General features: G+C 41.0%; 2 protein-coding genes across 2 annotated transcripts; one reads left to right on the top strand and one right to left on the bottom strand.

The window, feature by feature from the left end:
• Positions 1-630: 630 nt before the first annotated feature.
• RMI2 (RecQ mediated genome instability 2) lies at positions 631-1895 on the top strand (the record flags this gene model as incomplete). Its single annotated transcript, XM_083872761.1, has 2 exons — positions 631-898; positions 1484-1895. 2 exons carry the CDS (start codon positions 631-633, stop codon positions 1630-1632), a joined length of 417 nt encoding a protein of 138 aa, XP_083728887.1. The 3' UTR covers positions 1633-1895.
• A 3380-nt stretch (positions 1896-5275) lies between these two features.
• Positions 5276-26787, bottom strand: LOC310915433 (uncharacterized protein). Its single transcript, XM_083872306.1, has 22 exons — positions 26713-26787; positions 26380-26517; positions 25566-25728; positions 24796-24917; positions 23272-23412; positions 22206-22319; positions 21694-21822; positions 21067-21228; positions 19318-19482; positions 18080-18245; positions 16560-16744; positions 15894-15986; positions 15404-15608; positions 14336-14523; positions 13822-13919; positions 13252-13436; positions 11983-12185; positions 11357-11546; positions 10606-10715; positions 8635-8754; positions 8102-8241; positions 5276-6262 (listed from the first exon to the last, which is right to left on the bottom strand). The coding sequence occupies exons 2-22, from the start codon at positions 26503-26505 to the stop codon at positions 6247-6249; spliced, it is 3021 nt and encodes a 1006-aa protein (XP_083728432.1). The 5' UTR covers positions 26506-26517; positions 26713-26787; the 3' UTR covers positions 5276-6246.
• Between the last annotated feature and the right edge of the window lie 24808 nt (positions 26788-51595).

Below are 51595 nucleotides of genomic sequence, written 5' to 3'. Positions count from 1 at the left end.
TTCCCGTTTTCTCACGAAACCGGCGGAGCTTCATCAGCTCACAAAGAACCAGCGCGGCCCTTCCCGCCGGGCAGGGCGGGGGCCCGGGCCGGCCCCAGCAGCGCCCTCCGCCCCACCCCCAGCAGCGCCCTCCGCCCCACCGGCCCGGCTCACACCGCCCTGAACGGGCACCTGAACGGGCCGGGCCTGCACCGAAACCAGGGAAAACGGGGGTCACTGAGGCCCTGGGCTCATCCAGGTGAGCGCCGGTGGCTCGGGGGGCCGGTGCAGCTGCTGGGCGGGTGGGGCGGTGAGGCAGCCGAGGGCAGTGCCCGTGTTCTGCCCCCACAGGGCGGGTGAGGCAGCCGGGACACTGCCCCGTGCTCTGTGCCCGTGGGGCGGGTGAGGCAGCCGGGACACTGCCCGTGCTCTGCTCCCACAGGGCGGTGAGGCAGCCGGGACACTGCCGGGCTCTGTGCCCACGGGGCGGGTGATGCAGCCGGGGGGGCACTACCCGTGCTCTGCCCTCACAGCCCCGCGGTGCAGGCCCCGCCCGGTCCCGGCCGTGCCGCAGCTCGGCGGTGCCGCCCTCAGGGGCGGGGCGGGCCCAGCGCTTCCCGCCCTCACGGCCGCGGGCTCGGGCCCCTCAGCATGGCCGGGGCGGCGCCGGGCCCGCCGGTGAAGGTGCTGGCGGCGCAGCTGCGGCGGGCGGAGCGGGGCGCGGGCGGTTCCTGGCAGCTGGGGCGGGCGGAGCTGGGCCGGGCGCCGCTGCCGCTGCGAGCCGTGTGGATGCAGGGCACCGTGCTGGAGGTGCGGCGCGGCGCCCAGGGCGGCTCGGCCCGGCTGCGGGACGGCAGCGGCGCCTTCACCGTGCTGGGCGTGGAGCAGGTGCCGCAGGGCCGGCCGTGCCTCAGCGCAGGTACCGCGGGGCGGGGGAGCGGGCTCTGTCCTGCCCCTGTCCCTACCCCTGTCCCTGCCCCTGTCCCTGCCCCTGCCCGCTCCAACGGGGCCCGGCACAGCCCCTCCGCCAGGCCAGGCCCGGCCCCGCAGGAGGCCTTGAGCAAGGAGAGACATTCTTCTCCTGTTTATCTTTCCTGTGGTGTTTTTTGGTTTGTTTGTTTGTTTGTTTTACTTTTTCTTCCCTTCACCAGAAATGCCACTCCAAATGGAGAAGTGTTGGTCTTCAGAATTGCAAAAAATGTGGTACAAAATAGGCGCATTGCTTAAAAATTCACCTTTCTGACCTATCCTCACTTACACAGCAGGACAAATTTGTGTTTGTTTGGCTCTTACTGTATGTGAAAATGTTGTTAAATATGCCATAAAAGTGGCTGCACAGATAATGGAGCCTTTTTCTGAAGTTTAGTTCTAAGCAATCTTCATTCCTGAGGTTTTTTACAAGTATTGGCATCTTCAGTTTACACTGTTTACTTGTCTTGAAGTAATTTGGTTTATGAATTTAAATGATAATACAAAGATTAATCAATGCTCACTTGTTTTGTAGGGAAGTATGTGATGGTGATGGGTGTGGTGCGGTCCTGCAGTCCTGAGCCCATTCTTCGAGCAATAAAGATGACAGATCTCTCTGAAAACCCCATCCATAAGAATATGTGGGACCTTGAAGTGGAGGATTTGCACAGAGTCATCCCCTAAGACTTTTACTTTCTGCCTAAAAGAACTGGAAATTTGGTTTCTTTTGCTTTTTGGTGCAGAACATTGGACTGTTCTGTGTAACCACTCCTAGAGTAAACCAAAGAGAGAAGCTGAGCTCAGTTAGGCATAGGGACCAGTGCTTATCTGATAATAACCACAGTGTTCATGTCTTCCAATCTCTTTTTGTACCAACATATTTGAGAATTGCCTGTTTGATGTTTTGTGTAAGATGTTCACACAATTAAAAAGGCTGTATGTTTGTTTCTCTGTGTGTCAGCTGCTGTTTGGGGGGCAGGTGTTGGGGCAGTTGTTCTGCACAGGATTCGTTACCAGAGTGAGCTCAGTACCTGGCAGGAGGGCAGAATGTGTTCCAGCACGTTTAGGCTGTGGTTGGAAATAATCGTTTTCACCTGTATTTTCTATTTCAGTAATCACCGTGTCTGTAAACTGCTTATGAGACAGGTGTCTCTTGGTAACCATTAGCAATGTCTTGTACTTAAAATACCCCTCTAGTTTCTGAAATACCGGAAGTGGTAATGACCCCTCTGTTCCAGTGAAGTGAAGTTAATGAAGAGATGTGATGCAGGATTCCTTGGAATAGGTTCTACACGTGCAAGATGTAAATACTTTTTACCTCCAGAGACAGGGATTCTCTCCCTAAGGGCATTTATCTTTTTGAAGGTTTTTTTTTTCTTCCAGTGTATGCTATTTTTAACTGTTTAAATCATTCTAAATTATGTACTATTCTTATCTTTCCTTCTCTGGAAAAAAGAAACTATGAAATCACATCAAGAAACCTATAAAAAGTAAAAACGTTACTACTCTTTGTTTTCCATCTGCTCTAAAGAGAATTTGTGTCCTGACAAATGCATTGCATATTCCGTGTGGAATGGTTTTGTGACTGGGGATTGTATTGTCCAGCAAGAGAGTTATGTTAATTAGGAATGCATATGGGAAGGGAAGAGAATGCCTGATTGTATGCTCCACAATTTAAGATGATAATTAAATGGTGGTAATTAAATTTTTTAATTGTGGGATTCGGTTTTCAAAGCATGTGGAAACTTAACTAGCATCCTTTAAAGATCTGAGATCTTTGCAGACTAAGGACTGGATTTCAGAGTACAATTCCAGTTTGGTGTTCCAAACCAGACCACATCACAGGCAGTTGGATAGTGGAAGTCCTGGGCTCTGAGATCCTGCTGATGAAATGCCAAAACATACAGAGATAAAGAATTTTGGCGGTCTGGGTTTATTTATTGTTTGTAATTCTGGAAAACATGCGCTTTTCAGAAGTAATCCATGAGACCAGCATATCAGCTGGTAACTGATTCATATTAAAACTTACTTTCCTAGGAGTTCAAAGCAAAAGACATTGTAGCCAGGGTGAGTGTTGTACTTCTAGAGAAAAGACTGCTGGAGAGTGCTTTGACTCCCAGCTCAGCTGTTCTTCACCTAATGAGAGGCTGATGCTGTTTATGGCTGTTGGTGCCTGTTTAAGGAAGGCCTTGTGTCTGATTTCCACAGTTCAGCATTGTGGGGGTGTACTGGGAAATCTCCCTTTTCATCTTATAGCTCAAATTCTGCAGTTAGAACATGGGTTTTGATTTTTGTTGCTGTTGTACAGCAGAGTATGCAATTGAGGAGTTACAGGATAAGGGGCTTCTTTAGCCCTGTGTTGAGGAGGAGGTCAAAGCTGAGCTCTTGTTTCATCTGTTTTGGAGTTAACTTGGTGTAATATGTAGAAATTCTGTGAACTTTATAGATCATGGGGCCTCTATAAAGAACACGTTGGAGGCGAGTTGTAACCTCACCTCCTGTCTGTGCTCTGCAAGGACAGCTGGTGTGGGCAGGTGTGTTCTAAGTGCTCTCACAGCAGGAGTTACAGAGGCAGAAATTCCTGTGTGGTGTGTGGTGAGGAGACCCAAGAGATAGGCAAGGGATATTATGTGTTTGCTATATGACAGCATAGTTAATATACTGCATTACTGGCATCAGAGGCATAAACATTTGGATTACTTCAGTCAAGGTGTTCAATAATATGCAGTGTTGCCAGTAGTTGTCTACTAAAAGTTTGGTCCTGATAAAGCCAGGGCTAGTGCAGTGAAAAAAGCCAGTTTTGAAATACTGAAACTGATGGATTGATCTCATAAATGCTTCGGTCAAACTCTTCCAAGGTGATTCTTTTCCAGAGGTTCACATCCATGAGCAATGGCAGAGGTCTCAGTTGGCCTGAGGGCTGTTCTGTGTGGAGCTGGCACACTGCCCTGCAGGGACACTGCTGTCCCTCCCTCCAGGTACACCTGGAATGGGCTTCCCCACATCCCCCTGGCACTCTGGTGGTGTGTTTGCTGATAGGAGCTGCCATCAACCCTCTGTTAGGTAGGAGGGTGATGTGTTGGCTCCATTTTTTAATTCCCCAGATGAGACATTACCATGCAGTAATTAAGGCATACTTAAAAACTGTTTGGCTGGATGGTTTTATTGGTTCATTAAAGGATTTACACAGTTCAGTCAAAGAACCCAGTGGCCTGTGACACTGCTGTGTTTGTGGGCAGGTATTTGCTGAACAGGTGTGACAGAGCTCTTGCCTTTGCGTTAACAGCAGAGTCTGGCAGGGGGCAAAGGCACAGCTGCCAGTGCAGAAACATGGAGATAACACTTTATTCCAGACAGCTGTGAATCAGTGCTAAACTCCAACTGTGAACATGACGTGGAACACTTCATTTAAGTGTGGGGTTGTTTGGAGTTTTTTCCCCTCACTCCTGCTGGTGTCTGTGTCAGCCCTGCTCAGTGTGAGTGGTGTCTCCTGCACGTCCTGTGTGCAGGCAGGCCCAGGGTCAGTGGGGTGTCCAGACCAGCCCTGGGCTCAGAGGGTTTCCTGTGGCTCCAGGGTTGGAGCAGGGCTGGGTCTGACTCGCTGAGCTTGAGCTGTGTCTGAGATCCCAACTAAAGAGTATCTGGACAGGAGCTGTGTGCATGGAGAACCTGGGAACAGCTGGGCTGAGCAAAATGGCTGCAGTTAAAAACGTTTATTGGTGGTTAAAGGGTTCTTTATTATGAGTGGTAAGCTATAAGCAGCTTTTAGAGGAGACCTGGTGTCGGCATCCAGCTCAGTGTTGCTGTCTACAGTGAGCATTTAGTTAAATTCTTGTATTTCTGTACTGCTGACTGAGCTCTTCTCAGTCTTTTCCTCTACTTGCTGTTGTTTTTCTTTGTTCCTGAAACTGTCACCACAGGACTTTTCACAGGTGCTTGGTGTGGTTAGCTGGGGAGTGAAGTGACATTCAGTGACTGGGAGAAAATTATGTGGTTTTTTAATCAGTAACTGGTATAAATATTCGTCCAGAAACATTTCATACAATTTTGGCTTTTTACAAGGGTGCAGGTATAAAATTATTACAGAGAAAGACTTGATTTCTAGCAGCTGATGTGTGTGGGAATCCTAAAAATTGCAGGGTTTTTTCTGACTAGTGTAGGAGTCATGTTTTTAATTTGTATCAAGCTAGAGAGTGTGTTCAGAAAGGTTCTGCAGCTGCAGGCAGCCTACAGGAGATAAGAGGCAGCTCAAACTCAGTTCCAACTCTCTAGGTCAGTACAACTTTGTTGTTACAAATAATCAATAAAAATGTACTCCAGCATAAAAACAAGGCAGTCAAATGTTTATTAACATGATGTCATAATACAGAACACCATTATTTCAATGTTTGCATATTACGCAAGGATGTTGGATGGATTTTGCAATGTTACCAAAGAATAGCTGCATTCCAGGCACTGTGTGGAGAAAGGTAATGCAATTTTTAAATCAAGTGACCTACAACAGAGAAAGGGATTTAACACGTGAGACACTCACACAACAGTAGCTGTAACACCTTAAGGTTACTTCATGGGTAGGGTAGATCTTGGTCACCTTTTCCCAACTGGCTGCTGACAGGGGGGTTCTAAAGACACCCAGGGAAAATGTGAAACTGGGGCACAGAAACCAAGAAGGCTGTTTCTCATTTAGCAGTGTGTACATTAACAAGGGAAAAATCAACCAGTATAAAAATGAGAAAATGATTAATTGCTTTCCATTATTTACCATCTTATTTCTGTCTTAGCCTTCTTGTGTGTTGGAGCACTTCCCTGGAAAGACAGATAACTTTCTCCAGAACCGCTGAACAGTGGGGTTTCATTTCTGGAGAAAAAAGAAGTCAGCAACTCTGCTGACTCCAGGCTGATGATGCTGCTTTCACAGAGTAGTCCACTTGTACTAATCTGGGCTGGAAGAGAGCTTTTCTCAGCTTTTCAGTGTATTTGTGCTATGGTTCAAGGCTTGTGGAGAGGAAAATGGGAGAATTTTTTTAGAGTAACTGGTACTTTCGTGTACAATTTCTTTTGGTTGATTATAGTCTTGTCAATATACTGAAATACTTCCTCTTGCCCTCAGGTGTTCTGGGTGGAAAGCTTTCCTTTTATACTATATATATTTCATTATATTCACAGTTAACACTAATTTATTCACACTTCTACTGTTCTTCCCTGTTCTCGCCTCTAGCTTGTCTACCTAAAATAACTGTTCTGTTCTGTTTTGGGTGCTGAAAGGGTTCTTCCATCTCCAGGGTTGGTATCTGCCATTCAGAACTGGCTCGAGCTGAAATGAAGAAGAGATAAAGTTCCAGGTAAGTGATAAGTAAGTACAAGTCCCATGTAATGCAACCTCTCATTACAGTGAAGTACAGAAGATCTCTGAAGGGAAAATAGCATCAGATATATTTATGACATCAAAAAATTGTTGGGAAAGTACTCCAGCATTTTAGATATGGATTTATCTTAGATCACTAAACTGAAATAAAGATGTCAGGTTCTCTCATGTTTGATAAATTCACATTAAGGAGAAAAAGGACACCATTCTTTCTAAAGTTTGAGGTCTGGGTAGTTCAGCTATTCAGTGGAAGATCCTTGACAAGCATGGATTTCTAAGAAATAGTGCAGAGGTAGTTTTCTGCTGACAGACACTTTCTGTTTTGCTCTCGTGACCATCGCTGGTTATCAGTTACTGTGAATAACCTAACCATTACTGACTCTGTCACTGTGTCAAACATAATTATCCCTTAGTTTGGTCTGTTCAACTTCCTTCTCTTTAGAGTGTTTACATATCTAGAGACTTAACTCATGTCTTTCCTCAACCCTTCAATTTTTTCCCCGGGACTGTTCTCAACTGGTTCAAAATTAAGTAGAACATGGTGTCCAAAATTGGATACATAAAATAAGCTAAATAGAGAAGAAGTATTTCTTGTTTTAAATATGTTGATTCATGTGTACATCCCCAATGTATTTTGCTTCTTTAATAGCATGTTCTCATTAACTGAGCTTGTGATCCACCTTCATTCCAATTCTTTCCCTCAGTAATGAGATAATGTAAACTAGCAGCACTAGCTGACTTCAATAATTTGTCTACCAAGCTATTCTAAAACTTTATTTTCAACTGAATATTCTGTTGACTCATATTTAACAAAATCTGTCTCTATATTTCATATTTATATGTTGAAGAGTTTATATAAGTACTGGAGCTAAACCCACTCAGTGCCTACAAGATGCCACCCAGAAATGTCCTGATCATGCACTGCTCAGGAGCTGAACAGCTCAGCCAGATACTGACACTCAGCATTGTTTCAGCATGTGGGACTGTGATGTGGTGCACTTATAGACACAGTGAATGTTCTTTTTCTAGGTTCTTATTTTATGGCCCACAATACCATCTACAAATACTACTCCCTCCCTTAATGGGTAAGAAATCAGGTAATAACTGTAAATTTTTTAAGGCATACTACAAATGGGTTTGTAGTACACAAATTGGCACAACTGCAGACGTGGGAAAAGACTGTAATTATAAAAATTTCAAGCAAGTCCTACTGCTCTATTCAGGATTTTCATCTTCCTTATATTCCAGGAACCCACTTAACAGTGCAATCTGAATGACAGCTGCATTAAAACACAAGTATTGATAATCTGGATATTCTAGGTTGAAAAGATAGAAAAATTTCATTATTAGAGACTGAAAAGTACAAAAATAAACCTCTTGAGTATTTTGTGTCTGTATATGTTTTGTTGTTAATATGAATCCAAATGCATTATTCAGACCAAAAAAAGATGGAACCAGAAATAGTATCCAAGAGGAGAAACTGCTGGGGACATCACAGTATTCTGCAGGTATCCTTCTGCCTCTGTCACACAGCAAATTAGGACAACAATAATAAAGGCAGCAGAGAGTGTGCAGTGGATGGGCACTGGTGTGCTGGTGAGTGAACAGCAGGAAGGGGAGGTAGCCAAGGGGCAAGAAGAGCATTTCTGGGAATAGGATTAGTTTTGCTCCTGGTCACAGTCAGATTCATTACAGTTTTATTTTCTCGTGTGTTCTTGAATTACAGACATGTAAGTACTGGAGAAATGCAGTCAGGATATTTGGGGTGGTAAAAGAAATGAAACTTACCACTGTGGAGGGATTTCCACAGGAACAAAATTCCGGTTGCACAGATGAACAAAAGCTGCTGCTAAGCTGCAGGCAGCCCCCAGGGCTGGGGAGTCACAGGTGTCCTGTGTACACATGGTGTAGAATGGCTGGGGCTCCACCTGGGCACAAAGGGATGGGTTAGGGGAGCAGAGGGACCTGCAGGTAAACCCTGAGGTTTGGGTTGTGTCCCCTCCCTTCTGCCTGGTTAGGGCCATTCATAAACTTTTATTTCCTTCCTAACAGTGAGGAGGTTATTTCTGTTTCTAAATTCTAGACCCGTATCCTAAAGAGCAGGGCAGTCATGCCACTATTCTGTGGATGTCAAAAAACTCCATTTATATTTATGGTGATAAAAACACCTTTTTTTTCTGTCTGGATTGCTGTTTTGATTACTCCTAAAGTTCTCTGCAACTAAACCTCTATATCCTTGCAATGGTTATGTGCCCTCCTTGGAAGTATGACACAATTGAGATAGTGATTGAGATAGTGATTCTGGCTGAAGTTCTACTTACAACTTTGAAGCAGTTCCTAAGAAGTGAATGTGGTTCTTCAAAGAACACTTTACAGATGTTTTGCTTAGCTGTAATTGGACATGGCTTCTCTTTCTTCGGTACAAGACTGCACTTATTCACCTGGGAAAACAGAATTACTGACGTTGGTGTATTTTGGGCTTTTTTTGCATATGTCAGGGTCGGACGAGTTCTTCAGATTTCCAGTGTGAACTGGTTTGAAGGACAATATGGGCAGCTCAGTACCCTGCTCTAATGTTTATTGTTCATTAATATTGAGAGGCACCTTGCAGATTAGACCTTGTTTCCTTTTGCTATTGATTCTGTTATTCACTGAAGGGGTTTGGTGTGTAGTTGCTGACATAGCAGCTGGTTGGCTAGTTCTCTTTTATATAGATCTGACAGGTCAAAGCTGTGCTTTTACTAGATCTTTCTGATGGAGAAAATAAAACTTCATACCCTTGCTGGATTATTCATAGATAAAGGTGGCTTTAAAAAAAAACAACAAAACCACACCACCAAGAAGTTCTTTAAGCGAGTGTAAATTGTAATTATTTTAGTTACTAAGGAAAATGAACTGGCAGTTTACTCTGTGCTAGCCCTCATCCTGCAGGTGTCAGACACTCAGTCCCTTCTGCTGAGCAGCCCTGGCCTTGTGATGGTGGAGCTCTGCTGACGTCCTTTGCAAGGTCAGTGCACGACAAAGGCTGTGATAAAGCTCCTGGGAGCAGTCAGAGTTCACAGTTCAGTGTGAGCCCTTCCAATCAATTGTGCAAGTGCAGCCATTCTGCGCCTGAAGAAGGGCACTCAGGACTGTCCTGGGTCTGTATGATACTGAGTTTCTTATGGATTACTTTTAGTTGATTCTTTTGTTCAATGTCTCTGGGGAGTTTTGCATTTTTATGAATATATTAGAAATTAATATTTGTAGCAATTAAGAAAATTGTGCCTGTGGTCAGTTACATTGTGATCCTGCCCCATTATTAACATAAACATGGGCTCCAAGCTCATTAACTGTAATTCAGCAAGAAATAAAAGATACTTGAAGCAATTCTGTCTTTTACAGTAAAGTACTGACATAAGGCTGAAAATGAGACTTTTGTTCCCAGAACTTGCACATCTTCTGTGAGACAGGATAAATGGAAGAGTCACAAAATCTTTGTGCTGATAAGATACTGGTTCCTTTTTTGTGTGTGTGTAATAGATTCTTAAAATTAGACTTTGGAAGGGATTTAGAGGATCTTGTCAACATGGCTTGAGAGCATGGTAAGGCTACTTTTCTTGGTTGGTTGCATTCACAGATGGTTTTGTACAACTGCACATTTGTGTATTTAGACTATTTTCAGCTGATGACAGTACATGAATTAAGCAGAGCCATAATGTTACTGGTATAAAATTGTTACAATATTTATTTATGATAGTTATAGGAGTCTTTTTATGCAAGTCAGTAACTGACAGCAGCAGCTAACCTTCCAAAAAGGTCTGAATACTTAGTGGTGTGGGGATGGAGAAAAAATTTACTAGTTGTTTCTAACGTTTTATTTATTTATAAGATGTAAAGGATGAAGAAAAAGTAAAATTAAGAGGCTTAACATACCCAGCTAAAACTAACTGTGGCCTGAGTGCTGAAAGTACAGATTTGGCCCAGACCTAGTAGCACCTGTCCCTGCATTCCAGGAAGAGGTGCTCTAAGGAGGAAAACATCAAAGATACTTGGCTCCAATATCAGTTTCTTCTAAAATCAGCAGCAGCCACCTCTATGTTTTACCTTATCGCCTAGGCCAAAAATATTCAATGCCTATTTACAGGGAATTCTTGAACAGTTTTTAACAAATATGTGCAACCTTTTCCCTGGTTAGACACAGCCAAACGGGGTAGTGTGCTGCTGTTTTCACTGTCGAGCTTTAGTTCATCTAAGCCAAGCCAGAGTGCCAGACAGTGCCCTCTGTGCTCAGGAGCCCCTCAGCTCCTTACCTGCCAGCTCTGTGTGAACTCTTTCACGTTGTCAGTGAAGGAACCATTAGGCACCATCCATTCGTTTCCAGCTTCATTATCATTGGTACCAAAAAGCCCAGCTGAAATACCTGGGAGGAAATTGAAATGGAGTAAAATAGGAGTTGTCAGGAGTAGGTGCAGGGAAATTACAGCAGCTGTCTCTGATTATTCTGTCCAGCAGAGCTCAGCTCTGTTATGGAAGTGGAAGCTGCCCAGCCTGCATTGCCATCCATGGCTCAGCTGGTCACGGGCTTCTGAGCACATCAAGGCTTCAGATCCCTTCTCTGCTGATCTTTGGGGGTGACTTCTAGAATAGTATGGGGTACATGGATGGTACATGAATGCATTCCAGGTATACTAAAACCTCTGTGAGGGTTTGGGCCTCTCTTTATAGTTGTCTTGCAGGTCTGACAAGCTAAGCCTGCTCTAGAGCAGATTCTGAGCCAGGGTTTGGGCCTGGGCTGTCTGCAGTACTTCTGCCCTGATTTCTGTCTGCTTTATTGCATTGAATCAGCAATAACCTATAACTTGCTCTTCTCCCTGGAATGGTGCATTCTGTGCTCTATTTGGCAATTGCTGGGAATGCCTAGAGCCATTTCTAGGGTGGCTATAAATGAAGAGGGGAAAAAGAAGTGAAAGCACAGATGCTGGTACTACCTGTAATACAGACAACTCTGAGAGATAGCAAAAATGACTAACAGCTGACAACAGCTGTATGATTGCTACTCACCGTGGTGCCACCCAGCCAGAGTGACAGTACAGAGATCATACTGAAAGTCACAAGAGACAGAAACTCCTTTCTGATCAGATATTTCTATTTTGTTGGTTCCTCGTCTTGAATTCATGGTACTGTTTTCAAGGGATTGATCCAGGACTTGGCAGTTCTCTTCCGTAAAGGAGAAGTTATACACCTTGGATATCTGTTTTAAAATGAAAATGTAGTGTCAAATCTGTCATAGTGAAAGTTCAGTCACAGGCAAGCACAGTGGATTTGCAGGTGCAATGAGGCAAACTTAGCCCAGAATTAAGGGAATAAGAACAGGATTGTGTTAAACTTCTGAAAGAGCAGAAAGCACAAAGCCTCCCTCTCACTGCCATTCTCTTAGACCATGTCAGAAGAAAGTTGAAAAGTTTGTGTCATATACAGAGAGCAAAGAGGCAGCCCTTGAGTTAGTTAAACTGGTTTTGTTTTGGAGAGGTATTTTCTTTTTAAGAATCAGAATTTAATTTTACTTTAAAGCCATTGCCTGAGAGTGCTTGTGATCTATGTTTGGAGCATTAGTATTTTAAAAACTGTTTTGTCAGTTGAAGAAAATTTTTGCCAAAAATAAAAAATGTTTGACTTGATCTTCCTACCTTTAGGCGTGGGTGTATAGTGACCACAGTCTGGTTCATCTCCACATACAGAGATCTTGAGTTCCTGGTTTCCTCATTGAGTATTATAGTGAAAGTGCTGTGAACAAAATCCTTGGCAAGAAGTACACTGCACTTGGATGCCAAATCATACATTTTTCCATCAAAAGTCACAAGATGCTTGGTCCCCACTAACATAGCATGATCTGGAGAATGATATTTCAGAAGAAACATCAGTGAGTTTTCCACGAAGCAGTAAATGCCATGCACATAGTGCAACACAGAGCTTCTTCCTGGCATACTCTTAAAATAATTTCTCAGCTTATTATTATACTGACATTACTACACTTACATTTTAATTAGTTACACTGTAGTTGCTCTGCAACAAAACTTTTCTCAGAAACAAAACAATTTAATGATTTAATTTTTGTTATAGATTTTCCTGAGTGCCATAAAACTGTGATAAACTTGAACTGGGATTCAAAGCTCATCTTGATTTGTGATTGTACTACTTGATAGTCATATTTATAAACACACACATTATGCATTCTTATGCAGAAAACACAAGAATGTTTATTCTCCAAGATTGTGTCCAAAAAACGACCCTTCCAAACCAGAGCATCAAACAGCTGCAGTCCAGGAAACCCTGCTGACACATGACTCAGATTATTGGGTCACTAGGACCTATTTCACAGCCCTCTGTTGTGTCTCTCTGTACTGGGAAGAAACCATTAAAAAGGGTTTTCTGGAAAAGCCATTCTCTCTAAGGGACAGTTGGGACTGTTGGTGCATTCCTTTAGCATTTAGCAATACTTTCACAGGCAGTACTGTCACTGAGGTTTTGGTAGGGCTGAGCTTGCTCATCCCAGAGGCAGCAGAGGTGAAGTCCCCAGTCTCCAAACCTCTGTGCCAGGACACAGAGCCAGCAGGTGTGACTGGCACTGAACCATAGTATCAATTCACAGGAGCATATGGATAAGGCAGATAAATACCACCTGCTGTTTCTAGTCTCAAGAGTAGGAAGTGTGAAGAGTTGCAAAATTTGCATGAATATTAAGTAGAGCAGTGTTACTGCATGTCAGCTTTGCCCAGTGTTGGTCCTATACATACCATCACTGTCTTACAAAAAAGATAATTTGGAAGTTGATAGGAAAATTATTAATTACCAACCATCTCTATGTAAACTCCTATTCCAAATACGATTTTTAAAACAAAGAACTAAGTGGAAATAGACCCAGGTACAAAACAGAGCAGCACTTTGAAAGGGCTTACATTCAAAGGGGCTCTCCATCATCCTCCGTTTGAGTCTGTAGTACTCTGCAAGTATGTTGAGGTTGTAGAGGTCTTGCAGAGGCCTCATTAGTTTTTCTCCAATGAGGTAAGTGGTAACATTTGCCAGCTGCAGGGATAGGTCTGCTTTAGGCAGTACTGGCAGCTTCCCTGCCACGGAACAGTTCCTGTAGAATACAAACAGAATCCCCCTTATCTGCTGAAATGCTGTTGGCTTTATTATTAGAAATGTTGAAGTGAAATATTCATAAGACCTGTAGTCTGGTTAGAACAGCAAAACACAACCCTACTTTGGCCAAGAGCTGCACTGCCCCAGGGCATCTCAGGACAGTTATCAGTTGCTTATACCCTGTTTGCTGCCCAGTAGCTCCTTTCAAACACAGTGGGCCTGGCAGCCAACAGAAATAAACGTTAGGATGTGATGTGACCAAAGCAAAGAGTGGTTGGGTGGCTGTCCAGAACCCTCAGCTGCACACTGACAGGAATAGTAACTATGCACCAACCCTTTTAGAGCACTGCCCAGAGCAGGGATCCTGTGAAGACATCAGTTACCTGGGTGAAAAACTGTACAGGCTCAGCAGGGGCTTCCGAATCTTGCTCACAGCTCTGGAAAATGTGGCCTCTGCCCACCTGAGCACCTGCTGTGTAGCCTGGTGAAGAGTCACAGATTATAAAAGCAATTTCAGTATGGCTTTTCAGTACTTGTAAATGAGTTTTAAATCAAGAAATGTGAAATACCACTTTAGTGTATCTTGCATTTGTCTCCTGCCTTACAGCGTCTCATCATGTAGAGGTTAATATGACAGATTCCTGCTGCTGTGATTTCAACTAGAAGTAGTAAAACAACCTCTCCTCTAGCTGGAAAAGTACTCTCTCAAAGCAGGACAGATACTGCAAGAACAGTAAATTGGCTGTGCACAAGCTTATTACATGGAAAGATAACAGCACTATATCCATAAACAAAAATAGTTAACTATTTTTGTGTATCCCTAGTTCAAAGCTGAGACTTATATTTGTAAGCCTTGTCTTTCAAACCATTAGAAATGGAGAACTGAGTTATACCAACCATATCCAAGCCTGCTTTCACAACCTTTAATGCCATCTGGATTGGTTCCATTAGCCACACATCTTTTACAATCTTGGGTAAGAAGGCCTGGATTTTCTTCATGTGCTCTTCTGTCTTCTCCTTCCAGACTTCATCCAGTGGCTTCAAGGTTACATCGTAGTAGGCATCCTTCAAAGTTGCTAATGGCTCTGAAGCAAACACATTAATGAGACAAACCTTAGCTGGTTTGGTACAAAATGGCTCTTAGCTTGTTTGTTTCCACCCAGCTTTCAGCATAAGTGAAGGAAGAGCACAGAAAAGTGGAAGAGGCAGTCAGGCACATGGCACAGCTGTGAACCAAAAGAGCCATTTAGCTCTGACCCTGACCCCCTTATAAATACATTGCTGCTGTCCAAAAGGAATGCGAGGGATGCTCTACAGTGCGTCCCCATCAGTGCTGTACTGTACAGGCTGCTCCTGCTGAGCAGCAGGACAGTTTGGTCACAACTGATTTCAAGCACGGTCAACTTTGAGTGGGAAGAGCCTAGAGCTAAGTGGCCCAAAGTGTGTTTTTACCCTTGTGGGAACTGAAGGTCCTTGCAGCTAATTCCAGCTGACCACATTTCTCAAAGGTTTCAGTAAGGGCCACAGTCCAGCTGAACAGTGAATTAGTGGCTACTGGAAAGGCTTGGAAAAAACCAGATCGAGTGAAATCCAATTAGTATAAGCATTAAAAACTCAAGGGTGGATATGAACAGCCCTTTGGGAGGAAAGGCTTGCCAGAGAACTGTTAGCAGAAATACTTCAGCTTAGGAATTAAAGGCTCCCTTCTCATCTGATTGAACCCAGCCTCCTGAGGCCAAGAAAAAGCCTCACCACTGATTTCATTAGAAAGGTGCTCACAGAGAGCCTTCTTAGAGCTTATTGCGTCAAGGCTCCCACTCTGTACACTAAGAGCCAAGGTCAGCACTTCATGCTAGATCAAAATAGAAACCTTTGTGCTGTTCAGCATGTTTTAGAGTTTACAGTGAAGTTTGGCTTGCCCTGCACTGACATTGTCCCTATTTTATTTTGCACCACTTTACTTACTTTGTAATTCATTCTGCATTTGCCAGACAACATCTTGAATTTTCCCCAGGTAAAATGGGATTTTGCTTCTCAGAATGTGCCTGACTCCACTTTGCTTCCACGCCTGGGTGACAGCTGTACCCCCACTATGCAGGAATCCTGCTGCCCTTTGCAAGGCCATTGAAGCCCAGCCGGCTGTTTCAGACAGAAAACCAACGTGCTGCACCTACAGTAGTTCCAAAAAAAGAAGCAATTTCAAAACACACAGTGATCTCTAGCAAAGCTTTGACTTCATTGCGAGGCAATTCTGACTCGGCAGTGTTGGTGCAGAGATACAGGATCTCCACCATTAAACATGCTTTTTGTCTCTATGTGAGTTACAGGTCAGCACAGGAGTAATCATTGAAATGTTTGAGCAAAACAAAACAGCTGCAGGCTGTTAATGATGATGTCTAATTAACACTGCATGAACACTTCATGGTGTTTTTACAGATCATGTACAGATACTTACTGATTTCCTGAATCTCCACAGGTATCCATCAAACTTCTTTATTTTCTCTATTAGTGTGGCTTTCAAAAGGCCCCCAATTTCATTAAGCTTGCTCTGTGAGAAGATTGTTAAAACATTAAATTAATTTCTTAAAATTGCTTGTGCTGGATCCAAGTCATTCAAAGTTTGTACTAGTTTAAATGCCGGCAAACACCCACAGTGGCCTCACATTTCTTAGGGGAAACTACTTCTGCATTCTTCAATGGATAGACAAGGGAACAGAAAAGTCAAACAATTAAAAGCAAAAAACCTCCCCCAAGTAGAGAGTACGTGAATCCCTACTAAGAATGAAAGCACGTTCAGGATTCTAATAACTCTTTTGTAAACAACATGCTTAGCAGTTACTGCTGCTCTCATTTTATTTACTTATCCTCCTCAGAGGATCCACCCTTTAGAACAGGGTCCTGTGTTTTTTATCTCTAGGCATGGCTGAACTTTTAAATTCTCACTGTGGTAACTTCTCACATTAACCCGTGAAAATAATTAAAACATTGCATCATTTTGCCTGGTGTTACTCACCGGAATTCACACCTGAACCTTACATGGGAGGTGCTCCATCAAAATGACAAAATCAAGTAATATTCTGCGAAAATCCCACTGCAGGTAACAGCCACTCAAGGGTCTTACCTCAGCCTTAAGAAAAGGATCCCCACATCCATGTGCCAGAAAACTCAAGCTTCCATTAGCGGCTGCTAGAGTCACTTGTCCCACGTTTTCCTGCTTTTTACCATTGATGGTGAGATAGGTGTTAATGGCAGCCATCTGATGCCCATCAGAACAAGCACTGACTTCCATTCCTTCTTCCAAATCTCCTTAAGGAATGAAAAGAGACTGCTTCATTTACAGGAACATTGACAGACATTGTTTCAAAGCCAGCTTTTAATTACTTAGGTGATCATCAGTCAGAGTCTGACTGTGTTAGGTGTGGAGGAAAAAAAAAAAAAAAAAAAAAAAAACCCAACAAAAAAAACCCCAAACAAACCAGAAGAGATAAACAGGAGACAATTAGATCAGCGTCACAGCGTCAGGGTTTGATCTCTCGCTTCTGTGTGGCTTCTCAATGAATTACAAATACAGATTTGCTATTGCAAAGGAAGCACTGGATTAATGCAAACCTGAATCTCTCGGTCACGCTGATTTACAGGCCTTTTTTTCTACTTTAGTCCTCACTGCGCCTTGTTGCAGATGTTTCAAAACTGCTCAGCCCTTAAATGAAAGTCTGTCAGTTCCACCCACCACACACACAAGTCGTTTCTACAGAAGCACTGATGAGTATAAACAAATGGTTGGTGAAATGCACGTAGAGTCTGGGTTGAGAGAGCTGAGTTGAGTAATTTCTACAAACTTTTGACTTCAGTGATTCACAAACTAATGGTCCTAATCTCAAAAACAACATAGCAGTTACAGGTGAGGATATAAATCTGAGAGAAACTCTGCTGCAGAAGTGTGGAATTGCAAATCCATAAGTGAAACAAGGGCTGGGATTGTCAGCAGCATGAGTTTGAGACAACTGGGATACCACCAAATCTATTTGGTTTGCACCCAACTCTAATGTAGCTGAAATGTGGATGAGCCCCACCTCTTGCAGCTCATTTCACCTCACTTTACTCATCTAGACTTTAGGCAAAACTTGAACCAACATTTTTTTCCTCTCTCTTGTCAATCAGACCTGACTGCTGTGAGACAATCCCCTGCAGCCAGTGATTGCACACATCCCACTTCATACAGCTGTTCCAGCATGTGGTATGGTCAGTCTCTGGAGGTGCATCTCTCATTTTCTTTATTGAATTTGAACGCAGTAATTATCTTCAACAAGGCAGAAAACTTTAGGATGGTTAAATCAAGAGGAATATTTTGTTACCATATATTGTAATCATACAAAAATGTCTCCCAAACCAACTTTTATAACAAAATTTAAGCTTCAGCTTTTCTTTATCTGAAAGACCATAGTTTGAATGAAACTGAGCTAGGTCAGTGCTAGAGACACAGCCTTCCTTCCTGTCCCTTCACAGCAATGAGACTGGGAGCCACAGAACAGCTCCAGTTGGAAAGGACCCATGATGACCATCAAGTCCAGCTCCCTGCTCTTGGCAGGATGACCTAAAACTAAGCCCTGTGGCTGAGAACATGGTCAGTGAGGTACGTACCTTGCAGATACCCCATGTAGTACTGAAAACACTCCTTTCCTTTTGAAGCAGCTACTTTTACTTTCTCTTTTTGATCAATAATCCCCTCCACCAGGATTTGGCTCTGGACAGATGAGGAAGCGGCAGTTCCTGTCAGGCCTAGCCAAATATCTTCAAAGGCTCTTAACTGCAGCCATAAAGGAAAAACATTTATTCAAAGCCACCACACAGAATTAATAACTGTTCTGAGATGCTGCTCAAATATCAGTGCTTCCCACAAAAGGGTAAGTGGTGAGGGAAATGTTTCCCAATGCTTGTGCACTATGCAGGAATTACACTAAGAGAGATATAAGCATCAGAGTGATTGGCCAGGAGCTGAATGACTGGATAGCATGAGGCTTGTGGACAAAATTTTAATGGAAGCAGTGAAAGAAACGTCTCAGTCAGTTCTCTGTGAGGCTGCTCATTTGTGCCATTTATTCCAAAGCACAGAATGAAGCAAGCTCAGGCAGAGCAGCTGATACTCATTTCATCTCTTTTCTCTCCAAAGAGAGAGCAATGGAAAAATAATTTAGTATTTGTTACTGACTAAATCATCCTAATCTGTTGTCTCAGTTAGTGCCTGACTACCCACATTCCTGCTAATGAAGAGTTTGGATGGTGACAGCCCTATTAGTTTTTTGCCTCACTATGTTGTCTCCATCTGCCTCTCCACCATATTAAATTCTCAGGAAATTAAAAGCAAATGCAAAATGGCGGGGGGGGGGGGGGGTGGAGAAAAAGGAAGACATTTATCTCAGAATGAGCATCATATGAGCTGTTCTGTGCCTTGTTTAGTTCTTTATTTTTGCCAGTTCTTTTTTCTGTCTAATTATGTCTCGTGCAAGCATTGTATTTTGTTTCCCTCTTTCTTCTGACAAGGTGAAAACTCCATATCTCACACGACAGAGCAGTCATGCTGAAGGGGAGTTGTAACAGCAAACAGCCTCTTAAAATTGATACACTCCACTATAAACATGCTTGCTTTATTTGTGACAGCTCTGCAGAGAACTAATGCTGGTGCCTTCCTTTGTCTGTCAGCCACACCGCATGGACGCTGCCTAACTGCTCCTTTAGGCACAGCACTAAAGAAACCAGGAGTGTTTTGTGTTTCCTGCTGTTTTATAGCCACTGCCTGCACCTGATCCGTTTGGGAGATAGATGGCAGCAGGCCTTTGAAAACCAAACCTCAGTGCCAGTAAAAGAAAATAGAAACTCACTTCGATTTCCAGAGAATAGTTCTTCACCTCAGCAGTGCTCTGATTCTTTATGGATATTCCAATCAACCCCTCATGTCTCCTGTGATCATCAAGGTGGAATCTGCCCTCTGACTGCAAAATTATGTCATCTTTGTTCAGCAGGTGCTTTCCAGATAAAACAATTACCTAAGTATGCACAAAAAAGAAGTTGCACCGTGGCAACATTCTCATGAAATTACATCACAAACAAAACTTGTAGTTTCAGATACCAGCACATCCTTCTGCTCCTCACAGCACTGTCTTCATTACATCTTCAGTTTCTGTGCTCTAACAAAGCATGTTCAGTGATTACACCTTAGGACCAGAGGAACAGCTGCAGAGAACTATATTTTGTTAAAATGTCCAGTGTTTTTTGCTCCTACAGTTCTCAGCTACTCTAGCCAGATGTTTTGATAAAGTTGGAGATACATGGGAGGTGAGGTGAATATTGTCCTGGTTTTGACTGGGATAGAGTTAATTTCTTCTCAATAGCTGGTAGTTTGAGATTTGGAATGGGAATGGGGTTAGTTACACACCGATGTTTTGGGTTTGCTCAGTTGTTTATCCTAAGTCAAGGACTTTTTTTGTGAGTCTCTTTTGCTCTGCCAGTGAGGAGGTGCACAAAGCCCACCTGGGCCAGGTGCCCCAACCTGGCCAAATGTATATCCCACACCACAGAATATCATGTCCACTACATAGACTGGGGGAGTTACCCAGAAGGGGCAAATCTGGGTTTGGGAAGGGAGGTCTGGCACTGGGCAGTGGGTGATGAGCAATTGTATTGTGCATCACTTTGTTTAGTTTTTTCCTTTTCGTTATTAGTAGTAGTAGTATTAACTATTATTACTGGTTTTTACTTTGTTTTCTATTATTAAACTGTTCTTATGTCAACATAAAGTTTTACTTTTGATTGTCCTCCCCATTCCACAGGGAGAGGAGAGGGAGAGAAGGGGGTTGTTTGAGTGAGTGGCTGTCATGCTTTATTTCCAGCTGGACTTAAACCATGATGCCTCTGAAGGGAATGATCCAAAAACACAGAGGCACCAGCTTTTGGAGTGACATGCATATACATCCTTGGCATAATAAACAGGTTCTATCACACCTTGTTCTGGGAAAAAGTTTTCCTGTTGCTGACAGTGTGATCTGCTCTGATAGTAAATAAGGAAACCAAGATGTGTTTCAGCTACTGGGAACTGGAGAGAGACATTTATTGCAGGTTCCAAGTTCTGTGTTTGTGAGTGTCTACCAGCAACTCTGAGGACCTAAGGAAGCACCTAAGGAAGATCATGGGTGGGCCTTCAGTTTTTGTGTGTAATAGAAAAATAAGGTTACATTACATTTCAAAAATCCATCACTACCAGCAGAGCAATCATAAAAAACAGCCAACTTTTACCCACAGGGGAAGGAAAGCACTTTTACTCCTCTCTACTTTCCTTTTTGATCATTGTTTTGGTATTCTCCAGATAGATGAAATTAAGATACCTCTGAAAGAGGAATAGGAAAGAAAGAACATGGAGGAAGTGAGAACATGTACAGCCATGAAAGGACCTATAGAATACACTGTAGTGGCAAACAGAACCTTTCTGCCTCAGTCCATCGAACAACACTGTTTATTTAAGTTACAGAACTATAGTAAGTTGTCTGAAGAGTTGCAGCTGAGGAAAACTAAGTCTCCAAACAAGTAACTACATTTAAACTAAAGTAGGTTCAATATGTTTATGTCAGACTTACATTTGGAAGGTCACAGAACTCAAAGCTTGTATAGTAATCCAGGCAAGAGTAGTAGTTTGTTTCTATTTTACCCAGAATCTTCTGTTTGGTACATGGGGTCAGGAAAATATTTTCCAGAACAGCTTCTAACTGAAACTTATCAGGATATAGGAGCTGATTTCTCTGCAGTTAACCAAGAAAACAAAGTTAAAAGATGACAGCAGGATCTTAGACACTCCTTGGAGCCACTCATCCCATCCCCAGGCTGGGATATTTTTTGTTATTCCAGTCGCTTCAGGATTTTAATGTAACATTTCCAAAACGTAACATTTCCACTTGACAATATTTTGGCTTATCAGCCTTGTTACTGGTCCCTATCCTACAAGTTCTGCAAATTTAGGGCACAGGTGAGGCCTCTAGTTTGTAAGAGCCCTTTCTTTCTTAACTATGCTCCATTTAGCTTTCTTCCTGTGTAGAGAAAAATGTAAATGGTGAAGTGAAATAGTGATATTTCACAAAAAATGGTGCTCTATAGAAGCTTTCTTAAAATCCACTGAATATTACTTCTAAATCTAAAATAATTTCTCATCTATTGAGAACAGCTTCCATAAAAATGGTAACTCAAGAAATACAACTGCCTTCTCTTACCTCGTACGTAAAATTGTGTTTGAATTTTTTGTCATCCCAGTTCAGATCTAGGTATTCATTTAAAAATGTTGGTCTTTGCTCTAGAGATCCACATGCATGCAGCTGTTCCATGCTTAATATTCTCTGAAGCTGGAAAAGTGGAAAAAATTGACATGTATAAGTAATTTTTTTAAGCTTTCAGTATATCCTTGGGCAGTAGGTTTCCTGGGCAAAAACTCCCTGTGAGAACCCCTGGATGGTCTAGAGCCATGAAACACTGCTTCAGTCTCTCCCAAGAAACCCAAGGGGCTGACAGCTCTGTCCTGAGGGAAAGCTGCAGCCCAAGTACAACTATGTCTGGCAACATGAAACAGAATTTTTCACAGGGTTTATTTTCTTCCTCTGAGACACAAAAAAGGTTGACTTCAAGGCTTTCATATGATAACAAGTACAGGAAAAAATATTCTGTGAGGATCAAAGACAGAAATTTGGCTACACTCATCCCTTACATCTGAGGGATGTAAGACTCATACCTGGCCTGCTGAGAGTGTCACACAGCCACCCCAGGCAGTGATGTCCACTTTGGATTTATCCTCCAGGCCCAGCTGGAGCTGAGCAGGCTGCCCAGCATTCCCTGAGACCTGCAGCTGAAAGCAGAGAAGGATTTGTCCAGCAGCAAGACTAGAACCAGCAGAATGATCTCCATCCAGTGGAGGAAAACAGAGCACAGTGAAAACTGCCACAGATCATGTTCAAACTCTGTGGAACTCTGTGGTCTGGAAGCTCCAGGCCTGAGACAAACACAGGGAAGCTGAACTTCTCCAACCAAGGCCATGGAAGGCTTTTGTTCCCCTCCCTGGAAGCTGCCTGGGGTCTGTCGTGCAAAGCAATTAATGGCACAACTGCAACAGTGACCCTACAAGAGAATTTATTCCTCTGAATACAATTCTGGAACCAAACTGAGTATTGTGCAAACCCCCCTGAACAACAAAGGGCTTCAGATGAACAAACACTGCACAGCTGGCACAGCTCATTGCTGAAAGTCTTCAGCCTCAGCACTGCAGTGTCCTGACCCACATAGTGCATTGTCAGACAGAAATTATACTGCAATATCTGATCTTGAAGGATGATTTGTGGAGTTCCTCCTCCTCTTTTTCCCTATAAGTGCTTTGCAAGTGCACTTCACAACTATAGTTTAAAGCCTTTGTAGCCTTGCACATTTTCACATTTGTGTTGCAATTTCCTATGCAATCCAAAAATTTACATTTTCTTCATGGGGGTATCAAAGGGTTTCTGGTTTGATTTTATTGTAGGGGGGTCTTTTGTGTTTTCTTCTTATGTGTGCAGACTAGGAGTTTATTCATTGCTTTATGGACAAAATTTGCCTCATTATCATTGCTTGGCTGGTTCCTGGGCACTTCTGTGTTCCTACCATCCAAACTGGGTCAATGCTAAAAGTGCAAGGCTGTTGGCTAGGAAACAGTTCTAGTGGTTTGGACACAAGGGGATAACAGCATTCAGTGCTCTTTACATTTTTCAGGATGATATCTGGTGCAGCATCACAGCTGTGTGTTTTGCAGCCCAGTCTCATGATCTCACCTGCAGGTTGTACTTTCTGCCCCTTCTTTCTGACAGGGAATGCACCTCCAGTTGCTTCAGAGTGTAATTAAAGGGGTGGGCAACAATGACTCTGTAGTTTGTCCGGTGTCTTCCCAACTTCAGAGAAGATGACACTGATATCTGATCCATATCAACAGATGGAAAAGGAACTTGTGAAATAAAATACCTCTCACATACTGACCTCAAACATGCACCCAGTAAGATTTCCCTGTACCTTGTCCTCAGATGAATTATGTGCACAATGAAGTCCTTTCTGAAGTAGTGAGGTAAACTAATTGTCAAAGTAGGACAATTTTTGCTGCTTGAGTTCCCTGCATAGCACAGCTCAAAGCAGAACTACTCTCTGTATTTTACTAAAATAATGAACAATGTTTAAGTTTGTTGGGGCTTAATTTTGGTCTCATCTTTAGGCACTGCAGGCTGCACTGCCACAGTCATTAGACACAGCTTGCAAAGTTAAAGCACAATAAAAAGCATTTGCTTCATCAGGAACTAAATTCTGTTACGTTGTTGAGAGCAAAGTATTTTTGTGGTAATTTAGGTAGTGGTGGCATTTAAATAGTTGTGGTAATTTAAGCAGTAGTAAAAAATACATTCTATACAACCACTAAAGTAAATTTTGGAATTTTAACACTTTTCAAAGAAATCAAAAAATTCTGTGCTCTTTGCAGGCACAAATTTATGTTTATGTTTGGTAGCATATTTTATACATTGTCTTCTATCTTTCTATTATTCAGAAAATAATGTCATACTCAGCCAAGGTGCTGCATTTTAGATGCACATGTAAAGCACAGTTAGCAGCAGTTCAGGAAAGCATCCCCACTTAACCACATCTGGAGATCAACCTACCCTATGTTCTCCTAGTTCTGTCTTTTCCACTCTTCATATTTTTTTAAACTAGTGCTGACTTACTTTATGAAAACAGAGACTGGTTTCAACTGTTCCACATTTGTCAGTCTTGCTAATAAGGAGGAGAGTGAAAGAATGAAATACAAAAGATCTTTGCATCAGTAAAGATGAAAATGCTTAGCAAGGTGTGAGTCCACTTCTGTGTGGGTAAATCCAGTACTATGCCCATGCAACAAGCTCTTCATCCTTTTCAATCTCAACTAATGCTCACACTCACTCACTTGTCTTAGATTTTATTTCTTTGTCCATAAGCTGTTTTAAGCATGACATTTGTGCTATTGTTCCCACCTACTCTCAGAGGCCTTTACCCAGTGCTTTGAAGCTTATGCATTTCATTACCTTTGGTTAGGCAGCAAGGTGTGGGGTTACTGCAAACAAAAAAATACCATGGTCTGAAAACACTTCCTACAAGAATATCAGCTGCTCATTTTTCACAGACAGAACTTTTTATACGTCCAAGAAAGGGGATCATTTGCCTTATAGTCAAGTTCCCTGGCTTGCTTAGTACCTTTTTTAATTTAAAAAAAAACAACAACCCAATCCTCTTGATGTTCCTGTCATTCTCCTGACATTTATTTGCTCTGGCCCCTGTACCTTGTCCTCCTCATTCCAAACAACAGTGAGATCATCGCGGTGACTGCGTGCTGAATGTTTCACGTATAAGTTGACCCAGGCATGCCGTGGAAAAGGGATGGACAGAGGATGGAGAAGTTCCACTACAAGGAAAACAAACAAACAAGATTTCCCACCAGGAATCATGGCTGTTCCCAGGACATTTTCCCACAGGCAACAGGACATCCCTTGGTTCCCAGGGAAACTGTGTCTCTGCTCACACACACACCCCTGCCCAGCAGCCACAAGGACTTCAGTGTCCTGATGTCTGCTCAACATTGAGGAATGGAAGTGAAAACAGGAACCCTCTCTCTATTTACCAGCAGAACAGTAGTTACCTGCAATAACCAAAAGATTGACAGCTACACCCAGAGCAACCTTAGCAACAACAGCCAGGGAAGTGTGAAACTGGGATGGCCTTACACTGGAAGAGGAACAGCTTACAACACTCAAGCAGGTAAGTGCAGTTATCTTCCCCATTTTCAGATCATAAAGCCTCAACATAAGGGTTTAACACCTCAAGGTGACCAGTGCGACTTTCTGCACCCCCACAAAGCACAAAGAGTATTCTGAAGTGGATGTTTCTAACAAACCTATAATGAATTTAAAGTAAATAAGACCATAGAAGCCTTAAACTGAAACCAGGATTAAAAGCCTTTGGATGTGCATTTTGAATATGCATTATGAAATAGATTTATGTAGTTTATTTTATAGTCTGCTTTGAACAGTTGTAAAAGACTTGAGAAACCTACCCTGAATGCCATGACCTCCAGGCAGCTTTGGGAAGAGTCCAGTGTAAGTGCCTGTTAGCTTTATCTCTTTGCCATCCCACAGGGCAATGTGCCTCAGCAGATGAGTTCTGTTGCCTTTTTGGTAAATTGTCATAAACACAAGTTGCCTTGGAAGAATTTTTAACTAAAAATAAAAGAGGGCAAACATTAAACCCCAAGTTATCTGAGAAGGTAAAACCTAAGTATAATTTTGGTACCCCAAAATCCTGTGAGGTGTGTAGGAATGTTTTTAACGGTCTAGTACAGTGATACTTTAAGCCCACTGCTCTCATACAAGCAACTATTCATTTCTACTTGTCTTCATTTCTACAGAAAGTCATCTTTGCAAATAATGGAAAGTACATAAACAACTGAGTATTCTCTTTACAACAGTCTTTGATTATTATACAGTTTGGTTTTCTTTTATCTCACAGAATAATCCTTACAACATCAAGAGTCTCACTATTACAGAATAAACCCAGCAGACAGCATAAACAACAATAGTTATTTATGACATCTTTTCTTATTTAGAGAAAGAAATGTGTGGTACCTGCATTACAAAAACTGGTTCAGTTTGTAGCACATTCTTTTTCTTATTCCCTATAAATGCTATATGAGTGCTCCATCTATAGGAGCAAACAAATATTAACTCAAACTAATCCCCAGTCAAATGTTGGCTTGTGCTACTGGAGAAATCAAGGGCAAAACACCTCACACAGCAGGAGCTGCATTTGGCTATCACTCCCAAGTGCCCTCCTGTCACAGCCTGCCTTTGCCATCAGTGCATGGTACCAACCTGGGCCATGGTCTGGGCCACTTCAATGGCATTAGTGTAGCTGCTTCCAGTCAAAGTTAGCTTTGCTGAAACATTGAAATCCCTTTTTTCCATCCTGAGGTAGAGTTTGCCTTTTGCTTCACTCATATCATAATTTACCTTTTCAAGTTCCCATTAAATTGAAAAAAAAAAAAAAAGACTGGAATTGTTAACATCTTTAAAAACAGGAACATTCTCAACAATAACAAAAATGTTAGAGATACTAGTACTAGCAATAAAGCAGCTTGACTCCTATTATATTAGAGAGGTCTACTTTGCAGTGATGTATGCAATGGATTACTTGCAGATAGTTACCTTAGAAGACAGTTCTGCTGCACAGGGGAAGTACTGTAGAAAGAAGGGATGAGTCTGGAGTGCTTTTATATTCAACTCTTCACTAAAGGGAAGAAATGTACTCTTGTTCAGCAATATTTCAGGAATTCCACTCTTGCTGGCAGCACAAGTTCATCTGAGTTAGCTCCAAGCCTGCCACAGCTTTTAGGGTTAAAATGGCAGTACCTGCCACTGAACACTTACCCAGCTCCCCGTTTTTGATGCATTTACACAAAATGACCACCTCTGAGCTCAATCAAAAACCTGTGTATGCATCCCAGGGATAGAATGTAGCCCACTGGACCAGAAATCACTTTGCCATAGCAAATGCATCAGCTTTTTAAAAATGAGAAAGGTATTTTTGGAATCTGATTTCGCAATCACTGTCATGGTTTACAAACTCAGAATTTACAACTATTAGAGATTTTAACAGGACTTTACAAGACTTTTCAGTGCAAAAAACTTTTGCTGGAAACTTAAGAAATATCTGAAATACCCCAAGGCTGAAAAAATCACACCTCTAAACACCCTTAAAAGCCTACAGTTTCTGCAGATACAGCCATACTGATACCAACTTAGAAAACCAAGTTGCCATAATTTTACAAGCTTCAACTGGGCAAAAAAAATTAATAAGATTTAAAAACTTATGTCAAGTTAAGTTATATTTTTAAGTCCTTGTCTGGTTCAGGCCTAGACTTTTATGGACTCTTTCAGTGTCTGCTACTTGGATTCTGTGTGGGCAGGCAGAGAGACAGGTCCCAAGCTGTGAGGGGAGGAATCTGTCTGCAGCCCTTCAGAAACTCCCTGAGGTTTAGAGACTGTTTGGTGTGACTACTCACTTTATCCAAGTTTTGTTATCCATTTCACCAGTGATTTGGTGATTAAAACAGTAACTGTTTTCCATGGAATCACAGTGGCCTAATGACATTTGTTATAGTGCTCAGAATGACCCTTTTACCCTTGCTGGTCTTTTTTTCTACTGATGGAAAAGGAGAAGTTTTTGTTTGGTTCATAGGTCAGCCTCAGAGCACCTTCAGTTTCATTTTCAGTCATGACTTCTTGAATTGTCATCTGTGGAGGGGGAACATAAACAAATCAGATGCCATAAATTCTACCCATCATTTCACCTCAACCGAGCACAATCTCTTGACTCACTTAGAACCATCATCTTGACTGAAGTTTATCTTCCAGACAGGCCTCTGGATGCTTCCTAGATGTAAACCAAGAGCCTCAGGATAGGTTTTCCTTTTTTGTGTGTGTGCTTCCATAGCTACTCATTTGCATGATTGACAAATATTAGTGTTACTTTTAATGTACCCTTATCTGGTTTAAGTCTAAAGCCACTGGTTCTTGTTTATGTCTCCCACACTCTTATTTTTCATATACTAGAAAGAAATTGTGCTCTTAAAAAAAAAAAAATCCAAAAAAACCACAAAACACACTCACACCAGATGGGGCTCCACAAATTCTTTTGCTCCAGAGCATTTTTTTTTCCTCCCACAGCTGCTGCGTCATCTATAGCCTTATCCTGAAAATGCTAAAGAATCTTTCTGGAAAAGATTTGGGCCATTTCCCACACTTCAATATCAGGACTGTTATTTGCCAAAGTCTGTGAGAACAGCAATTTCTGAAGTCCCCTGATTATACTCATACCTTATACATGAATAAAGCACCTCAAGAATTACCATCTTTGCTTTTCTTTCTTTTCATTCAAACATTTAGAGGATAAAAGACATGTCACTAAATATTAATGGGGAAGAAGCAATGAAAATACCTTATACCTTTCAATAAAAGGTTGGCAGTAAATATTCCCTTGAAACGATGATACTTAATATGCAGGTTTAATATTGATCTAATGTTTATGCTCAGGAAAGTTGACCTTTGCTCTTGCATCCTAGCTACACATCCTGTTATTTGAAGAGAAGGTGGTGGATCACTTGGAAGTGTTTTTCTGTGTACTACCCTTCAAAAGGGAAGGGGACATTTCAACTAATGCTTCTTTCTCCCAAGGGATAAACAGGCATAGCCTTTGTTGATCCTATCAAGTAGTTTGGAATATAAATCTACTCCTGTTTATTCAACACTGGAGCATTTTAGGTATTTGTGCTACGAGTGGTTTAACCAAGCCAAGGAGGTCTCTAGGTATGAAAGACAGCTGTTTTCTACCAAAAGTTCTTTCTGCTTTTGTGAGCCCTATCAGCTGGGGTTAATAGGAAAAGTCACAGTAAATGTGTCTTCCTGCAATGATTAACCCTGAAACTGGGGATTTCAGGTACCTGACCAGGTTCCTTGGAAACAGACAACTAGCTCTGTAGTTAAATTAAACAAGGATTCAGATAAACTGGGCTAAGTCAGCTCTCAGCTGCACTTGTATATAAACCTGCAGTGATTTCACTGAGACCACTGGAAGTGCTCTGGATTAATGCAAAAGTAACGCAAGCTTTCATCAAAGCACAGCAAAAGTTCTGTGGTACATTACCTTAAGAAAGAAGGGAAGTCCCAGGTGATGGAGAAGTGATATTGAATGCTTCACCTCTGCCATGAGTACAAACATACCAAAGAGTTCAAAGTCTATGTCAACATCCACAGCCACAGTCATATCTTTCTCATCATACTGGATTTCACAGACAGTCTTGGCTTTTTTTTCTATATAGAAGGGACAAAATAGTGCTAATTTGAGCAGCTAATTTTTGAGAAATTTCAGTACTGCCTGCATAAAATCAATCCAGCCAGCTTTTAGGTTAATACATTCATCAAGACAAAGTCATCACTCAGGATTACAAGAACTTTGGCCTGTGATTGGAGGAGGGCAGAGTTTTTCTGGATGTCCTTGAACTTTGTCCTTACAAAGTCATATGGTAACAGAGTTTGTGTACCCACATCCAGTGTGAAGTGGCAAGTTAGTTCTGTCAGGAATGTGTTTGTGCAGCTAGAGATGACTAATCCATACAGCCAACTGCATCCCTGGCCTGCAACAGCCTCTTCCAGAGAAGAGCTCTGAGCTGTTCTGACCTCCAGTGACTCCTTTGGTTCCACCTACAGCAGCTCAACAATGCCCTAAGAGCATGACCTGAAGACCTTTCCCCACTTCTGAAGACCTTTCCCCACTTTCCTACCAGCTTTTCATTTTTGAAAAGAAAAATATGAGACTGTTAAACGATAAAAACGAGAAGAGAGGTGTGAAACCCCCCAAATTCTTTATGATAAGACAAAACCCACAGAAATTATGAGTTTTGTGGTGGAAATCACATGCTGACTGTGGCTGTCCCGTGAGCAACCTTCTCATTCTGCTGCTTTTTTCTGAAAGGAGATTGTGCCACTCACATTAGTATTGATTCAGTGCCTGCTAACCTCAGTAATTTGTGCCCTTTGGTGCTCTCACCGTTGTTGAGTTTTCTTCAACAGAAATATATTTCCCTGGGGGCACTTAAGGTACCTGATCACAGTATAAGAGAGATATGCAGATAGGATTTATGCCAGGGCAAGTTTTGAGGGCAGACTGGCTTCATCAACTAATCACAGATGCAGTTTCAAAATAACAATTTTACCTACAGACAAGATAAAGCCTCTTTTTAGGTACTACCTGCAAATCCTAGTCAGTTTGTAGCTGTTGAAGGAACAGCTGAAACATCCTCAAAGAGCTATTACAGAATAAAAGCCCTGCCAGGAATGGCAGGTACCCACCTGATTTCTGTAAACTGAAAATCAAGTTGATTGCCTTAGGGTAGCCCAATGCCTGGAGTACCTCACTGCTGTGCACACTCTGGCAGAAGAGATCCACTTGGTGGCCAACAGAATAGGAGTTTATTATGTATGTGATTGATGTTTCTCCAGCTGCAATGTGCACATAACTCTCTTGAGTAGTGTTTCTCCCTTGAAAAACAATATCTATCTAAAAAATGACATGTAGATATAAGTTCTCAAAACAGTATTTAAATACTATTTAATTTTAAGACAGAACAAAATGGAAGTGAAAGAAAATTCTCTCCAGTCTGTAGTTATGTCAAAATTTACCCATTAACAAAATGTCTCTTGGCCTTTCATTAATCATCTTTGACTTTCAAGTATGAAGCTCATTCAACTGAATGAGTATCTTGACATTCCATGTCAGCCTCACTGATCTATGTCAAATTCTCATTAGGTTCTTTTTATCCCACAAACACAACTCCCTTCTTATAAAGAATACTTAATCTATACCTACTGACAATATTTACCAGATAGTAATAGTTCCCTGAAAATAGAACCCAAAGAAATACATCTTTCAGTATAAAATTCCCATTAAGGAGCATAGGAGCAATACTCCAGTCCCTGGTGCAATGGGCTCAAGCTCTCCTGTAGAATTACAATATCAACAGTAGCCACTCTACTAACACTGATCAGAATGGAAGAGTCTCATTCAGAGAGCAGTCAAGGACAAACTTTTTATTTCAGTAGTTCAAGTTTTAGGCATCTACTGTTGTTAAATATCAGAAAAACTCTGCTTCCATCCTGTACCTTACAAAATGGAAATTTTCATTCAAGCCATGAGCTTGAATTACATCCTTTTTACAGGACAATAATTATAATTAAAACCAGAAACAAACAAAAAGCCCAAACAAACAAAAAACCAAACAAGACAACAAAACCCCAAAACTACCTGTAAAGATGATGGGATTCTGACTTGTAGCAGCCATGGCAAAGAGTGATGGAAATTCCCTGTTATGTTGGTACTTGTTTCAAACTCCTGGATTTGTCCTTCAAGAGCTGTTAGGTGAGCACCATAAAGCACTTTCAAACTAAAGCTCCTGGTGACTTTGAGGTTCAAGATAGCCTGTGTGCAACAAAAGTAAATTGTGAAGACAGAATTGTAAAAGTTAAAGCTCCTGCTGCTCAGGGTTATTACTTTGGTTGAGACAGTAACATGTCAAAGATGTGGCAAAGATGCATCTTGTATCATTTTATAACATAACACAGTTACAAATGTACCTTTTATTTTAGAATTCAACCATCTAACATGTATTCTCAGGTATGGTCATGCTTTAATGCTATTCAGTTACATGATTAATAAGTCTTGTGTTTCTCAGATGAAAAAAGATATGCCAGGTAGTCAGAATTTGGAAGGAAAATTCTATTTGGAAAGGATCCAGTGAAATCCCAGCAGTGCTCCCCTCTGCCCTGTGTGTGCAGGGGACACTGCAGCTGTGTCAGACACACAAAAGCAGTGCCCTCCTCTCACTTCACACTGGGAGCCAAGCTCCAGCCCCAGGCCTGTGCAAAGTCCTGGTCTAAGCTGTTCTCCCATGAGAACAAACTGAGCCTCTGGACTCCCCTTCACCAAAATACAAACGTGTAAAGTCCCATCTACACCCACTGCCCCTTGCCACCTCACTTCCCCAGTTGCTGTTCCCCTCGTGGCACGGTTCCAGGTTGATAACCTACCTGCAATTCAATCCTGTCTTTTATTTGCAAAGTCTTCAATGACTCTATGTTATGAGTAAGTTTGTAGTTAAGAGACACAACATCCAACTTCTGGACAAAGTTCAGTTCTTCAGTAATCTGTTCAGGTCAAGTAAATATGACAAAAGTTAACTGTGGCACGTCTCTGATATGGAGACTTCTCTGAATAACTGCAATTACTGGACTAATTACACATTAGAATAAAATTATGAAAACTATGAAAACTTTGCAGTGAAGAATTTTCTAATTTTTTAGAAGTCACAACTTTATACTGTAGAAGGGAATATGCTGCACCAAGTGAAGATTCTTGATAAGGAAGGTATGATATAATTTACAAATGGGAGTCATGGATCATTGCTGATGTTAAATTTGTTGCAGGGAGAAATTAATTAAGGCCTTCAGAACTAACCCAGCCCCAATCTGGATTGTTTGCAGAAACAATATTTACCAAATCAGTTAGCTCACTTAAACCTCTATTTCACATATTATTGATATGGAGGAGACACTTACTTGCTTGTTGTTCACACAGAAATTAATAAATCCTTTATAGAAGTCACTGTTTTTTTCTGATATCACATCAAGTAATATCCTCATGGGAATGCCAATGTCAGCAGCTCCTTGGATGTTATGGGTTAGCACCGCATCCAACTCCTGCCTTTCCTGTTAATATTTCACAGCACAGAGAGCAAAGCATGTGTAGAACCCCAAGATTGCTGCAATACAGAACTCAAACCAGAAATCTGTCTGTCCTACATTTCATATGAATTAAACTCTCACTAGCTATGTTGTTTCTCCATGGCACAGAAACGTGCAGAAATTACCAGTTATGGCAGGAAAGCGAAACACCTGAGGAAACAGATACTTGTGTGTATTCTCTGCTCTCCTGCTCTGATGAGAAGAGAATCCAAACTTCTAATTGTCAACAGAAAAGCAAGAGATTCACAGCCTTCCCTGTGTTGCTGTCTCACTGAATAAACAAACAGCAGTGTCTCAATTAATCACTGCCTATTATTTTGCAGGGTAAATCACAGTGATGCAAGGAACATCCAGCAGTACAATACAAACAACAAAAATTTACACATAAAGAGCATAACAAGGAAATTATTCAGGAAGTGCCAGAGCCTATATCCTATTATCCTATACATCAGGTACTGCACATTTAAGGTGCCGTGTTTTCAAAGATTTTATTATTTCATTTCTAGTCTGGCATTTATTACTAAAGCTTGACTATTTGTTTCAAATAAATAGGTTAAAGTACATTACTCAGCACTTTGTTTACACACTCCAACAGCCTGCAGGGTACTCACATGAGTGACTTTTAGTATAAGGAGTCCTCGGAATTTACTTTCATCAACAGTGATCAGTGTCTGTGAATCTACGTTCATCTTATCCATCAAAAGGTAGCCTGAGCCATCAATTTTCATTGGTGCTCCAAGATCCTGTAAAAGAAAGAAAAAACCTTAAAAAAATCACCACTTTTGCACTTAACCACAAATACATTATACCCCTGAAACTTAATTCCTAATAGTAACTTTAATCACCTAGCTGTAAAATCAAATATATCAGGCACAGGATGAAATCTTGAGAGCTTTTTAATAAATTTTATAAATGTTGTCTTTTTATTTTTAATTATTTTTGATAAATGAGTCAGCATAAATAGAACACTGGACAATGTGGCAGCTCTTCCTGCCTAAATGAAAAGTTAATTAATATTCTATGCTTGGCATTGTCCTGCTGGCCCAAAGCAACCAAAATTCAGTGAAACCAGACAGTATACATAAGTTTATTATGGCAGTTCTGTTTTTGGAAAAGGGCAGGTGAATCTCATTTTTGTATCTTCAGATTTACCCTGACTTGCATATTGAATCCACAGATCATTATGTGATAACGTGTCTCTCAAACTTTCCATATACTGAATTTTCTGACCTAAAGATTACTTATTTCATATATTTTTAAACTATTTCAGTGTTTGTTTCTCAAACTGCTAAGAAACTGCAACTGCTGGTAAAGCCAAAGACAGCTCTGAATAATCATTATTTATGAACAGAAAAATCCTGCAGAATTCTCAAACATGTTTCATAAAACACATCAGAACTACTACAAGCAAGTCCATTATGTGCAGGTACTGATTAACAGGAAATTTGGCATATGCCATATGAAAACACAGTGAATGACTGACTCCAGAAGTATGATGCAACATTAAAAGAGAATGTTTTTCTTTGCTACCTCTTTGAAATACTTCAATTATTGTCTTTTGACTTTAGCAGGTATAAAGATCCTAGATTAAATGTATAAATTCAACATTAAAGGAGAAAATTCTTTTCCATACCTGAATTGTTTGGCATTTGTTTTCTATAAGCATTTTCCACTGAAGGTTCTTTTCAGGGTCAAAGTCCCCATTCATTTGAAGCTCACAGGCACCCAGTTTCATTCCAGCTCCAATAAGATACTTGAAGTGTTTCCGTGCAGTGATGGACAGCTCAATTTCCCTTGGGATTTCCCTCAGCTGGGGGAGGTCGTGCCTGAACTGAATTTCCAGAGCCATCTTTGGCTTGCACTCTGCTCTCACCTCGAGATGGGCAGTTTTGCCTTCTGTTTCCAGGACAGAGAGCAGCTCTGCCTGGCACTTGTCCTTCCGAATGGATCCTGTGAGCCGTGATTGAGTTGGGAAATTGAGATCCTAGCAAGATTTAAACAAAAATTACTTTGGAATATACAAACACTTTAAGGCAAGTGTGTATTATATGATACAATATCAGAGACAAAACCCTACCATCTCCATGCTGCCATTTTTCTCCCTCTCAACAAGAATGTGATTTTTCCTGAATAGGACCTGATGGAAGATTTAAAGACTGTCCTGCAGAATTCACAACTTCTGCATCTTTACAAAGTTTTACATTCACAAAAATACAAAATACCTGTTTCTTCAGATAGGTAAAGTTCACTAAACATTCTATGCTTCATTCAGACCACACCAATCTCAGTTTTCAAACAAATTAATGCACAAAAAATCATAAACCTAACAAACATTCTTGCATCTGGTTGTAGAAGCTTTGGGTTTTTTAATAATTAAAGTTCCAGCTTGTCTTGTGCAACATCCCAAATGAAAGATTTCTTCCCATTCAGTCAAAGGATTTCTAAAAACACTGGAAATTCTACTATTTTAAATACTTCAAGGGCTTTTCATTCTTTCTTCACTACAATTTTCCTGCCATTTTGGAGTTGAGGAAGTTACTCAATTTGAGGATTTGAAAGCAAAATATAAATGCCTATGAACATCTAGGGGAAAAAAAAAGCCCTGATTTTGCAATAGTCATTCTTTCTAATGTAGTCAGTGAGGCTAACTGGAAAAAATCAAGGAAATTCTATTTTGATCTAATCCCCGCAGACCAGGGAATGTATTGTTGACAGAGTTCAGGCTAATATTGCTATTCAACCTTAGAGGGCAGTGTCGGCCTGCGAAGGCTGAACTGCTCTGAGTCTCCAGAGAGCACCTGGGAACAGGATGTGTGAGACGCTGCCTTTGTCTAATGCCGTGAGACAGGCGTGCCTTTAGAGCGTCTTCCCAACACTCCAGTAGTGGCATTTTAGCTAAAACCCACGAGGCCTTCATTTGACCCCAAAACTGTCTTTAAAACCTTCCCAGAGCTACCTGCAGAAGTTGACATTCTGTTTCTGTTTCCAGTGTCCAGTCAGCTTTATTCTGAACACAGAGATCCCCTCTAGCCTTCAGCCTGCATCTACCAGCCTGCAGCAGGAAAATGCCCTCTGTGGTGGAGTCTGTGGCTGCAGAGAACAGGACAGAGTTTTCAAAAGGCAGCCCAAGCTGGCTGAGCCAGGGAAGTGAATGCCTGAGCATCCCTTGGAGTGTATATTCATGCTGGCAGGAGGTGTCTATCTGCACATCCACTGCTCTGCCATCACACTGCAGGTTCATTAACAAGCCCATGTTGCAGATGTTCTGTCGAAATGAGCCCTCCAAGATTGCAGCTCGAGGCAATCCCATCCTCTGCAACAGAAAAGATTACATGGTTTTTAAAAAAAAGTAAAGCAAGTGTCTTCCTCATTTGCTCCTAATTCATGAGAAAGCATTCCTTCTTTCTGAAACAATCTGCTTTTGGAAAGGACTATACAAGACAGCTTGCTCACAGAGAAATCAGAAATTTCTCTGTGAAAATCAAAGCCCCCCCCCCCCCCAAAAAAAAAAAAAAGAAAGTCGGGGAGAGGGAGGAAAGAAGAATAAATCCTACAATAACCTTTTCATAATTAATGCAGAAGAAAAAAAAATCTTAAACTCCACAATTCCAAGCTGAAAGGACATGCTTTTCCCTAGATTGTAGGACAAAAGTTAATTTTAATTAATAAACTATTATTAAGCAACATTTTTATGGCAACAGCCGTAACATCTACCATTGTATTACTCCAAATTATCTTCTTCAAATCCACTTCCCCTGCAAGTGCTCTGAGTCATTGCTCTGCCAGAACAACTTTAATGACCAAATTTGGCCTATCCATAAGTGTGTCAAGAGACATTTTTTCTGTGACTCAGTGATCTGAAATACACAGACTGGAAGGGCATGCAGAAAACAATCTGAGCTTACCTCCAGAGTAACACACTTGTTTCTAAAAGCAAGTACCCATCCTGTCTCATTGCTTGCCAGGCTCACTTCCCCATCAGCTTCCAAAGTGCAAGGCCCAAGGACAATGCCAAGGATGCCCTTGTACTTGTCACTTCTCATGGCTAACACCTTCAGTTGGTTCTCTCTGGCAATTCCCAGGGAATGAAGTGAAGGCAAAGAATGCTGGAAGTTGATTTCTAAACGAGGATGGGCGTTAGTGGTGGCATAGAGTTCCAGGCAGGCAAACATGAAATGGAAAGAAACATGTCCAAAGAGGATGACAGTAAAGTTGCTGGTAGATATTGACCCATTCAGTGAAACTCTTGCTGGAGTCTGAAAAATTACAGAAAACTGTTGGCAAGTTGGCTTTCGTGTCAGGTCACATACTGTTTATAAAAGCCCATATAACTAGAAGAGAACTGTTCCCTACACCATTTTGTATTCATCCTACATAATTATAAATGCTGAAACAAATGGAGAGATGGACTCAAATCTTTATTTTGGAATTCCATCATAGAAATAACAGGAAGAAAACCCAAACCAATAATCAATGGAGTGAAGATATTTGAAAGTGCACACAAAACTTCCAGGAAGCTCAAATCGATTTCTGTGTGTCTGACACTTTCAGCACTTAGATTCCCTTCATGGTAGTTAGGACACTATGTTGTTGAGAGCAAAGTTTATAAATGAAGCCAGTACCTCAAAATGATGAAATGCAATTGCACCATTGCAAAGGCCAGAAAGTTGTTTGTTAGCAGATTCTCCACTGCAAGCAACCTGTTGATGTTGTCAACAAAGCAAATTCAGAGTATGAAGAAAAGCGGGGAGGACTAAAATTCAAAGGAGAAAGTTACAGGGCTGCTTTAAGGATTACATGAATGAAGGCACCAAAACACAGATTTAAGATTAGAGTTCCATTTCAAAAAGATAAACAGATTAGTGCACTAAATACACTACAATATATGGCAGGATTTCTGCAAACCTCTAGTACATGTGGAACAATGTCCATCAGTGCTCCCACATCATGGTGAAGTGAAAGAGATATTTCCACAGCAGTGCCAGTGGTTTTCTTCTCTATTTCAATCTTGAGCTGCTCTGTCTCCACTGTGGTTGTTATGCCTGCAGTAATCTTTCTGGAGAAATTCTGTGCACAAAAGAAACCAAATCATGGAAAGAAACAAACAACAACATCCCAGCAACAACCAGGAAGGGCAGAGGTGTTTCACTGCATTTAAACATCACAGCCTGTGTCAGGGCAGCAGCACTGCTAAAATAGAAGTGCAAATTCATCGAAGCAGTCTCATTTCAAATAGAGTTTGTAGTGTTATGCCAGACCTTCTAAATGCAATGTATCAATAATTCCTTCTGGCTCCAAAACATATTGAGAGCTTTCAGTACCCTGAAGGATTTGAGCCCTCAGACACAAACAATTATTTGTTTGTGGAACTACTAAAAAGCAAGGCAAAGGAACAGTTTAGAATTGTTTCTCTGCACACCTCTGTGTCTCACCCTATCACAGTGGTTGACACCACCCAAATATTAGCATGTGAATGAATTGAGCCTTTCAGTGGATGTCTGAAACAGCAAAGTTTTTGAACTCTTCCTTTATGGAAAGATAATCTGTGATGAAAAAGAGCTATAACATTCACAGACCTGTAGCAGAAATGCAGATAGAGAGAACAGTGGCCAAGCAACACCATACCAAGAATCATGGTCCATTAAGCTTCTGTGGGTAGGAATTTCCAGAGGCAAAGCTGTGCTAAACACTGTCCTGCTCTTTAGCAGCCATCCAAAGGATGACACCAGGACCAGTTAAATCCAGTACCAGATGCAAGCCTTAGGCCTGCTGGTCCATTTCCCATTTATAGGGCAAAGATAAAATTTGACAAGACATCTGTTCATATGCAGCAAAGCACTTCACTTAAATGAGAACTGAATGTAGCATCTCATTTAGTCTAGATTCAGCTCCAAGGGCTCAGATGACAGGTCCACAGTATGACAAGGAGCCAGACAACACCTTTCTTTCACTCATTAATTTAGTACATCTCAAAAAACAGAGCAGCTTCTGAAATAAATATATACAGTGCACAGGAAAAGCATAGAGTTATTATATACAGGCAGAACTCTTCTTACCTCATAATAGCCAGCAGCTTCTAAAACAAAAGGGATCCCATGTTGCTTTATCTTTGAGATGTTGTGCTTTAAGCTCACAGATAGCTGGGATGTTGGAGGCTCTGTGGCCAGTCTGTGCCCCTCAAACACAGCAGCAATCCTTTCACTGCCACTCTGCAGGACTATGGCAATGGTGTGATTTCCTGTGCCACGCTCACACATGGCAGTAAGAGTCCCATCCAAAGGCAACCCTAGTGACAGGGAAGGAAGTAAAAACAACACAGCACTTCTGGGTTGTCATTACAGACTGCAGAGAAGATGTATTACAGATCAAAAGAAGCCTTCTGTAGTTTTTCATAAGAAAAGACACACCTTTATACAAAGTGTGATCACTTTACTGATATTTATAGAAGGACATTACCTACAAGGTGAAAATCATATTGAAAAGGGACTGTACATTAAAGTGTGTCATGCACTTTGGAAATCAAGAAATTTCCTTTTCTTAATAAAGAATATTTACCAATTGGTATTGTGTCCAACTCCAGTAGTCAGCTGTCAAAAAGATTCAGAAAAGATTTATTCTGTCCAAAGGAACCAATGCAAAATTACTGAGAACTCCAGTTCATGAAAATCCATGGCTTTGCTTGGGAAACAACACTTGGCATAAAACTATAATTAGAGGAACTGGTCAGCTTAGATGTTGTGCAAGAACACAAATGTACAAGAGAGAAATAATTTTCTCTGAAGTATTTCAAAACTCTTTGAACTATTTCTGTGTCCATTTTACTGTATTTTCTCAACAATATCAAAAAGAATGCTGCCACGCCTAGATCACATTTTGTCCTGGTGTGTGTAAACACAACTCATCTGTTTCCACTGGTCAGCAGTCATATAGATAAACTCACCCTTTTAGACCACACCATCAAATCAGATTTTCTTCCTACCTGCATTTTTTAAAAAGTCAACATTATGTGTGAAAGTCCCACTGAGTCTTCCATGCCCATGATCCATGATATTGAAAAAATCTACAGAAAGATCCTTCTCATCCACCTGGAAGCTAGCTAGCCCCCTTTTCTTCTCTTTACTCAGTTCCAGGTGTCCTTTCAGTCTTGCCTCCGCTGGGATTGCCTGACTGCCATTCTGAACAATGGCAACTGTGATATTGTGCACAGTGGTATTCCCAAACACATTCCTGTTCCTGACATGCAGTCCATACAGTCTTTTGTTGACCATCACATTGATGTTACCTGTAACAGGCAGAAATTATTACTGTAGAGAGAGATTCTTGGGACAGTTTTAGAATTTAGTTTAGTTTTATGTATAAATTAACCATTACCTTAATACCAGGAGGAAAATAGAACAATTTTCATTTGTTATACTTGATAATTTTGCCTAATCTAGAGAGCAAATCTCTTCAGTATTGAGGATTTCTCTACTAGTGAGTGTCTGTGTTTAAAACAAATTATATAATAGTATTTCTGGCAGCTGTTTCTTTTTATTCACCAAGCTGCTTGTGCCCTTAGGCCATGCACTATATTGCACTTCCTCTGAAGAAAAACTTACAGATGGATTGTGACCTACTACTTGTGTAATTGCAGGCTAAACAATCCCTCCAGAGCTCTGCAGTGACCTACTCCACCCATGGAGTCATTCAAAGGAGTCTGAATCAACCTCCACTTTTCAGAAGAGGAAAGAGGCCACCCACTATTTCCTTTAATCCATGAAAACACGAAAAATCCCAAACTATGTTAGTTCACTGAAAAGTACTTTCAACCCAATGACCCATGGTTCATTTTGCATGCTAAATACTCTGCTCTTCATTATACAAAATCACAGAATGGTTCCATCTTGTTCCAACCCCTCTGCCATGGCCAGGGACACCTTCCACTGTCCCAGGTTGTTCAAAGCACTGTCCAGCCTGGCCTTGAACACTTCCAGGGAAAGGGTAGCCACAGCTTCTCAGAGCACCCTGTTCCATGATCACCCTCATAAGGAAGAATTTCTTCCTAACATCCAATCTAAACCTTCCTTCTGTCAGTTTGAAGCCATTCTCCCTTGTCCTGTCACTCCAGGGCCTTGTCCAAAGTGCCTCTCCAGCCCTCTTGGAGCCCCTTTAGGTACTGGAAGGGGCTCTAAGGCCTCCCTGGAGCCTTCTCTTCTCCAGGCTGAAAACCCCAGCTCTCCCAGCCTGGCTCCAGAGCAGGGGGGCTCCAGCCCTCTGATTGTCTCTGTGGTCTGCTCTGGACTCACCACAACAGATACACATCGCTTTTTTGTTGAGAGCTCCAGAGCTGAATACATTGTACAACTCAGGAAAGATTACATTAAAATTAAGACTTCCTTAGATAGCCGCAGGTTAGAACAAAACACAAAGGAACAGAGTACCATCATGAATGTTGTTTTTGCACTTCAGTAATCCATCCAGAGAAAGGAGATGAGGTATGGCCTTTAATCCAGTGAAAGTGTGTTGGACTCTTCCATTTAGGGACAAAACAAAGCCAACTTTCTGCTCCCTGGCTCCCATGAAATCCATGTGAAGCCTATTTTCATTAAGCTTCAAGTCAGAAGACAACAGAAGTCTAAAAAGACAGATATAAAAATTGTTAGTAACATATTATTATGGTTGATTCAGGGCTGTCAAGACACCTCTCCTCACTCAAAGAAGGATCAATGAGAGCAGGGTGCTCAGGAGTGTGTGTGGTCAGGTTTGGAGTATCTCCAAGGATGGAGACTCCACAGACTTTCTGGGCACTCATTCCAGTGTTGTGAATCAGGCAATCAGACGCCCTGCAGTCAGCCCACGCTATTCACCAGATGTTTATAAATTCCTCAGTAAAGCTTCACAGATTGGCAGACTAATTTTTCTTTAAATTTCTTGAACACATTTGTTATGGTTCCTAATAAAAGAAAGTTGGAGAGACTTTGAGTTGGAAACTAAGTCTTCTCTGTCACAGTATGAAATACATCTTTGGTGCTGATTTAAAAGCAGCTTTTGAGAATTCACCTTAAAAAAATAAATCTAAGTGCCACCATCATTTGAGTTTGGTAAATGAACCAACAATATTTCTTTACATCTTGGCCCTGAATTGAACAGTGTTGGAGAAAACATGGCAGAGCTTTTTAGGGAAATCTGCTGGAGCAACAAAAAGCTCCATTTTCAGTGTTGTAAATACAGGACTGAGACACAATTTTCACATTGCCTTCAACAAACTATCCACTGAACTATCTGACTTCTAGACTCAAGTATACTACACAAAATACCTAAATATGAGGCAATCACTCCATATCACTCCAATCACATCCCTCCTAGAAACTGGAACCCTGTTGAAAGACTGGTGAAAAGTAAAACCTCAGGGAAAATCCACTCCATGGGAAGAACAAAGCTACATAGTTCAGGGAAGTAAGATTCATTCCATCAGTCAGCAACTGAAGTCTGTACAGACTGCATCCTGTTAGCTGTTCTCCAGAAACATTCAAGAGTTTATTTTTGTTTGTATTCTCCCTGTAAAACAAATCCTAAACAAATTATCATTCCAAAAATTTTAAGTGCTCCATTTTCTTTCCTGTGGACTGCAATAAATTGCTCTCTTATGGCTTACCCTTTAAATTCGTATTTAAACAAATTAATACACTGTTGGAGGCCCAGAACTGCAAGCAAACTGCACAACCACATGAAATACCCTTCTTGGAATACTTTATCTTATTTTCAGTGTTACTAGTAAATCTAATGTGCTTCATCTAAATTGTAGTAACTTCTGATTTCTTTAACTCTTATTTCCTCATTCTCCTTATCCTATCCAATTGGTAAACACTGGGGCCTCTGCAGAAACACTAAATTTTTCACTGCATACTTTTGTATTGGTGAACTTTGAAAAATCAGCTGAAACTTGGGAGGGCCAAGTTTCTATTTCTATCTCTGTCACCTCAGAGTTTTTCCAATACTTTAAAAACCTTACATTAAACACTGGGAAGTGCCCTTTTCCACTGGCATAGCTTGTACGATTTGTTCACTCAAAGTTCTCCATACAAAGTCCTTGGAAAGCAACTAGAACACATTAACAAAACTTACATCAACTTCTGAAACATAAGGAGCAGAAGTATTTCAATAATGACACATGGACTGGCATTTACTCAGTGGCCTTACTGCAGACATAGGAGTTACATTTAAAATAGTTACATTTAAATTTGTATCCCAGAACACTTTTCAGTTCCTCAATTAACCAACATTCTGATTTCTCTACCTTGATGGAAATATTTTGCCCATGAGCTGGAACTGTACTGATTCTGGATTTGTCAGGACTGTCTGATGGAGAAAAGCCCTCAGTTCAACAATTCTGACTTTCCTCCTGTTTTCATTGTTCACGTCCACCTCCAGCATCAGCATTTCCCTTCCATTGGAATGAAGGTGAAGGGAGCCATTGACATTGTTTCCACCATAACTCTTCAGGGCTGCCTGGGCCTGCACACAGAGAAAAAGGAGAGCAGGACATTAAGAACCTCAGACACTCAATACTGGAACATCAATTTGAGCAATGAGACTGCAGACAACAAGTTGGGACTGGACAAAAGCAGAGAGGGGACCAAAGAGAGAAAGGAGTTTTTAGTTTTCATCTTTGTTTCTCATAATCCAACTCTAATTTTATTTGGCAATAAATTAAATTAATATTGCCCAAGTTGAGTCTGTTTTGTCTGTGAAGGTAATGAGTAAGTGATCTCCCTGTCTTTATCCCAACAAAATGCAAGCTACATTGAATTTTAAGTACAATTTAACTCGACTGCAAGAGTTTTCTGAATTTCAGCCAAAACAAAAGCCAATTGTTCCAACCCCATGTAGCTATCTAGCCAGAACAAACTAACCATCAAAAGTTAACTGTTTCCCTAACAATTCACACCTCTGCACTATAGTCATTGAGTGTATGAACTGCAAAACTTCAAGTTCAAGCAACAAGACCATAATTACCAAGGGACTGACCTGTGAAGACACGTTCTTGTTGATGATGACTTTCACACTCACACCACAGTCAAAGTGTTCCAGTTTAGTCTGCCTGGAAAACAGCTCCCCACTTAGGCCCATGGCTTGTGGAAACTCAAGCTATTTGACAAAGTAAAGTATCAGAACATTGCATTCCCCCAACAGCCTTGTGATTTAATGTCTGAACTTCTAGCATGAACTGGGTGATGCATATAAGCACATGTGTGTATTACATTTTACTAGTTTTATCCCAAGATATTGAAAATATATTGAAAGCAGCAAAAAAAAGCATGAAAAAAGGTCAATGTAGGCCTTACAAGGTACTATTGACACAAATTATTGATACATAACTGAACCTGCTGAGATACCTACAGTCATTTGTCAGGGCAAGGACTTGATTGGATTAGGACATTTACCAGCATCAAACAATTGTAATTCTAAAGATAACACAGTAAAACAGTCACCAAGACATAAAAAATAAAATACCAAAAATTAAAACCACTAATACCTGCAATGAGTGTGTCACATCCACGTGCAAAAGATGTCTAAAATCTGTCTCATTGGATTTGTCCTGATACCTCCCTAGAAAACTGAGAACATCTTCCTTATTCACCTTTAAGACAGTCTCAAGTTCATGCTTCACCTGTGTATTAAGAATGGGAGTAAGCAAAGTGCACTGAGTATTAACCCTGTGTATAATGAAAGAGCAGAGAAGTCATCCCTAAACATCATGAAAAATGAGAGTTGCAAGCTATTATGCTTTGGCTCAGAATGAAAAACAAGAAAATGAGGAAAAGTAGCTACATTTGGAAAAAAAGGTGAATAGATACAGCTAGATAAGGGTGAGAATCCTGAATCCATCCTATCCCAGTACTTGTTTTATTAATAAGACTCATGCATAATAATATTCTAAAAAATAATATATGAAGTATTCTTATCATAGATTACTACACAACATCTTATGATACAAAATTAAGGAAGTATCAAGGACATAATCCATAATCACCCTCTGAACATTTTGGTTGTAGCAGCTACATGGTGAGGAACTAAAGACCTATAGTAAGTGAGATCTGAAAAGACAATAAAGTGTAAATAAACAGTAAAGTGTAAATAAAGTGTAAATAAACTACTCCTAACTGAACCTAATGGGAAATTTACTCACATTTTGATGACTTAGAGTTAAAATGCACATTTCAACATCTTTGGGAAACATGCTGTAGTTATAAGGATGAGTTAAGCCAGCACAAATCTAAAAAGAAGTTTGAGAGAAAATGCAAGAAACATAAGTAATTTGCAGTAAACCACTCATTTGCAGGTTGTTTTGGTATATCAGACTAAAGGAAGTTCTTGGATAACTCACATAGGGGTTTTCAGGTTGGTAACCAAGTATAAGAGTCTGAACTGTTTCCTCCACCTCATTTATCAAAACTTTTGTTTCCATGAAATAGTGCTTTTGCTTTTTGTCAACAGTAAATGTCTCCTGCAGAAGGAAGCTCTGCAGAAATGGCACTTTAAAAGGATGCCTGGAAAAAAAACCCAAGAAATAAACTTAGTGTAAAAGATCTTAATAGACAACTACAAAAAGAAATCATGCAGAGTTCAACTTGAACCAACCAGGGTGTCATGTACAGAAGTAAGACACATAGGATCGGACATTTAAGAAACTACAGAGCATAATTAAAACTTCATACGAACTCCACACACTAAGCTGAATCTTTGACAGTTTCCATCAGAATCTGATAAATGCCTGGAAGGGCATGGGAGAAGGTGCTGCTCTAAGATTCTGACAGGCGTAACCAACATATACACCTTCTATATCTGCATGGCCAAGACTTCATTTCAAATAGGGACAGTGTCCAAGAGCTCCTGGCAGGTTTGAAAGTCTCACCTATTCACATTTTCTGCTTTCTGTAGAAACACTATCTACATGGCAAGAATTCTGTGCAACAAATGTTCAGCACTACACAGGTCTAGGAGTAGTTTACTACTTCAATGTAATGTTTTATGAACTTTATTAAATATTTCTGCACATTTACTTAGCCAGATCTCTTGGAAACATGCACAAACCTTTATAAGCAGACACTGGAGCACCTTTATACATGTTAGAACATCTGGAACAGCTCTTCATTTACATATTTTTTAACTGAAAAGACCCCTCCCAGTGTTTCAGTTATCTCTGAGCTGCACAGTGGCTCCTAAGGCAGCCTGTGCACTCCTGTTGGTGCTGCTGTGCTTTAAGAAAGCTGAGGTTTCCTCAGAAGTGATCCAGATGTCTCCAAGCTGAGCATACATTTTTACCAAGGCCTTCAGGCTCAGCTTTAGTAATGGATAATGAAGAGAGAAATTTCAGGGACAGCCAATATGTAGGAGCAGTGCATTCATTCTCATCAGAAAATGGAAACATATGCCAAAATCTAAACAAGACCATTTGTTACATGTTTTAAGAGGGTATCTCTGGCTTTAGAAGGGCCATATAATGCCTAAGGACTAGGAAAAAGGCACATGGATGGCACAGAGGATCAGACCTGGATTTTGGAACTTCTCACCACATCCAAGTTTGGACACACCATAAATCCTGCTGTTTTCAGGAAAGGAAGCTATATGCCTGGCTGAGTTGCCAGCAAACATGTCACAGCACACACGGTCTGCTGACAGCTTTGACAGCTTTGTTCACTGTCATTTCAACAGAGGCCAAAAGCTAATGGATGTAAATAACCAGCCCATGAAGCTGCTGTGCTTGAGCAAGTTGAGGGAGCCACATGGGACAAAAAACAGACTTTGTGCATGTGGCACTCTTGCTTTGTAAAGACCAGACCATTTCCTAAGAGCACCAAGATGCATGTTAAATTTAGGCCAAAACATTATTAAAAGATTGAAATAAGAATACTAAACCTGAAATGGAGGGTTGCACGTTTTTGATAGAGCATCTTCTCCTTCCTCAGCTCTTTTATCTGACCTTCACACTGCAGTATGACAGGCAGACTTTTATAATCTCTCCATACAATCTTCACAGAAAAGTTTGTCTTCTTAGGCTGCACTCAGATCATGAGACCAAAACAGAAAAGAACAATTGTATCAGATTTAGTGCATTCATATTCAGGAACCTCAATATGGAAACCATGTTGTACAACAGGCTGCAGCAAGGCTGTCACTTCACAGACCAAACCATTTCTGCTGCAATTTAAGTCCAGATCTTCATGAATCTCTCAGAGGATTAAAAGTGCCATCAGTAGAAAACTGACTACAGCAGAAGTCAAATGCCCCTTCATGTATCACTTGAGTATCACCTACTTGCAACATAAGCAAACTCTGGTACATAAAAAACTGAACTGGATTTTCAAAGCATGGAAAAGACGTTTTTAAATCTATGTTTAGAAAAATACTTTTTAAGACTTCCTGCAAGGTGTGAATGGACCAAAGTAACTGTTCAAAGTACCTCTTTTGAGGAGAAACTGCTGATTATCCTTCCTGTGCTGCAGACATTAAGCAAAGCAAAATTTATTTTAAGACTGGAAGGGATGTGGAGATTAAAATAGCACATAAACCTGGGCTGTTACCATGCTCACTAGCAGGCAAGAGATTCTGATTCTCCAAGATAGCAGAATCTTCCACACCTCTCATACATCTGCATCAAGTTGTGAGTAATCACATCTCTAGCTCTCTTTCCACTCATGCTGTCTCTCTTCATCTCCTCTTCCCTGACTGACTGTCTGGGCTCCCTAATAGGTGAGAAGTACTCCAAACTTTACCACTCAGTTTTTTGTTTTCTTTTTGAACCTAGATTTGCACTGCAGCCTGTCAAAACAGACAGAAATAGATGCAGTACTGTAAGGGTTTAAGTTTCAACACAAGCAATAACATCTTTCAGGAGAAGAGTGCTGAGTCAAAAAAATTGCTTTTGTTTTTCTTTCTCACCACTGGCAGATTCTGATAGCTGGCTGTGAAGTTAAATTCCTGTTTTGTACTCTTTATCTTAAAGCTGAGAAGTTTGGCTCGTTCGTTATTCTCCAAATGAATCTCGTTCTTCACAAGCTGATTCCACAGGGAGATTATTTCACTATGGCTGTGCAGAACATTCCTCCCAAGACGATTAACTGTGGATGCCTGAAAAACAGAGACATGACTCTGGCTGAGCCAGGACAGACAGACACCATTCCACTGTGCAGCAGCACAGCACAGAGGTGACAGAATGATCATTTACAGGAACTATTAGAAATGTGTGCCAGCTTCTCCATTATCAAAATAAAGTTACTCCAAATTACCATACAGAGTTCAAAGTTTGTTTTATCTCCTCCAAACTAGGGAGAGACAAAATGCTACATAGTTGCTGAACACGTTTTTCTCATTCAAGAATGTTTCTCACATTCCTCCATAGCTTTGCCTGAAGCAGTAGTGACCTAAGGAGGAAAAACTGATAAAGGAATGTCTAAATCATAAACATAAGTCAAATTGCATAGTAACAGAAGTCAACCACATTGATTAATGCACAGCAACTGTGATGAAATCAGTTTTAGACCTCTACTGCATAGCACAGTCTAAAATAAATTAGGAGGAAGCTTAGAAGCCATAGAGTCAGGGCACAGTGATAGCACAGAGCCCTGTCCCCAAAGACATACACTCTGTGAAGCACCATGTCACCAACCTGCAGGTATGTGATAGCTGGTGTATAAATGTGAACTTTTCCTTCCATCTCATTGCCTTGATCTTTATAGAACAGTTCCAGTACAAGGTCTTTAATGGAGAGAGCTTTTCCAGCTGTCAGCTCAGATGTCAGTAAATAAGCAGAATGTTGAGGCTGGTGCAGTTTGTGAGCTGTGTACAGATAGAGCCATGGGGTGTCTATATTGAACCCACCTGCAAGGGACATATATTAAAGCTGACAGAAACAATAGATTTCAAACTACCTGGATTCTAACTCCACAGAAAGGCTGATAAGATCCAGGGATTCCAGAATGAAGATAAAATGCTACTATCAACCTTTTCTCTTCCAATTGCTAAAATCTCTGGGTTGTATATAATGAAATTAATGTCCTTCACTAGTGTAAAGGGAACTGCTGGAAAAGGCCAGCCTGCCAGGCTCTGATAAGTTGGAGATTTCAAAAACTGATCTAGACAAAGCCACAACAGATGTGATCTACTGCTAGAAACTGTCCTGATTGGAGCAGGAAGCTGGGCTGGACAACCTCCAGGGTCTCTCTCTTCCAACAAACATCTTTATCATTCTGTTGCAGTCACACAAAACTGCTCAGAAAAACCTGGCAGCAGCTTCCAATGCCCGCATTTCTAATCGCAGACTGGAAATGGTTTGTGGTACTTCACCTTCCCACTTCTTCAGGCCATTTCTGGATGCATCCTTCCACTGCAGCCCAGCCACAAATGGTACATGGTCATTATACTGCACCTCAAAGTTAGTGCTGCTCTGCAAATACAGCTGAGAGGTGTGCAAGTGCTGCAGCTGGGTTCTGTAATTCACCTGTTTTTCCAGGACTTGCATGGTAAACTGGAAAAGAAGTGAAGCAAATTTAAATAAAAACAAGATCCCATTTTCAGGGCTGTGTAAGTTGCATGCACAGAAGCAGGAAGGTCAAAGCTTCTGCCTTTGCAAATTTGCCATTCACTCTATAGATTTTCATGCATACTCACCAATTACAGACTGAAGTTTCTTTAATACACATTTGTTACAACTACAGGAGATTCAAAGAGAAAAAATGCTGTAATAGTCTGAGTTATTATAGCCTGCACTCTCCTTTCACATTGTGTCAGCAAAGCAGATTTCATAAATCTCTACAATCATTGTATATGAATTAAACATGCAAAAACCTCAGGCCAAATTACACCCCAACTTTTCCAGTATTTGCAAAATTTATCCTCAAGCAAATGTCAGAGATCTCAGTGTCGCTGGGCTAAGACTTCACCTAGCTCAAAATTATTAGGTCTGGGTACTTGCCTTATATTATTAGTACGTAGCATATTTACAAAAAAAGGTCATAATTTTAAAAAAACCCCAAAATTTATTCTTTGTCTGTTAAATATTTGAAGTGAAGGTCTTTCTAACCATCACTATTACCTCCATGAAATAGCTGACTACAGATGAACTGGAACTGTTCTTAAATGCTTGACTGATGAGCAGTTTCTTCTTGTTGTTTCTTTCATCCCAGTGTTTCCCATAGTTCACTTCCATCTGGGAGGAAATCCAAGATGCACTCACTTCATGTTTCAGGTGAACCTAAAGAAGAGGGCATAGTCTTTTTGCTGTGAACTCCTTCTCATGCTGAGAGCCCTGAGTACAGGTGACACAGGTGTGCCCAGCACAGAGTGCCTGGCTCAGCACCCACCTGGTGGCTGTAGGTGGGAGCCTGCACACAGTGAAACTCATGGCCCAGCTCCAGCCTGTACAAGCCCCGAGCACCTGTCTCCACCTGAACCTTCTGCTGTGTGCTGCACTCGTGGCAAGGGGTTTTTGCCTCTCCTGCTCAAATTAAATCACAAAGTTACCTATTCAAGTAAATCAGAATTAATCTTTCAAAATGTTAATAGTATAAATCTGGCACTGGCTTCAAGACTTCTGTTTTTCAGAACATCAGAGTGAAATTTGTCTATTTTTACAGCTATACCTATACACTTGTTGATTTATCCTACAAATCCAAAGGAAAGCACAAACCTAATTACTTAAACAGAATTTTACCTGGTTGAAGTAAAAACACTACAAACTAATCACAATCAAGCTTTGCAGCTACATATTCTCTGAAGGCGCTTAGGATAAACAATCACCCTATAACATTTATCCTGATTAGCTACTACAAGGATTCAATACTTTGATATAACTGCACTGATGTTCACCTTCTTTGTCCCACAAAATTAATGCAATTCCTATATTGCAGCCAGGGCAGCACAGCCAGCTGCTTCCTAGAAACCACTCCTCCTATTATTGAGTGCATGCATGCAAACATCTGAAAACACAAATTAATTTGGAGCAATTCTCACTGAAAAAGTGATTTTTTTAATCAAATGATGGATATGCTTGTGAAAAGCCCCTTTTAAAAACTTTGGTTTTATATGCAAACTCAAAGAGTAAAGTTTATCCAACTGAAAAGAGAAATTCATTCCAAGTTTCAGATCACAGTTTAAAAATTAAGTGAAATCTTTCTATTTTGTTCTAAACACAGAGGTAAATCCTGTAGGAAAAATGAGTAATACAGAATACTTTTATTTTCCCTGTTTTTCAGAGTACCTAGGAGTCCATATTTTATCCGCAGACCATGAGACCACAATCCCTCCTGCTGCTGGAGAAGAGCGACGGCGTGAACTCCAAGAACACCTGGAAGGTGAGTCTCCCCTTCCAATGAGTATTGTCTCAGCTTATCATCAACCTTTTTCTCCAGAAGTGCTACACAAAGAAGAGAAATGATTATGCAGTGGTAGAACTTGAAGTTCCTTTAGCTAGTCAAAGGAATACTACAGTGGGGAAAACCAAAATGGCATTCAGCCTCTCCACCATGATGAGCTCTCTGTGTAGTGAACAGATAAAAAGACACAGAGCTGGATGTTCAGTGTCTTCCTCCATCTCCACAGACAGCCTGCAGACCACACTTCTCACAACTTGCTTCAAGCTTACTGAAATGCACCCAACCAAAGCTGCTTCTCAAAGGAAATAAATTTGGACAGATAGATCTTTTAATTAACTAAGCCCTAGTGTGTGAACAACTGCATGTTCTCCTCTAGATAA

The sequence above is a fragment of the Zosterops lateralis genome (genome assembly GCF_965231275.1).
Source record: "Zosterops lateralis genome assembly, chromosome: 15".
Taxonomy (NCBI): domain Eukaryota; kingdom Metazoa; phylum Chordata; class Aves; order Passeriformes; family Zosteropidae; genus Zosterops; species Zosterops lateralis.
Note: the sequence above shows the minus strand (reverse complement) of the source record. Positions and strands in the feature narration are given on the sequence as shown.

Coding starts and splice junctions, on each gene's coding strand:
- LOC310915433 (XM_083872306.1), bottom strand. CDS start 26,505: ATGAGTGAAGCAAAAGGCAAACTCTACCTCAGGATGGAAAAAAGGGAT. Junction 11,547..11,982: donor CTATACACCCACGCCTAAAG/GTAGGAAGATCA, acceptor ATTTTAAAACAG/ATATCCAAGGTGTATAACTT. Junction 10,716..11,356: donor TCTGGCTGGGTGGCACCACG/GTGAGTAGCAAT, acceptor ATTTCCTCCCAG/GTATTTCAGCTGGGCTTTTT.